This window comes from Periophthalmus magnuspinnatus, chromosome 14 (genome assembly GCF_009829125.3).
Source record: "Periophthalmus magnuspinnatus isolate fPerMag1 chromosome 14, fPerMag1.2.pri, whole genome shotgun sequence".
NCBI classification, from domain to species: domain Eukaryota; kingdom Metazoa; phylum Chordata; class Actinopteri; order Gobiiformes; family Gobiidae; genus Periophthalmus; species Periophthalmus magnuspinnatus.
In genome coordinates this window covers 1,159,492-1,228,737 of record NC_047139.1, presented here as the reverse complement: position 1 = coordinate 1,228,737, position 69,246 = coordinate 1,159,492, and the positions used below count along the sequence as shown (strand labels likewise).

The 69,246-nt window shown below is 47.2% G+C and overlaps 4 protein-coding genes across 6 annotated transcripts in view; 1 reads left to right on the top strand and 3 right to left on the bottom strand.

Moving 5' to 3' along the window:
- The window catches only part of rad54l (RAD54 like), a 2,826-nt gene extending 1,044 nt beyond the window's left edge, over window positions 1–1,782 (bottom strand). Inside the window, exon 1 of the mRNA XM_033978524.2 lies at window positions 1–1,782. This exon is cut by the window's left edge and continues 1,044 nt beyond it. Coding sequence (XP_033834415.1) covers window positions 1–1,770 — 1,770 coding nt within the window. The 5' untranslated portion in view covers window positions 1,771–1,782.
- Window positions 1,783–2,043: 261 nt separating this feature from the next.
- alg8 (ALG8 alpha-1,3-glucosyltransferase) lies at window positions 2,044–9,133 on the top strand. The gene is made up of 13 exons (XM_033977961.2): window positions 2,044–2,134; window positions 2,749–2,827; window positions 3,383–3,576; window positions 3,949–4,058; window positions 4,646–4,713; window positions 4,839–4,965; window positions 5,596–5,699; window positions 5,977–6,097; window positions 6,182–6,315; window positions 6,787–6,926; window positions 7,023–7,120; window positions 7,227–7,299; window positions 8,055–9,133. The coding sequence occupies exons 1-13, from the start codon at window positions 2,058–2,060 to the stop codon at window positions 8,272–8,274; spliced, it is 1,545 nt and encodes a 514-aa protein (XP_033833852.1). The 5' UTR covers window positions 2,044–2,057; the 3' UTR covers window positions 8,275–9,133.
- A 2,044-nt stretch (window positions 9,134–11,177) lies between these two features.
- LOC117381108 (solute carrier organic anion transporter family member 2B1-like) lies at window positions 11,178–28,337 on the bottom strand. The gene is made up of 15 exons (XM_055226627.1): window positions 28,215–28,337; window positions 26,979–27,057; window positions 26,226–26,363; window positions 25,484–25,646; window positions 25,021–25,233; window positions 23,738–23,836; window positions 23,481–23,611; window positions 21,972–22,041; window positions 19,557–19,721; window positions 18,989–19,175; window positions 18,641–18,872; window positions 17,435–17,661; window positions 17,110–17,174; window positions 12,987–13,107; window positions 11,178–12,522 (listed from the first exon to the last, which is right to left on the bottom strand). The coding sequence occupies exons 2-15, from the start codon at window positions 27,024–27,026 to the stop codon at window positions 12,285–12,287; spliced, it is 2,097 nt and encodes a 698-aa protein (XP_055082602.1). The 5' UTR covers window positions 27,027–27,057; window positions 28,215–28,337; the 3' UTR covers window positions 11,178–12,284.
- Window positions 28,338–29,110: 773 nt separating this feature from the next.
- Window positions 29,111–54,151, bottom strand: nup98 (nucleoporin 98 and 96 precursor). Of its 3 annotated transcripts, none has more exons than XM_033977959.2 (35): window positions 54,007–54,151; window positions 52,623–52,727; window positions 51,800–51,895; window positions 51,368–51,553; window positions 50,075–50,205; window positions 49,522–49,629; window positions 49,062–49,242; window positions 48,576–48,745; window positions 48,307–48,444; window positions 47,611–47,746; window positions 47,444–47,536; window positions 46,999–47,142; window positions 46,367–46,500; window positions 45,103–45,290; window positions 43,810–43,926; window positions 43,487–43,676; window positions 43,043–43,139; window positions 42,741–42,854; window positions 41,516–41,654; window positions 40,066–40,243; window positions 39,504–39,641; window positions 39,202–39,402; window positions 38,790–38,913; window positions 38,412–38,677; window positions 37,428–37,591; window positions 36,595–36,854; window positions 35,298–35,609; window positions 34,277–34,434; window positions 33,257–33,397; window positions 32,849–32,994; window positions 32,538–32,759; window positions 31,916–32,157; window positions 31,546–31,700; window positions 30,653–30,770; window positions 29,111–30,548 (listed from the first exon to the last, which is right to left on the bottom strand). In XM_033977959.2, the coding sequence occupies exons 2-35, from the start codon at window positions 52,702–52,704 to the stop codon at window positions 30,355–30,357; spliced, it is 5,463 nt and encodes a 1,820-aa protein (XP_033833850.1). In that variant the 5' UTR covers window positions 52,705–52,727; window positions 54,007–54,151; the 3' UTR covers window positions 29,111–30,354. The 3 variants fall into 3 exon arrangements, with proteins under 3 accessions (XP_033833850.1, XP_033833851.1, XP_055082563.1); XM_033977960.2 differs by having other exon boundaries at window positions 29,118–30,548; window positions 47,611–47,743; window positions 54,007–54,145; XM_055226588.1 differs by lacking the exon at window positions 51,800–51,895 and having other exon boundaries at window positions 29,118–30,548; window positions 54,007–54,145.
- Between the last annotated feature and the right edge of the window lie 15,095 nt (window positions 54,152–69,246).

Sequence of the window (69,246 nt, the reverse complement as noted above, 5' to 3'; positions counted from 1 at the left end):
TGCCGGGTTCCAATCTGGGTCGAACATCACCAGACGATTGGCTCCGATGAGGTTGAGTCCGCACCCTCCGGCCTTGCTGCTCAGCATGAAAATAAACTCGGGGTTGGTGGGGTCGTTGAACCTCTCCACGATCTTGGCCCTCTTCTTTATGGACATGGTTCCGTCCAGTCTCACGTACAGATACTTCCTGCTGCGGAAAAGCTTCTCGAACAGGTCCAGCGTCTGCGTATAGTTGGACACCAGAACCACTTTGTCGTTCGTGGTGCTTTTGGTGATGGCCAGAATGTAATCGAGGACGAGCATTTTGCCCGACAGATGCGGTTCCAAAGTTTTCGGGTTGTAGTTTTGAGGAAACAGATCCAGAGCTCCATCGAACCCGCTCTCGCCTTCCACACACTTGTCGTAGATTAGCGCCGGGTGGTTGCACAGTTTTTTGAGCGAAGTGATGGAGGAGAGAGAGGAGACGCTGATCTTTCCATCTTGCAGTTTCTCGATCGGATTGGCCTGCTGTAAAAAGTGGTGATAGAGTTTACTTTGCAGAGGAGTTAGTCTACAGCACACCACCTGTTCGATCTTCTCCGGGAGATACTTGGACAGAATATCAGAGGTTCTCCTGATCAAGCATCGATTGACAATCCCGATCAGCTCCTTCAGTTTCTCTTCGCCGGCCTGTCGGTCTTTTTCGCTGGCGTCTGCATCTCTTCCTTTGAGAATGGGCATCTCAAAGCGCTTCTTAAACTCGTTGGCCGTGCCCAGGATCCCTGTGTTCACGAAATGCACGAGGCTGAAGTATTCCAGGAGGTCGTTCTGGATGGGCGTGCCTGAGATGAGCACTCGCCTCTGAGCACTCATGGCGTTCAGCGCGTGGTACGTCTGGTTTTCAGAGTTTTTCAGGCGGTGTCCTTCGTCGCAGATGATCAGACCGACTTTGCCTTTGTGCAGGACGTGCGCGTGCAGCCGGAAAGTCTCGTAGGAGATGATGAGCACGGGCGTGGGCACTCGCAGACCACGCTGGCACATGAAGTTCGTCAGCTGTCGGTCGATCTCGTCCTTGGAGCCTCCGTCTATCGCGAGCGGAGTGACGCGCGCGCCCAGCCACTTCCCCACCTCGTTGTACCAGTTACGCACCAAACTGGAGGGCGACACCACGATCGCCTTTTCAATCTCGGGTTTGGCGTCAGGGCTCTGTCGCAGCAGAGTCCAAATAAGCGCGATACACTGCAGCGTCTTCCCCAGCCCCATCTCGTCCGCCATGACGCAGCCGAAGGACCCGGGGATGCGCCTTCCCGTGACGCACTCCCACAGGAACCGGACTCCCTCTCTCTGGTGCGGCCGCAGGACTCGGGACAGCAGCGGATCCACCACGACGTGCACCTCCAGCTTGTCCTTGTCGGCTCGGATGAGGTCGTGCGCGGAGAGGATGGGCGGCTCGTACAGCACCAGCGCGCCCTCTCCAAACGGGTCATGGAGCGCCCTCCTCCCGCCCGCGCGCTTCACCCCCAGCGCCCGGAGCCCCAGCGGACCCGTGTAGTTCGCGATGGGGACCTTAAAGGGCCGGGACAGGATGCTCTGGATGTACCTCTCGTGCTTCTCCCCGCTCGTGCAGCTCTCCCCGGGCTGCGCGCACAGGGGAGTCAGTGGTTTTCTGTACGGGTTCAAATGCGTCACCGGCGCCTCTTTCTTGGCACGTTTCGGCTCGCTCCAGTCCGGGTCATCCTCTTCTCGCTTAATCCGTTTGACCACTTGACTCGGGGCCAAACTCCGTCTCATTTTTTTTGCAGAGGTTTGTGTCCGTGGCAACACCGCATTCACTCCTCGTAGCGTTAGCAGCACAAACTGTCTATTTAACTTTGCTTCTTTGGCTTTAAAAAGTCTGTTTAAACTCACGAATCGTTCATCATTAAAGTTCAGCCCCGGTAAAAGCTCGGGTCAGCAGCAGAAACAAGTTTAAACCCGTACTTTTACCCGCTGGAGCTGGGCAGGTTTGGCTCTGAGCGTCGCGCGTTATTTTTTGAGCGTTTGTTGTGGTTCCGGGTTGTGCGTCTTACGTCACAGTCATGGCGGCGGCGGACGGCTGGTTCACGGCGTTAGCTGTCGGAGTTTCTTTGCTAAAATGTCTCTTTATCAACGCGTAGTAAGTGCCATTTTACGCTAGTTTAACTGGCACTAGTCCGTGTGATTTGTCCGTATCGTTACAGTAAATTTAAGCCTCATTTTAAGCTAAAACGGAGGCGGGAAAGTAGTTGACAGTTAGCATTGAGCTAAAGCTGCTAACTTTATCTCCACATTTGACAGGTTTCTCATTGAACAAAACAAACATATATATGAGAAATTAAATGGTTTGTCGTGCCTTTATTTGCAGATATCCATAACAATAATGCACCGTTAAATTAAATGATAAAATGTAAAGCTGACGTGTGGGTTTGTGATTGTGGCGAGTCACCTCAAGATGGCGCCATTTCTATGATTTTAGTGATAAAGTGCATTTAGCAGATTAATATTTTTATTTTTTTCTAATTCTGGCTTGGTTTAGTGGGATAGTAAGTGTCAGTTTGTGGAGGAAGGCTGATAATAAAAGTACAAAAATACAGAAAGCAGCGCTGAATCCCTCTGTGTGTGTGTCATCAACGCAGAAAAATCCATCTAAAATACTCAGTTTACAGTTTACTATTAGCACGAACTTATTAAAACTGACTTATTTCTTGTAAATATCTTTAAAAATGCTGATAATGTTTTTCTTGTTTAAAGTCGCTCCACAGACTTCGAGGTGCACAGAAACTGGTTAGCGATCACTCACAGCCTCCCGGTGTCCCGCTGGTACTACGAGGTCAGTACTACTAAATCTACTACTACTAGTACTACTACTGCTACTGCTGTTACTATTGCTGTTACTATTGCTACTGCTGACAAGGTAAGTTTATTTGTATAGTACAGTACTAAAAATAATTAAGTGCTTTACAGAATAAGAAAGACATTAAAATAACAATACAACAAACCAAAACATAAATTATTATCATAAAATGAAAACTAAAAGAGAAATAAAACCCTTTCAGGCAAACCTTACTACTACTACTACTACTACTACTACCACTACTACTTCAAAAATTGTAGGAGTCTTCTGTTAAAATTTGATGTTTTGTTATTAAATTAAGACTAAATCAGGTCAAATCCATTTATAGCATTAAAGAAGTGAAAAGAACTAAACCATGTCTGACCCAGTACTAGCTCCAACCCAGAGCTAACCCAGGTCTAACCCAGGTCTAAACCAGGTCTAAACCAGGTCTAAACCAGGTCTAAACCAGGTCTGAAACAGGTCTGAAACAGGTCTAAACCAGGTCTAAACCAGGTCTAACCCAGATCTCGTGTCCCTTGTGTCTCTCAGAACACGTCGGAGTGGACACTGGACTACCCACCGCTGTTCGCCTGGTTCGAGTTCGGTTTGTCTCACGTTGGACGACACTTTGATAAAAACATGCTTCAGATTCAGAAAGCGCCGTACGAAAGTGACGCCACTCTGCTGTTCCAAAGGCTGTCTGTCATCTGCACCGACCTGGTCTACATCCTGGCCACAAGAGAGTGAGTCCGAACCTGCTTTAGACCTGGTTTAGTCCTGGTTTAGTCCTGGTTCAGTCTTGGTTTAGTCCCTGTTTATTCCCAGTTTAGTCCCGGTTTAGTCCCAGTTTATTCCCGGTTTAGTCCTGGTTTAGTCCTGGTTTAGACCTGGTTCAGTCCTGGTTTAGTCCTGGTTTAGTCCTGGTTTAGTCCCGGTTTAGTCCCGGTTTAGTGCCGGTTTAGACCTGGTTTAGTCCTGGTTTAGACCTGGTTTAGTCCTGGTTTAGTCCTGGTTTAGACCTGTTTGAGTCCTGGTTTAGTCCTGGTTTATTCCCGGTTTATTCCTGGTTCAGTCCTGGTTCAGTCCTGGTCTTATTCACCTGTGCTGTGTCTCAGGTGCTGTCGCTGTGTCTCGGAGCAGAAATCCTCCAGAGACATTTTGAATCGTCCTTCGTTTGTTCTCGCTGTTCTTCTGCTCTTCAACTTCGGCCTCCTGATCGTCGACCGTATCCTTAAGACCCACTTGGGCCCAACAGATCGTCTTTTAGTCCTGGTTTAGTTCTGGTTTAGTCCTGGTTTAGACCTCGTTTTGTTCTGCCTTTTAAAATGTATTAACAATTGGATTCATAGAGTGCCTTTCAAGACACCCAAAGTGCTTCAGAGCATTCTTTGTTCTCGGTGATGGTCAGCTACTATCATAGTCACAGCTGCCCTGGGACAGACTGATGGAAGTGAGGCTGCCAGTTTGCACCACGGGCCCTTCCCACCACCAACAACACTCACACACCACATTCATATTTATAGTTTAAAAATTCTATTCTTGAGACAATTCAAAGCAGTGCAAAGGACTCAATTTTAGTCCTGGTTTGGGCCCAGCAGATCCTCTTTTAGTCCCGGTTTAGTCCCGGTTTAGTCCCGGTTTAGTCCCGGTTTATTCATGGTTTATTCCCGGTTTATTCCCGGTTTAGTCCCGGTTTAGTCCCGGTTTATTCCCGGTTTAGTCCCGGTTTAGTCCCGGTTTAGTCCCGGTTTAGTCCCGGTTTAGTCCCGGTTTAGTCCCGGTTTAGTCCTGTTTTTCTGAACTTTGTGTCAGATATTCATTTCCAGTACAATGGTTTCTTGATGGGCTTCCTGCTGCTGTCTGTGGCCAAACACCTGCAGGTCTGGACGTGGACTGGACGTGGACTGGACTTGGACTGGACTTGGACTGGACTTGGACTGGACATGGACTGGACATGGACTGGTTTACTGAAAGTGATCTGATGTGTAACCCTGTGTGTTGTCAGTCCAAACACCTGCAGGGGGCGCTGTTGTTCTCCATCCTGTTGAACCTCAAACACATTTACCTGTACGTGGCTCCGGCGTACGGCGTGTTCCTGCTCCGGTCCTACTGCTTCACCAAAGACCACAGTGGTAAGACCTGATTCAGACCCGATTTAAACCGGGTTTAGACCTGATTAACTTTGGATTTTGATCACTGTGTCCGAGCCCTGACAGGGCATCGGGCCTACTGGTGTCGAAACTGTGTCCTGGGCCATGTTTATAACTGCTAAAATGAACGGACGTCAGTGGGAGGACGCAGCGTGATGGTGAACGTGCCCGTCATTCACTCCACGGTGATGTGAGGAAAGTCGAGAGCTTTCAACATCTAATTCGCCGTCACCATGGCAACGAAGATATTGTTTTTGCTGAATTTTTTTAAAATTTCTTCTATTTCTTTGCCATCCTAAACAAGTTTAAAAACTCACAAAACTTTGACCAAAATTCATTAATGACAGAGCATTAGTGCCTAACACACGGGAGGCCAGTGGAGTACGAGGTGAAGCTCCTGAGGGCTGTTCAACGCCGCTTACAGCTTTAATTTATTAAAATGTTTATTCTAGTCCTGGTCTAGTCCTGGTCTAATCCTGGTTTAGCCCTGGTTTAGACCTGGTTCAGTCCTGGTTTACTCCTGGTTAATCCTGTTTTACTTGTGGTTTAGTTCTGATACGGGCCCTAAACCCGTCCTGACAGCGCCCCCTGCCGTCTGTCTGTGTGTTGCAGACGGCCGGTTGAACTGGAGGAGCTTCAGTTTGCTGCGTTTCTCAGCTCTGGGTCTGATCGTTCTCTTGGTCACCGCCGTGTCCTTCGGCCCCTTCATCGCCATGGTAACAGTCACTCAAACACTGACGGGCTTTGGTCATGGTTCAGTCCCGGTCTAGGCCTTAAGTCCTCTAGTCCAGCTCTGTTTAAAACCTGGCTCAGTCCTTTTTTAGTCCTGGTTTAAGGTTAAGGTATATATTTATTCCTCGTGTGGGAAACTCTTTCTCTGCATTTGACCCGTCCTTCTTCAGTCCTGGTTCAGTCCTGGTTCAGTCCTGGTTCAGTCCTGGTTCAATCCTGGTTCAGTCCTGGTTCAGTCCTGGTTCTGGTCTCCCTCCTCAGGGTCAGATGCCTCAGGTTTTGTCGCGTCTCTTCCCCTTTAAGAGAGGACTGTGCCACGCCTACTGGGCCCCGAACGCCTGGGCCCTGTACAACGCTGCAGACAAGGCCCTCACCGTGCTGGGTAAGACCGGGTTTAGACCTGCTTTAGTCCTGATTTAGACCTGATGTAGTCTTGTTTTTAGTCCTGGTTTGTCCCTGTTCTCAGGTCTTCGTCTGGGTCTGGTCGGTTCTGGTCCTCAGGCCTCGATGACTGGAGGTTTGGTTCAGGAGTTTCATCACACGGCTCTGCCCTCGATCTCCCCGACGGTGACGCTCCTCTGCACCGCACTGGCCATTCTGGTGAGTCCTGGTTTAGTCCTACTTTTGTTCTACTTTAGTTTTGTTTCAGTCCTGTTTTAGTCCAGGTTTAGTCCAGAGACCTGTACCTGTTGCTGAACTTATCCTGTACAAGTCTCTCTGACCCTGATAGACTAATGTGAAGGAGCAGCGACTCTACTCCGAGCTCCTCCTGTGGGGAGTCCCTGCCCCGAGCGAGCTGTCAATCAAAATCACTATATACGAGGAATTTAAAAAAAATAGTACGAGCCAAACTAAGGAAAAGCAGCCGCTGAGTTCATATGAAGTCAGCACTTAGTGGACCAGTCACGCCCACGCACTCCACGCCACGGAGAAAGTACAGCCTTTGAATGTCACTCATCGACACAGAAGAAGCGTCAGTGCTTAAGTCACGAGACCCAAACTACGATGTCATCAAACAGCGGCGTGGAGTCGTGGAAACGTAGACTATGACCTGTTGTATTGTCTCCACAGCCCGCGGTGTTGTTCCTGATGTGGCGCCCGCGTTGCTCCGCCTCCTTCCTGCGAGCGCTGGTCCTGTGTGCGCTCGGTTCCTTCCTGTTTGGGTGGCACGTCCATGAGAAGGCCGTGCTCCTCGCCATCCTGCCCCTCAGGTCAGACACAGACCTGGTTTAGATCTGGTTTAGACTTGGTTTAGTTCAGATTTCGTGGATGGGTCTAAACCTTTTTGTCCCTGCTTGTTGCTGTAGCGTTCTGGCCGTGCAGAGCAGAGAGGATGCTGGGATATTTCTGGTTTTGGCGTCAACTGGACACTACTCCCTGTTCCCACTGATCTTCACCGCAGCAGGTACAACCACAGCATCTGGGAGGGCATCTGACACACCACAGCATCTGGGAGGGCATCTGACACACCACAGCATCTGGGAGGGCATCTGACTGTGTTGTGTTTCCAGAGCTGCCGCTGAAGTTCCTCCTGATGTTGCTGTTCTCAGTCTTCTCCTTCAGTTCGCTCCACAGACTGCACGGGTCAGTCGTGTGTCTTCTGTTGGACAGGCCTGAAATGTGATGTTTTTGACTGTTGTGTGTTTTATTTTCTGGTGTTAGTCGAGAGTAAACCAAACTAGGGACGGGGTGATAAACAATATTATCATTTATCATTTATCGTGATAAAAAGCGTCGACAATAATCGGATGGCCTCCTCTAGATCACTGCTGTTTTCACTGATAAAGTACAACTCTGTGTAAAAACAGAACCTGTTCATAATATTAAAATTGTAATTATTCATATCAAGAACATTTAAACTGTCAGCAACAATAATTACTGTGATATAATCTTTAATTGTGATTATTTTATCCATGATATCGGCCCTGACCCTATAACCTCAACCAAAACCATAACCATAGCCTGACTGATGCCTCGCATCTCCACAAACCTGACTCTTCTTTGGTCTGGAGGAGCCTACTAGTTTCTGTGGAAATATTCTTTTGGCTATAATATTCCACAGTTTGGCATCTCCATGGAGAATGTTTTAGGCATGGGTTTAACTTTATATTGTCTATCATGCAGGTGACCTCCAGAAAGTTACACACTGTAGCTTTAAGAGAAAATTGTAAAAAGTCCCCTGCTCCCTGATAGTTAGCAGAGAGTTTGTGTGTAGCATTGGCTGCTGGAGCTGAACGTCTGTTACTGTAGGTTGCCATGACGATGACCTCTCTGGTGTGCGATTGGTCGGGTGTTTTGGTGCGTGTGGACTTCATTTCCCATGATGCCTCTGTGCCCAGGTCCTCTCTACTGTGCGCCCTGGAGCGCTGGTACCTGTGCGGTCTGGGTCTGGTGTGTGTGACCTCTGAGCTGCTCCTGCCCCTGTCGACAGTGAGCGCGCGCCTGCCGTTTCTGCCCCTGCTGCTCACCTCCGTGTACTGCGCCGTGGGCGTGGCCTACTGCTTCATACGAGTCTACGGAAGCCTCCTGAGGACAAACTACAAGATCAAAGCCAGCTGAGACCAGTCCTGGTTTAGTCCTGGTTTAGTCCTGGTTTAGTCCTGGTTTAGTCCTGGTTTAGTCCTGGTTTAGTCCTGGTTTAGTCCTGGTTTAGTCCTGGTTTAAAGAGGGTTAGTTTGCAAAATCGATTCTTTTGAGCTTTCTATCTTGTTATAATGTTGTTCTCTCATAAAAACACGTCTGAATAGATTTTAAATATCACCCATGCATGTTTGAATAATCTAGCAATCTGTCCTGGGTCTATTCAAACCCTCCTTACAGTTAGCAGTACGAGGCTCCGCTCACAAGCCAACGTCACCCATGCTCCCACACGACAATCCTCCATAAATATACAAAAACATGATACAAACTGTGCACTATGACTTCACAAACCTGGTGTGATGTGCAGTAGTTTCATTAGTGGGACGCAGCTGATTGTGTTGTGATCGTGGTCTGAAGGGGGAGGGGCTTAGCACAGAGAGCAAAGAGAGGAGAGACTCAGAACAGCTAAAATGAAAGTGGAACTTATATATAGCATTTTTAAAACAATAACGGGAAACAGTTAATACCCCACAGAAGTACATACTCCCTCTTTAATACCCCACAGAAGTACATACTCCCTCTTTAATACCCCCTAGAAGTACATACTCCCTCTTTAATACCCCACAGAAGTACATACTCCCTCTTTAATACCCCCTAGAAGTACATACTCCCTCTTTAATCCAGGTTTAACTGTTTCTGGGTGTTTTTTCTAGACCAAACTTCAGCTGGATAATCTGTTTGGTGCCTTTGACGATGCTTCAGGATGAAACGGGCCAAAGGACAAATATTTGTTTTGGAGCCAAAAATGTCATTAATGAATAAACATTCCTTTTTCTATAAAACTGGTTTGTTTTTTGTAAAACTTTTTATGACAAACATTCTGAGTTTGGACATTAGAATATTTGAAGCTGTTAAAAACAAAGACAGAAGCTCAAGAGAAGACTGCACTACACAGAGCAGGCCAGTAGAGGGCGCTCGCCTACAGCTTTAAGTAGACCTAAACCAGGTCTAAACCAGGTCTAAACCAGGTCTAAACCAGGTCTAAACCAGGTCTAAACCAGGTCTAAACCAGGACTAAACCAGGTCTAAACTAGGTCTAAACCAGGACTAAACCAGGTTTAAACCAGGTCTAAACCAGGTCTAAACCAGGTCTAAACTAGGTCTAAACTAGGTCTAAACTAGGTCTAAACTAGGTCTAAACAAGGTCTAAACCAGGTTTAAACTAGGTCTAAACAAGGTCTAAACCAGGACTAAACCAGGTCTAAACTAGGTCTAAACCAGGACTAAACCAGGTCTAAACTAGGTCTAAACCAGGTTTAAACCAGGTCTAAACCAGGTCTAAACCAGGTCTAAACTAGGTCTAAACTAGGTCTAAACCAGGTCTAAACCAGGTTTAAACTAGGTCTAAACAAGGTCTAAACCAGGTCTAAACTAGGTCTAAACCAGGACTAAACCAGGTCTAAACTAGGTCTAAACCAGGTTTAAACCAGGTCTAAACCAGGTCTAAACCAGGTCTAAACCAGGTCTAAACCAGGTCTAAACCAGGTCTAAACCAGGTCTAAACTAGGTCTAAACCAGGTCTAAACCAGGTCTAAACTAGGTCTAAACCAGGACTAAACTAGGTCTAAACCGGGATTAAACTAGGTCTAAAACCAGGTCTAAACCAGGTCTAAACCAGGTCTAAACCGGGTCTAAACCAGGACTAAACCGGGTCTAAACCAGGACTAAACCAGGTCTAAACCAGGACTAAACCAGGTCTAAACCGGGTCTAAACCGGGTCTAAACCAGGTCTAAACCAGGTCTAAACCGGGTCTAAACCGGGTCTAAACCGGGTCTAAACGGGGTCTCTGTCTGACACTGACCTGCTTCGCTCATTTTTGGGAAGTGAGTTGTGTTTTGTGTCGACTCAGGTTCAGTATTTTTAACTTTGCTCAAAGGCACTTTCTCCGGACGTCTGGGGGAAGCAAACCCACAACCCTCCCCCACAACCTCCCCCACAACCCTCCCCCACAACCCTCCCGACCACAGAGGAACACGCCGGTCACACTGGAGGTCACTGCTGAGTAAACATGGTCATCCGTTTGACTTAAAGGCGCATTATGTAACTTTTCTAATGGAGGTTATGTGACGGTTAACTTCTCCATGGAAACAAACAAGTGATGCCACCAGGCCAAATCACAGCTCAGATCTGTGAAAAGGTGAGCCTCGTACTGGGGCCTGATAGAGATCTCTAGATTACTCAAACATGCATCGATCTAAAACCTCAGACGTGTTTTTGAAGAAGGAACAAGGTAAAAAGCTCCAAAAAGTGCACTTTAGCCCCTCTTTAATACCATACTGTGGGACATTTAAAGGCCCAGTGCTCTTGAGGTTAATTATAAAGCATTTTTTAGTAAAAAAAAAATCAGGAAGTGCATGTTAGCATGTAGCAACTCAATAATTAGGATGTTCTGATGCATAAGGGAAGTGAGGAGTAACTCTGGACCAAACTGTGTAAAAGTTCTGTACTCCGCTGACGTCCACGTTAGAAAACTGTGGTGTCCAGTGGAGCTGATGTCGCCGTAAACGTCACACTAAAGCGCCTCATGCTGTAGCGCCCCCTGTGGACAGATGCACATCACACTAGAGCAGCACTTTTTAATACATTTGTACCAAAATGACGACGCGACAAGTATCAACGATTAAGAAAATAAAACTGGAGAAGGAAGAGCGGACGTCACAGTGGGCGTGTCACAGGGGGCGTGTCACAGTGGGCGTGTCACAGTGGGCGTGTCACAGGGGGCGTGTCACAGGTGGAGGTTAAACGGGGGCAGATCGACAAAAATGGCGTCTTGAAAACAGTGGATTAAAGATTAAACTCAAACATGAATCATGAGTATTTTCACATAACGTTTATTCCAAAAGCAGAATATAAAACTTTATGAAAATATGTAAAAAAAAATATATAGTCCCTGAAAAAACCTGGTCAAACAAAACACACAAAAGTGTAAAAGTCCAATATCACATAAAACTGACCCCTGTGAGGTTTAAGTCATGTTCTAATGCTGGAGTTGTGTTTTGTTTCATTCACACATGTTTGAGTCGCACTTTATTATTAGTCTGTCACATCTACAAAGCTCAAAATGCGACGTTCCACCTTGTGATGTCATCAAGTGGTAGTTTTGAAGTGAACAGCTCCTTTTACTTTTAGTTCAGTTGAGATATGTGGCAACTCCAGGACTGAAATGATCCAAATGATTCTGGAAATGAAGGTGTGTGCGGTTTAAAAACACAGCGGAGCACTTCCTGTATCGCCACACGATGACATCACAAGGTGGAACAGAGTGTTTTCAGTTTGAGAGAAGAACTCAGCCTAAATCTGCAGCGTTTTTTTGTGTTTAAACATGTGAGAATGAAACAAAACACAACGACTCCAGGTCTGTTTGTGATGAAGAAACGACATCAGAACAGAGAGCAGAGAGCAGTGCATTATGGGACATTTAAGCACAAGTCACATGATACAAAAGACAGAAGCTGCACATGGATTTTCACAGGTCGACACTCGGGTTTGGTCCTGGCTCAGGCCTTAAAGAGGAGGTATTTTACACACGTCTCCCCTGTCTTTGCTCTCTGTGCTAAGCCCCTCCCCCTTCAGAGCACGATCACTTCACAATCAGCTGCATCTAATGAAACTACTGCACATCACACCAGGTTTGTGAAGTCGTAGTGCACAGTTTTGAGTCATGTTTTTGTAGATTTATGGAGGATTGTCGTGTAGGAGCGTGGGTGACATAGGCTTGTGGGCGGAGCCTCGTACAGACTCGTACTGCTATCTGTAAGGAGGGTTTGAATAGGGCCCAGGAGAGATCTCTAGATTGTTCAAAAAAAAAGCACGGATGATCTAAAAGTTCTTCAGACGTGTTTTTGATGAGGGAACAGTGTTAAAACATGGGAGGAAAATGGGCTTTTGCAGAATACCTCCTCTTTAATATCACATGTTTACGGTGCATTCAGGTCTTGGTCCGGTCTTGGTCTAGTCCTGGTCCCAGCTCCAGTCCTGGTCCCAGCTCCAGTCCTGGTCCCAGCTCCAGTCCTGGTCCCAGCTCCAGTCCTGGCTCCACTGGTCTCGTCTGTGTTAGTTCATATCTGCTTTTAGTTTCTCGTTTTTTATTTCGTCTCTGAATCAAAATCATCGCCAAGAAACAAAACCAACCGCCGCAAAAGAAAAGCAGCTGAAGACCCAGGAACCTGCAACACAAGAGACCGGGTTTAGTCCTGGTTTAGTCCTGGTTTAGTCCTGGTTTAGTCCTGGTTTAGTCCTGGTTTAGTCCTGGTTTAGTCCTGGTTTAGTCCTGGTTTAGTCCTGGTTTAGTCCTGGTTTAGTCCTGGTTTAGTCCTGGTTTAGTCCTGGTTTAGTCCTGGTTTAGTCCTGGTTTAGTCCTGGTTTAGTCCTGGTTCAGTCCTGGTTCAGTCCTGGTTCAGTCCTGGTTCAGTCCTGGTTCAGTCCTGGTTCAGTCCTGGTTCAGTCCTGGTTTCAGTCCTGGTTTCAGTCCTGGTTTCAGTCCTGGTTTCAGTCCTGGTTTCAGTCCTGGTTTCAGTCCTGGTTTCAGTCCTGGTCTAGTCCTGGTCTAGTCCTGGTCTAGTCCTGGTCTAGTCCTGGTCTAGTCCTGGTCTAGTCCTGGTCTAGTCCTGGTCTAGTCCCGGTTTTGGACCTGCGTCTGAAGAGATCCATGTCGTAGTAGAGACAGGAAGTGAGCTGATTGCACTTCCTGCCCCAGAGGAGGCAGGTGGTGTCGATGACTCTGCCGTAGAGCACCGGCCCCGGGAAGAACGCTGTCAACAAACAACAAACATGAGCAACATGCAGTGTCCTCTGCAGCCTGGCTCGCTCTGCTGTTCTCTTTGTTTGCTTTGGGTCTGAGGATGGACAGATGGGGACAGATGATGTTTAAGGCCAATAGATGAATGAGCAGCCAAATGTCTTCACTCCCACAACTTTTTGTCCAGGTTTGTGGTGTAAACAGTGTGATTGTGTCCTTAGGCAAGACACTTCACCCTCATTACCTGATATGAGTGTGGAGTGAGTGTGGAGTGAGCGTGTGTGGAGTGAGTGTGGAGTGAGTGTGGAGTGAGTGTGGAGTGAGTGTGGAGTGAGTGTGTGTGGAGTGAGTGTGGAGTGAGTGTGGAGTGAGTGTGTGTGGAGTGAGTGTGTGTGGAGTGAGTGTGGAGTGAGTGTGGAGTGAGTGTGTGTGGAGTGAGTGTGGAGTGAGTGTGGAGTGAGTGTGTGTGGAGTGAGTGTGTGTGGAGTGAGTGTGTGTGGAGTGAGTGTGTGTGGAGTGAGTGTGTGTGGAGTGAGTGTGTGTGGAGTGAGTGAGTGTGGAGTGAGTGAGTGTGGAGTGAGTGTGTGTGGAGTGAGTGTGTGTGGAGTGAGTGTGGAGTGAGTGTGGAGTGAGTGTGGAGTGAGTGTGGAGTGAGTGTGTGTGTGTGGAGTGAGTGTGGAGTGAGTGTGTGTGGAGTGAGTGTGTGTGGAGTGAGTGTGTGTGGAGTGAGTGTGGAGTGAGTGTGGAGTGAGTGTGTGTGGAGTGAGTGTGTGTGGAGTGAGTGTGTGTGTGTGTGGAGTGAGTGTGTGTGGAGTGAGTGTGGAGTGAGTGTGTGTGGAGTGAGTGGAGTGAGTGTGTGTGGAGTGAGTGTGTGTGGAGTGAGTGTGGAGTGAGTGTGGAGTGAGTGTGTGTGGAGTGAGTGTGTGTGGAGTGAGTGTGTGTGGAGTGAGTGTGTGTGGAGTGAGTGTGTGTGGAGTGAGTGTGGAGTGAGTGTGTGTGGAGTGAGTGTGTGTGGAGTGAGTGAGTGTGGAGTGAGTGTGGAGTGAGTGTGGAGTGAGTGTGGAGTGAGTGTGTGTGGAGTGAGTGTGTGTGTGTGGAGTGAGTGTGTGTGGAGTGAGTGTGTGTGGAGTGTGTGTGGAGTGAGTGTGGAGTGAGTGTGGAGTGAGTGTGTGTGTGTGGAGTGAGTGTGTGTGGAGTGAGTGTGGAGTGAGTGTGTGTGGAGTGAGTGTGTGTGGAGTGAGTGTGGAGTGAGTGTGGAGTGAGTGTGGAGTGAGTGTGGAGTGAGTGTGTGTGGAGTGAGTGTGTGTGGAGTGTGTGTGGAGTGAGTGTGTGTGGAGTGTGTGTGGAGTGAGTGTGTGTGGAGTGAGTGTGGGTGGAGTGAGTGTGGAGTGAGTGTGGAGTGAGTGTGTGTGGAGTGAGTGTGTGTGGAGTGAGTGTGTGTGGAGTGAGTGTGGAGTGAGTGTGTGTGGAGTGAGTGTGTGTGGAGTGAGTGTGTGTGGAGTGAGTGTGTGTGGAGTGAGTGTGGAGTGAGTGTGGAGTGAGTGTGTGTGGAGTGAGTGTGTGTGGAGTGAGTGTGTGTGGAGTGAGTGTGTGTGTGGAGTGAGTGTGTGTGTGGAGTGAGTGTGTGTGGAGTGAGTGTGTGTGGAGTGAGTGTGGAGTGAGTGTGGAGTGAGTGTGGAGTGAGTGTGTGTGGAGTGAGTGTGGAGTGAGTGTGTGTGGAGTGAGTGTGGAGTGAGTGTGTGTGGAGTGAGTGTGTGTGGAGTGAGTGTGGAGTGAGTGTGTGTGGAGTGAGTGTGTGTGGAGTGAGTGTGTGTGTGTGTGGAGTGAGTGTGTGTGGAGTGAGTGTGGAGTGAGTGTGTGTGGAGTGAGTGTGGAGTGAGTGTGTGTGGAGTGAGTGTGGAGTGAGTGTGGAGTGAGTGTGGAGTGAGTGTGGAGTGAGTGTGGAGTGAGTGTGTGTGGAGTGAGTGTGTGTGGAGTGAGTGAGTGTGGAGTGAGTGTGGAGTGAGTGTGGAGTGAGTGTGGAGTGAGTGTGTGTGTGGAGTGAGTGTGTGTGGAGTGAGTGTGTGTGTGTGGAGTGAGTGTGGAGTGTGTGTGTGTGGAGTGAGTGTGTGTGGAGTGAGTGTGGAGTGAGTGTGTGTGTGTGGAGTGAGTGTGTGTGGAGTGAGTGTGGAGTGAGTGTGTGTGGAGTGAGTGTGTGTGGAGTGAGTGTGTGTGGAGTGAGTGTGGAGTGAGTGTGGAGTGAGTGTGTGTGGAGTGTGTGTGGAGTGAGTGTGTGTGGAGTGTGTGTGGAGTGAGTGTGTGTGGAGTGAGTGTGTGTGGAGTGAGTGTGTGTGGAGTGAGTGTGGAGTGAGTGTGGAGTGAGTGTGTGTGGAGTGAGTGTGTGTGGAGTGTGTGTGGAGTGAGTGTGGGTGGAGTGAGTGTGGAGTGAGTGTGTGGTCATATCACACCTGACTCTAGGTCACATCATGGGCGTTGCATAATCAAGCGTGCGTTAGTTTAACCCTATAGCGTCGGATAAAAAAATGCAGTAAATTCGTTTAACATGATTTTTATGGCTATAAAAAAAAAAAGACAAAACCATAATCGACATGATTAGCTGTTATCACTTTCAAACGAAAAATGCAATTTTACTCCTCAAAGCTGTGACGGCAAAGATTTGGCAAATTTACGTCCAAGTCCCGTTCCACTATGACTGAGGACCATTTGTGTGTTTGAGGCCGGATGTCAGAGGATTCTGCCCGAACTCTGCATCCCTCAGATTCTATTAAGTGTCAGAGCAGGAATCATCATTCAACTAATTATCAACATAGAAGAACAAGAAGTTCAGTGTGTTGTGCAGTTTTATCTCATGTACATGAAAATGCACTGAACATGTAAGAATTCATAAAACATTTACAAATATATGTAACATTTTTGTATTAGTGGTGGATCATTTTAAAAGCAGCTCACACTGAAAAAGTCTGAGCCGCCCTGGTGTGGAGTATATTATGTAAACACCATGATCACTATGGCGACAGCTGGATGGATGACTAGCTCTTAAATGAGATCATGTGTTAATTGGTACTTTACGTGACACGATGCCGGGGGTGTTCTACATGTGTCTGTATAGTAGAATGTTCAGCAGTTACCATGGAGACACAATTAGCACAAACACACACAGCTGTCAAAAGAGTTTTAAAATACAAACTGTATTCTGAGTGTTTTTCAACAAAAAGGTGAACGTGACCCACTGAAAAACTGTTGGCTAATGCTAATGCTAATGCTAATGCTAATGCTCTTGTGAGTGTGATTTGAGGGACTTGTTTAAAGCTCAAATCACCAGGTGTAGATCAGATAAACCAGTTCTTAAGTCTATAAAGCCTCAGACAAAGCAGTGCCTTCATTTAGCGTCACACCCTCAGAGAATGACTCCAGTACATGCGCGATTTAAGTCATATTAGTTTTGATTTGAGGATTTAGATTCTTCAAACAGGAACGAGCCGTTTGTCGCCTGAGTGAGGAAATGTGTCCGTTTTTTAAGTACATTTTGTTTTTTTCTTTTGATGAATCAGATTTAAGCCCAAATGTTTTGCCCTCAGTGACTTTTATCTTTAAGATTGTTTTGTTTTGTTTGTTTGTTTGTTCACAGTGAAAGTCTCTGCAGTGACCTGAAGATCAGGAATGTGACACTGAAGAGAAATGATCCACAGACGCCACAAACTCTGACCCTCTGTTCTGCATCCTCTCCTCCTCCTCCTCCTATTCCTTTCCTCATCCTCTCTTCTTCGTCCTCGTCCTCTCCTCTCCTCTCCTTCTCCCCCTCCTCCCCTCTTCTCCTCCTCTTCCTCATCATCTCTTCTTCATCCTCCTCTCCCTCCTGCTCATCTCCTCCTCAATTCAATTCAATTCAATTCATTTATTTTTGTAACGCCCAAAATCCCAACAACAGTTGTCTCGAAGGGCGTTCATGTTTTGGTCCTCCTCTCCGCTCCTCTCTTCCCCTTCTCCGCCTCCTCTCCTCCCTCCTCCTCCTTACCCAGGACTCTGAAGAACATGTACTGAAGTCCAACAGCAAAAGACTTGTCCTCCACCGGGACCGACCTGTGAACAGCAGACGACACTGTGAGGGGTTAAGTACTACAGGTATTATGATGATGTAGTAGTAGTAGTAATAGTATTTTTAGTTCCTGAGTATGATGATGTAGTAGTAGTAGTAATAGTATTTTTAGTTCCTGAGTATGATGATGTAGTAGTAGTAGTAATAGTATTTTTAGTTCCTGAGTATGATGATGTAGTAGTAGTAGTAATAGTATTTTTAGTTCCTGAGTATGATGATGTAGTAGTAGTAGTATTCGTAGTACCTGAGTATGATGATGTAGGAGGGCGTGTGGCAGAAGGAGGCGATGAAACACGTCAGAGCCACAAAAACCATAAAGACCAGGATCAGGTTTGAACAGGGACTCCCACAGGTCCCAGGCACCGCCCAGGACCGGCCTAGACCAGGACCGGGATCCAGACCGGGATCCAGACCGGGATCCAGGTCCGGACTATGAGAAGACCCAGAGACACAGCCACAGTTTGTGTAGTTCTGAAAAAAGAACAGAGACAGGTGGAGGAGTGAGTGTTTATGTGGATGGACACAGCTAACGCGCTAATCACGCTACAAACAGGAAGTGATCATGAGCGCAACTCTGACTCCAATTCACTTTACGTTGGAAAACTGTGTCCTCTCTCTGTCTCTGCTGCTTCAGACTCATTCTGGTCTTAAATGTTCGTATTAACCCTCTACATGATCCTGGGGTTTTTATTTCACTATTGTGTCTGTAAATCAAGATATGAACATTAATAACAGACAAATCAGGTCCTTCTTTCCCCGAGGTCGCTCCTGATTGGCTCTTCGGTTGCTATGATACTCGCGGTCGGAATTCCAAATATGGAACACGACAGGCGACGTCACACTCGCTTATTCCACTTGTGTGTACAGACTGTGGGCCGCGTGAAGCTCCATCAGACGAATTTAACACATTTAATATGAAACTGAGCCCCGGGGTCGAAAAGGTCAAACACGGGGTATTTTACTTCTATGGGGTATTAACTGTAACACATAACATATTTAGATCACCAGGTTTCCATAGTAACATAGTAGTCTCCCCTCTCTTTGCTCTCTGTGCTAAGCCCCTCCCCCTTCAGAGCGCTGTCACTTCACAATCAGCTGCATCCCAAGTTTGTGAAGTCGTAGTGCACAGTTTTGGCCCAGGGTGAGATCACTAGATTACTCAAACATAACGTCTGAATACATAAAAATAGATACAAAAAGGAGCAGCTGGGATTCATAGAACCTTAGTTACATACATAACTTTAGTTTTCGCTAGATTAGATTGAGAGAGGAAGCGTCTGGGGAGTGGGAGGACAGACAAAGGGGTTTAGAAAGAGGGCGGTCTCTGTAGGAAGTGTCCGGGGAGTGAGAAAATCTGAGGGAAGGTTTTGAGGAGAGAGAGGAGTCTGCGGGAAGTGTTTTTGGGAGTGGAAGGTCTCTGGAGGAAGCGTCTGGGGAGTGGGAGACTCACAGTGGGGCGTCCGCTCTTGGGGTCGCTCTCCTGAGACGTGCAGCCGGCGTGACACGGAGACCGGAACTCCACCCCATCAGAACCACACACCGGGTTAAAGGAGTCCTCAAGACAACTGCAAGAACCACAGACCGAGACCGGACCAGAGACCGGACCAGAGACCGGACCAGAGACCGGACCAGAGACCGGACCAGAGACCGGACCAGAGACCGGACCAGAGACCGGGTTTGGACTGCGCAGAGGAGAACAGGTTCAGTGACATTTAACCTGCTCCATCTCAGTCTAACACCACAAGAGGACGGGAGGGCATCTGACACACATGAGGCGGGTTTAAACCTGATGCCCTACCGCGGGTAGACTCCGTGCACGTTCTGGGTAGAGCAGCCAATCAGGAGCAGCGGGACGGCGGTCAGGACGCAGAGAGACAGAGACATGAAGCACATCCGCCCGGCGCCGAACACAGAGAGGCCGCAGCGCCGCATCAAGACTCCGCCCAGAACGATGCCCACGATGGAGAAGGGCAGAGCCACGCCCCCTGAGGAACCACAGGACATGGGTAAGACCTGGTTTAGTCCCGGTTTAGTCCCGGTTTAGTCCCGGTTTAGTCCCGGTCTAGTCCTGGTCTAGTCCTGGTCTAGTCCTGGTCTAGTCCTGGTCTTGTCCTGGTCTTGTCCTGGTCTTGTCCTGGTCTTGTCCTGGTCTTGTCCTGGTCTTGTCCTGGTCTTGTCCTGGTTTAGTCCTGGTCTAGTCCTGGTCTAGTCCTGGTCTAGTCCTGGTCTAGTCCCGGTCTAGTCCCGGTCTAGTCCTTGTTCAGTCCTGGTTTAGTCCTGGTTTAGTCCCGGTTCAGTCCTGGTCTAGTCCTGGTTTAGTCCTGTTTTAGTCCTGGTTTAGTCCTGGTCTAGTCCTGGTTTAGTACCGATCATCATGTTGGAGAAGGCTGTGGTTTGGCTGAATTGTCGCTCCATAAACTTGGGCATAAACGTGGCGAGTCCTGAGAGCAGCGCGGCGAGGTTCACCTGGGCCAGAACCACACACATGTAAACCGGAGAACGCAGAGTCCGGAGCGCTGTGCGTGGAAAACCTGGGAATACAACCGGAAACTCATCTGAGCATGGACACTAAAAACATTCCATGGAGCTGCATCTTTGACAAGTATAAACCCACAGACACAGCTCACCTGTGAGGCGCCGCGTACAAACAGGAAGTGATCATGAGCGCACTTCCTGTTTGTCATTTTGGTCTTAAATGTTCGTATTAACCCTCTACATGATCCTGGGGTTTTTATTTCACTATTGTGTCTGTAAATCAAGATATGAACATTAATAACAGACAAATCAGGTCCTTCTGTCCCCGAGGTCGCTCCTGTTAGCGTTAGCAACAGGTTTGATTGACAGTGTTGCTAAGTGACACTCCCTGATAAACCAGTGGTGCAGGCGGGAGGTTCAACAGCCTCACTTCAGATTGGCTCTTTGGTTGCTATGATACTCCTGATCGGAATTCCAAATATGGAACTGGGGATGGGGCGATATACGATAATATCGCTAATCGTGATCAAATGAGTCCGCAATTAATCATTTATGGCATTTTTTTAATCATCGTGATGGTCCCAGGATTATAATCGTCTTTACGGCCTCAGACAGCCTCGTGTTTCCGGTTTCCACACAATGTTTACATGTTAGCTCTGGTGGCTCTCTGTCATAGCGGTGAAACTCGTTAGCTTTGGGGCTGGTTCTTCACCGTCACTGTCGTGGCTCATGGGCAGTGGTTCTGCATCCGGATGATGTCACACATTTATATCCTCCACTCGAGACACCTTCTTTATTGGAGGATATAAAAGTCTGATGTGTGGAATTATTATGGATTTGAAAATCAAGACCCACAGGACGAGCCACCGATCTGCAGAGCCAAAGAAGTTACGGCTCCAAGGGAAACGTGAGCGACACAATCATCCTTAACTGACAAACTTGAGCCGAAAATATCCATCATAAGTAACACACCATGAGAAATAAACGATTAAATGTAGTTTGTGTTAGTTTGGATTTGTATGAACAATGACACGTGTTTGTGTCAACTTTGCTATTGCTAGCTAAGTACTAGCTAAGTGCTAGCTAAATACCATTTTGCACAGCAGAAAAAGGATAAAGGACATGATAAAGAATATGCTGGCATCACGACATGTCCTTTATCATGTCCTTTTTCTGGGGCTTTCTCAGGTTGGTTCATATTTTTTTTTTATAGTCAAGAGTTTTATAATTGACACATTCATTATTCATTGTTAATTTCACTTACAGCAAAAAAACAAAAAAAACAAAAACAAAAAAACAATAAAGTTGATTGCACAGACACCTACAAATTGCATGTTAATTGATGTTTTAGTGACTTTTAAAAAAAAAACTAAACCTTGGTTTAATAATTGTTGTGATAATATCGTTAATCACGATTATTTTGGTTTAAAAAAATTATCGTGAGTCTAAATTTTAATATCGTCCCACCCCTATGTGGAACTCGACTCCAGATTAGCCGCTATAACTTTAGCCTCCATGAGCTTCATTTGACTGAAGCTGAACTCTGTAGTTCACGTCTGAATACACAGAAATAAAACCACATGGGAAAAGAAAGTACAACCATTTACTGTCGAAATCACATTCCATTTTCTGAAGAAAGAGAATTTTTTATCATCGTGTGTTTTAGTGAACAGATCCAAGAACTCACGATGTTACAACACACATCTTAGTTTCAGTTTCCTTCTGTATTAAATTAGTTCCTTAGAATGTCAGGACGTCGTCTTAGACCCATCTGTTTTAAATATGAGTTCCTGAGAATGTTGTGACGTCGTCCCATCTGCACGGACTCTTCTGTGGCCGACGTGCCGAGGGATTTGTCAGAGGATTTATTAGCGCTTTTCTCTCATCTGGATTTAATCAAAGTTTGATTTTTTACTTGTTCTGCTGTTGTGGCGTTTTCATCCTCAGGTCCTGATCACTTTCAGCGAGAGCAACTCCAGACTGACGCTGTTAGCCAGTTATGGCTAGCAAACTATAAGTGTTAGCAAGCTATAAATGTTAGTGCGTTTAGCTGTTAGTGTGTTAAAGCTGTTTTCCGGTTATAGCTGTTAGCATGTTGTAGCTGTCAGCGGGCTGTAGCTGTTAGCGGGTTAGAGGCTGTTAGCGGGTTGTAGCTGTTAGCGGGTTAGAGGCTGTTAGCGGGTTGTAGCTGTTAGCGGGTTAGAGGCTGTTAGCGGGTTAGAGGCTGTTAGCGGGTTGTAGCTGTTAGCGGGTTATTGGCTCCCTACAGTGATGGTAACCGTGCATTATGTGTGTGTTTTTCTTACTGCGAATGAAGTCGCCCATCGTCTGCGGCGACCTGCTCTGAGGCGGTTTAACGGCCTCCTCTTCCTCCACCTGAAAACAACAGATTTACCTTAAAGTGGAACTAAACACCCAAACAAACATCTGCTAAACTGGGCAGTACCTGGAGGACTAAAGGGAGAGTGTGTGGGTATTGATACTTTTCAGCTGATGTCATTAATATTCATATAACACGTGACGCTAACTGTAGGCACTGCTCTCTCTGCTCTGTAGCTGCTGCTACAGCTGTTTTGTAATCAGAGCAGTGCTGTGTGATGTCACGGAGTACTTGAAATCGCAGAGGCCACTGGAGGCAGAACTCTTAAATTTTGGCATTTTTGACCAGAAAGCTGCGCATTTAGTGTTTAGTTCCATTTGAAACGGTTTTAGAGCTGCACTTAAAGGATCCACAGCTGCATTATTTCTGTGTTTATTTTATTTATTTTCTGTGGTTGAAACAAATAAAATAAACTGTTTATTTTTACTCCACATTCCTGATTTTGATCTTGCTGCTGTAAAACACATGGAGTCTACACACTTTTACTTGGCCTGGTTTAGTTTTGCTTTTGCCGGTTCAGTCCTGGTCTAGTCCCCGTTCAGTCCTGGTTCAGTCCCGGTCTAGTCCCGGTTCAGTCCTGGTTCAGTCCCGGTCTAGTCCCGGTTCAGTCCCGGTCTAGTCCCGGTTCAGTCCTGGTTCAGTCCCGGTCTAGTCCCGGTTCAGTCCTGGTTCAGTCCCGGTCTAGTCCCGGTTCAGTCCCGGTCTAGTCCCGGTTCAGTCCTGGTTCAGTCCCGGTCTAGTCCCGGTTCAGTCCCGGTTCAGTCCTGGTCTAGTCCCGGTTCAGTCCCGGTTCAGTCCTGGTCTAGTCCCGGTTCAGTCCCGGTTCAGTCCTGGTCTAGTCCTGGTTCAGTCCTGGTCTAGTCCCGGTTCAGTCCTGGTCTAGTCCCGGTTCAGTCCTGGTCTAGTCCCGGTTCAGTCCTGGTTCAGTCCTGGTCTAGTCCTGGTTCAGTCCTGGTCTAGTCCCGGTTCAGTCCTGGTTCAGTCCTGGTCTAGTCCCGGTTCAGTCCCGGTTCAGTTCCGGTCTAGTCCCGGTCTAGTCCTGGTCTAGTCCTCATTAGACCTTGTCCTGGCTCTGAGCCTTGCAGGTCCTGATCCGACATGTCAGGTCTTGCTTTAGACCGGGATCTCGTCCAAATTACACAAGAAAATCCAAATCTGAGCCAACTTTCACTTTCACCCGACGCTCCAGCTGCAGCTCATCACAGACGGTTCAGTCCCGGTTCATTTTGGGTCGAGAAACACGTGTAAAAAAAGTGAAATAAGTGTGTGCACGTGTGTCACCCGCAGACTCCAAATGAAGCTCGAGGCTAGAGCAGTTATGGCGGCTAATCGGCAACGAGGGACTATATTTCCAAGCGCAAAAACCAAAGAGCCAGTGAGGAACGAGGCTGCTGAAGGAAACGCGTCTTTGCTTAGTGCTCAGACCTGGACTCACCTCTGGGGGGAGCTCTCGAGGGAAGAACAGGATGGGCAGCGCCGTCAGAAACAGCAAACAAGACGCCAACAGGAAGCCGAGCCACCACGCCCCGACCCACCGGAGGTCCCCCGGCTCCAGAGTGACCTGGTCTAGAGGGACCGGGAACTGGTTTAGTTCTGATTCAGTTCTGGTTCAGTCCTGGTTCAGTTCTGGTTCAGTCCTGTCTCAGTCCTGTCTCAGTCCTGTCTCAGTTCTGGTTCAGTCCCGGTTCAGACCTCGGGGGACGGTGTTGAAGTCCACAAAGATCCTGAGCGTGAAGGCGCTGGTCATGAAGCCAAAAGCCGGTCCGATGGAGGTGACGGCGAGAAGGATCCCTGAGGAACAGAACCAGACCCACGTGAGACCGGGAACTACTGGAACCAAAGACCTAGAACCACAGATTGTATAAAGACGTGGACTAAGTCAGTGTGACGTCACCCACAGCGTTTGGCTCCCGTCAAATGACGCTCATCGAGGCTAGAAGTTATAGGAGCCAATTTGGAGCGTTTATATTTGGAATTCCGACTACATGGCAACCAAAGAGCCAATCAGGAGCGAGGCTGTAGTAGGTAATGCTCCTTCTCATCTGTTTAGCAGGGAGTGGGTACTTAGCGACGCTGTCAATCAAATGTGTTGCTAACGTTAGCAGGAGCGACCTTGAGGAAAGAAGGCTCGTGGATTTACAGACACAATAGTGAAATAAAAACCTCAGGATCATGTAGAGGGTTAATACATTTAAGACCAAAATGAGGAGAAAGGGGCAGTGGTTTTTCAATAGAAAGTGAATTGATGGAGAGTTGATGGAGCCAAAGTGCACCCACGATCACTTCCTGTTTGGAACGCCGTGGATCAGGACTCTTGGTCGAGTTCTGCTAAAGTCCAAAAACGTCCGTTCAATCCTGGTTCAGTCCTGGTTTTGTCCAAACACGTTCGCACACGTCGCGCGGGAAAACATCCGTCACCTGAGCAAAACCGGTTCAGACTCAGATCTGGATCTGGTTCGGTTCAATCTGAATCAGCGAATCACAAACAAACGTGTCTCAACAATAAACAACCAGGTCTGCGCCACATGACACAGGGAGAACACGGAACGATCCAGAAACACTGGGAACTGGACCAGGACCAGCTTACTGAGCCAGTCCTGGTTCAGTCCTGGTTCAGTCCTGGTTCAGTCCTGGTTCAGTCCTGGTTTAGTCCTGGTTTAGACCTGGTTCAGTCCTGGTGGTAAAGACGACATTTCCAAAATCTAAATTTTTGTCAAATATTTACAGGATCAAATTCAAACACCCGCTCATCTCCATGGAAATGTTTATCTCCCGGCAACAGGCCAAGTCACAAGTCAGATCTGTGGAGACTCGCCCGCTGACAGTAACAATACTTTTTATTTTTCAAAGTATTTTTGAAATAAAGCGCCTCTAACTGAATAAATCCTTTTTAATGCCATACTGTGGAACATTCCAGGTAAAGCAGTGACATCTCCACGGAGACGAGACACATTTAAATAAAGCGACTGCGTTACCGAGGTAGAGGGGCGAGTTGCGTTTGCTGGCGTAGTCGTCGATGTAGGAGATGCCGAACGGTTGGATGGGCACCGCGCCGATGCCCAACAGCAGCTGTCCCAGTAACAGCAGCGGGTACGCCCCCTGGTGGCCACTCCCCTCACGCACACTACAGCCCGGGTCAAACGCCACGGACCCGTTCACCCGGCACAGACTGGAGCGGTTACCCTGAGCTGAGGGGAGAAGCAGGGTTAGACCGGGTTTAGACCGGGTTTAGACCGGGTTAGACCGGGTTTAGACCGGGTTAGACCGGGTTTAGACCGGGTTTAGACCAGGTTTAGTCCTGGGGCAGTATTAACAGTAGTACTGCAGTAATAATAGGGGTAGTAGTACTCACCTCTGTCCTGGTCCGCGTACATGTAGTAATATAGTAGTAATAGTAGTAGCAGCAGTAGTCAGTAGTAATACTGCAGTAGTACTCACAGGTGTCTCTGTCCGTGTACTCGTACGGCTCGTACAGGAAGTGGGGCGTGGCCATGAGGAGCGCGGCGGCGGCGGCTAAACTGGCTCCTCCGGCGATGAAACGCGGCCTGTGAACCCGACTGCCCCAGAAACTCACAAACACGATCAGCAGAGTGTTACCCACCTGAAACAGACCCAGACCGGGTTTAGACCGGGTTTAGACCTGAAACAGACCCAGACCGGGTTTAGACCGGGTTTAGACCTGAAACAGACCCAGACCGGGTTTAGACCTGAAACAGACCCAGACCGGGTTTAGACCGGGTTTAGACCTGAAACAGACCCAGACCGGGTTTAGACCCTCGTGGTCACTTCCTGTTTGGCGGCTGTAGCAGGTTTGTCTTTGCTCGTTTAAACAGACTGTGGTTTAAACCAGGAGAGTCAAACACAGAGGGTCAAAAGTTTAAACTGAACAAATGAACACCAGAAACCGGGCATCAGTGTAGGGCTCAGGGTTTGAGCATTTGACCCGTCCTCCAGTGTCTCTGGGTTTAACCTCAGTGGGACCATCTCCAGATCTTGGTCTAGTCTTGGTCAGGACCTGAGCTGGAGGATTTGACCATGTGTCAGTTTTGGGTTGTAGTCTCAGTCCTGGCCCCAGTCTTGGTCCTGGCCCCAGTCTTGGTCCTGGTCCAGTCCTGGTCCGGTCTTGGTCCCAGTCCTGGTCCGGTCTTGGTCCCAGTCTTGGTCCTGGTCCAGTTCTGACCTCGTTGAAGGCGGCCAGCAGCCCGGCTCTCTGGCTGGACAGACCATAGCGCCTCTCGATGGTGGAGATGGAGCTCTTCATGTATCCAGAGACGAGCAGCTGAGCGAGCTGCAGAGCGCTATGACACAACACAAAGAACTGAAGAGAAACAAAACATCAGCACGAAGAACTGAAGAGAAACAAAACATCAGCACGAAGAACTGAACATAAGGAGGCAGTAGAGAGCAGGTATTTTACTTCTATGTATTATCTGTAACATCATATTTAATTCCTCTTGCTTCATTTTATTGTTTTTAAAAACGCAAGTTTCATTTTCCTTTCTGACGCTCTGAGTTTCCCTTTGCTCTCTGTGCTAAGCCCCTCCCCCTTCAGAGCACTATCACAACACAATCAGCTGCATCCCACTAATGAAACTACGTCACATCACACCAGGTTTGTGAAGTCGTAGTGCACAGTTTGTATCATGTGTTTGTTTATTTATGGAGGATTGTCGTGTGGAGCGTGGGTGATTTGACTTGTGGGTGGAGCCTTGTACAGATATGTACTGCTAACTGTAAGGAGGGTTTAAATAGGGCCCAGGAGAGATCTCTAGATGACTCAAACTCAAACTTCTTCATGTTTTTGACGATGGAACAAAGGTATAACATGGTAGCCACAGCCGCCCTGGGGCAGACTGACAGAGGTGAGGCTGCCAGTCTGCGCCCTCTGACCCCGAGCGACACATTCACACACGGCCAAAGAACAGTGTCAGACCTTGACGCTCCTGAAGAGGCTCCGCGGCGCAGGGTTCACGGCGGCCATCTTGAATCCAGGTGTTTATGACATCACAGCTCTGAGGAGAGAGAGAGACTACTCGAGTAAAAGTAGTGATACTGCAGAGAGAGAGACTACTCGAGTAAAAGTAGTGATACTGCAGAGAGAGGGAGTACTCGAGTAAAAGTACTGATACTGCAGAGAGAGGGAGTACTCGAGTAAAAGTACTGATACTGCAGAGAGAAGTAATCGACTTAAAGCGCTGACAAGTCACAGGGGGCGTGTCACAGGGGGCGTGTCACAGTGGGCGTGTCACAGGGGGCGTGTCCTGGTGGAGGTTAAACGGGGGCAAATCGACAAAATGGCGTCTTGAAAATACAACTTCAGAGGCTCAATGAGAAGAAACGACGAGAACATGAATAAACAGTTTGACCAACGGCAGATTTAAGTTTGACTTTTTTGATACAGTTTCTGGGGGAAAATGAATTTCCACATTGATGAGGAAAAAAAACGCGGCTTGGATGAGCAGCCAAACGTCTTCACTCCTGCATTTGTCCAGTTGACAGATTTCGTTGACACTTCGTCTTTTGTCGTTTCCTGAATCGACCGTTATGGAACCTACAACACAAAGTTCTACAAAACGACCCCAAAATCGACTTAAATCTGCCCCAGGACGACTTTCCCCATTCAAAAGACTCCTCTGGTCTGGACTTTGGGCCTGAGGCGGGTCAAACGTCTGGGGATAAATAAACTGGGATCACAGTGTTTTGAGAGACCGCTCCACACACTGGAATTCTTCACATTCCGATGTCACTTTTCCCTCTTCCCTTTGTGCCCGGAACTTTTTACAGAGACCGGAGCCACAGAAGGACACGTGGGAATCTGGTCTTTAGTACAAGAAGAAAACGCCACATGAGCTGGTCAGGAGAAAAGTGACAGTAAAAATAATGACATGTAGTAGTAGTGGTATTTGTAGTAGTAGCAGTAGCAACAGTGGGAGCAGCAGTAGTAGTAGCTGTAGTAGTAGCAGTAGTAGTAGTAGTAGTAGCAGCAGTAGTAGCAGTAGTAGTAGTAGTAGTAAGTAGTAAACACCACATAAACTGGTAAAGGGGAAAGAGGAAACAGTGACAGTAACAGCCAAAGTAATACTTTGTACCTAGTAGTAGTAGTAATAGTAGTCGTAGTATTAGTAGTATTTAAAGTCTAAGTTTAAGTAAAAAATCTTAGTGGACTTACTTGCAGAAAATTCCCAGGTCTTGGTCCTGACTGAGTCCTGGTCGAGACCTGGTCGAGTTCTGGACCTGCAGCAGACGGATCTGGGACTTGATGTTGTTGAAGTTTGTTTCCTGGGTGGACTCCAGTGATGTCAGGAGGAGCCAAGAGATAAGGAGAAGGAGGGAGGGAAGGAGGGAAGGAGGGAAGGAAGGAAGGAGGGAGGGAAGGAAGGAACACAACCAAGAGACCTGCTTTAGTCCTGGTTTAGTCCTGGTCTAGTCCTGGTCTAGTCCTGGTCTAGTCCTAGTTAAGTCCTAGTTTAGTCCTAGTTTAGTCTTGGTTTAGTCCTGGTTCAGATTTGATTTTGACTTGTCTTCTGGTTTGGTTTAGATCAGTTTAGAGCCGTTTTGAAACCAGGACTAAACCAGGTCTAAACCAGGTCTAAACCAGGTCTAGATCAGGTCTAAATCGGGTCTAAATCAAGGATAAAATCATAATCATATTTGTTGCAAAGTCCAGTTTTAACAACATTACATAAAACATGAATCACTGACCTAGTTCCACTTTGAACCTCGTGTTTTTAGTTTGTTGAATCTTCAGAGGCTCCATGGCGCCCCCTGGTGGTCAACTGGATTTATACATGTATGATGCAGAGGAGAGGGGCAGAGGAGCAGAGGAGCAGGGGGGCAGAGGAGGAGAGGGTCAGAGGAGAGGAGCAGAGGAGAGGGGCAGAGGAGCAGAGGGGCAGAGGGGCAGAGGAGGAGAGGGTCAGAGGAGAGGAGCAGAGGAGAGGGGCAGAGGAGCAGAGGGGCAGAGGAGCAGAGGGTCAGAGGAAGAGAGGGGCAGAGGAGCAGAGGGTCAGAGGAGCAGAGGGTCAGAGGGTCAGAGGAGCAGAGGAGACACTAAACACATTTATTACTTGAACTTGTCTTTATTAAAAATATCTTCATCAAACTCAATCATTTCTTCACAAACTTCACGATGAACTTTTGTCGTTACAACAAAACGTCATAATTCTACAAAAATATCTTATTTTCCAGCTCCACATTCGAACGACACTCGAAAGAAAAAAACAATCATAACTCAGAAATAAACATGAATCATAAAAGAATAAACACGTCCACGGACGCGGGCGGCCATTTTGAATCTGCCATTGTCTGGTTTACTTTAGAAATAAACCAACAGAACTGATTTTGAGCGTTTTCTTATGAGTCATGGGTTTAGTCCTGGTCTAGACCCGGATCCAGACTAGTCCTGGTTTAATCCTTAGTCTTTAGTCCCTAGTTTAGACCCGGACCTAAGCCGGGACTAAACCCAGTCTTAAAATTCACTGTCATTGTAAAAGTCTATTGTTTATGACGTGACCTCCATTTTCAAATCCACTTAAATTTAAATTTGTTTCCTTCCTTCTCATTGGTGGATTCTCGAGTCCTCGGCTCTGATTGGCTCGTTTGGATCATAAATATTTTTACATCCACAGAAGAAAAGTTCACCTGTTAAAGCTGCACTATGGAACATTTCTGGTGGAGGGTTGGCAATAGACTGATCTGTCGACCAATTACAGGCTGCCAAACGTCATCTCCATGGAGATGAGTAAGATTAATGCCATAATGTGGAACATTCCAGGCAAAACGACATCATCCCTGTACACGTGCACATCTGCCCCGTCACCAGAGACTGTTGGGTTAAAGACGCAACATGGAACTTTTACAAATGGAGGGTCAGCCACTTTCATGTCTCCAAGGTGAAGTTAATGCTTTGTCTGAAATGTTCCAGAATATGGCATTAAACTCTGTCGCATTTGTTTAGATCACAGATGTTTTTAATGCACAAAAACGTCATGAAAAACATTATTACTGTGAACTGGCTCGCCACTCCAAAGATCTGACCTGTACCATGACCTAGTGGCACCACCAGCCTCCAGAAAAGTTCCACACTGCTGCTTTAAAGCTGTAGCAGTGGAGACGCTCTCGTGCCCAGAGCAGATCCTGGTTTCTGCTCGTGTGAAGACGTGTTTTGTGGAGTTTAAGTTAAGACTCTGTTGCTGTGTTTAACAGTCTAGTACTGACGTTTATTCAAAGTCACGTCTCATTGGTGGGTTTCGTTTCCTGGTCCCGCCCTCACAGCGCTCCCATTGGCCGCGCTCCCGTCGGCCGCGCTCCTATTGGCTGAGGACGAGCTGCCGCAGGTAGGACTGCGTGAGCCCCCTCAGCTCCTCCAGGGTGTAGTCCTCGGGCATGGGCAGACGGCTGATGTGAGGGGCCAGGTGCACCAGAGGAGCGCCCCCCGATGGAGACTCCCCGAGGTGCAGAGACACCACCACGCGCAGGATGTTCGCCAGACGCTTCGCCATCTCTGTCAAAACACAGCGAGGAGGTTGTGGGTCAGACTCCTGATCTGCCTGAGTGGGGGAGGGTCACGTGACGGCCGCGGCGGACCGTGTGACCCCGTGCTCTCACCTGATTGGGCGAGGCGGTCCTTGGCGCAGTGGCAGGGCAGTAGTTCTATTCTCCCGCACAGAGACGTGACGTCGGTGTAGAGACGCTCCAGCTCGTACCCGCTGTCGCCCCCTTCAGACTGAGACGAGAGTTTGAGACGGTGCATTTAAAAGTTATTCACAGTGAGAAGCGACACAAACATGAGAGGGTCAAAGGTCAGAGGTCAGGAGCACTCAGGAACATTTACTTGAGTAAGTTTTTAAAGAAATGGTTCAATCATCATACTTTTACTCCTACTCGAGTCATATACTGTGCAGTGTTGCAGTACTTACTCGAGTAAAGTCGTGTTCCTCTGAGTCTAAAGTGTCTGGAGTTTAATGAAACAAAATTAAATGATCTGAACTTTTGCGTTTGTGGCTCCTTCAGATCTGATTCAGTTTGGCTCATTTTTCTGGCTCTTTAAAAGACAAAACATGAAATAATGAACCAAATGTGGTATTTTCAAATTGTTCTGACACTACAGTTACTCTTCAAGTTACTCTTTCTTGAGTAGTACTTTTACAAAAATACTTTTACTTCCAGTTCGAGATTTGAACTTTTCTTTTTTAAGTGAGTGTCGTTCAGCTCTGGTCAGACGCTGCTGGACACTGCCTTATATCTGAAGTAACTTGAGTACTTTTCCCAAATACTTTAGTAATTTCTTAGACCACTACTTTGTACTTTTATTTGAGTACTGTTATTTTGAAGTAACATTACTCTTAGCGTTTTAATCAGAGCCATGTAACAAACACAAAGTCCCACGTCTGCTCCAAACCACAGACTTTTACAGACGACCAGACCTCAGCGTCAGAACTGACCACTGACCACCAGGACAGAAACCACATTAAACTGAGTCAGAGGGAGGAGAGCGCCACCTGCTGGATGTGCTCCAAAGTCTTCAGGACCCTGATGTAGTCCAGGAACAGTCTCCCCGTGCAGTCCCAGTCCTGGATCACTGCGCTGCGTCCAGGGACACTCAGGCCCTCCAGGAACTCCAGCAGGAAGTCCAGGTTTTCATTTATGATGCAATCTGTGAAGAGGGGGGGAGGGAGGGAGAGCGGGGGAAGAGACATGGAGGAGAGAGGGAGGAGAAGAAAGACAGGAGACAGAGGGAGAAGGGAGAGAGAAGACAGACTCTCATTTGTTTGTGGCTATCAGTTTCTTTTTGGCACCATCTTGAGGACTTTCCCATTCAAAACACAGAATATAATAGTGAAGACTGAATGACCCCTGACCCCTGCTTACCCGAGGCGAGGTGGCGGGTGAGGGTGCGGTGGCACTGGCTCCACTCCCCGGCCCTGTACAGGTGCAGCGCTTGTCTCCGGGGGTCGTTGAGGCTCTTGGCCCTCAGAGCTTTGGCCTGATGGATCCACGGCTCCGGGATCAACAGAGTCTGAGTCAAGAAACGCTCCCGCCGCAGTGACTCCTCTGTGTCCACCAGGGGGCAGTGTAACTCCAGCATCAGACGCACCGCACGCTCACGCTCACTGAGGAAGAAGAGGGTCTGCAGTAGTATCTGTAGTACATGAGGCTGTGTATATGCAGTAGTGTTTGTAGTACCTGTGGTTGTGTATATGCAGTAGTACTTGTAGTACCTGTGGTTGTGTATATGCAGTAGTACTTGTAGTACTTGTAGTACCTGTGGTTGTGTATATGCAGTAGTACTTGTAGTACCTGTGGTTGTGTATATGCAGTAGTACTTGTAGTACCTGTGGTTGTGTATATGCAGTAGTACTTGTAGTACTTGTAGTACCTGTGGTTGTGTATATGCAGTAGTACTTGTAGTACCTGTGGTTGTGTATATGCAGTAGTACTTGTAGTACTTGTAGTACCTGTGGTTGTGTATATGCAGTAGTACTTGTAGTACCTGTGGTTGTGTATATGCAGTAGTACAAATACTCCCAGGTGCCACAGTCCTTCTTTCTCCAGGACGGCGCAGTAGGACGTGTGCAGCGTCCCCACGCTCCACTCGGACACATGACTGTAGCCCAGAGCGTCCAGCACCGTCCACAGGAGCCAACTCAGCCTGAAGTCCAGTCTGTGAGGACACACGGTCAGAGGGTCCAGGAGCGGGGACAGGGGGTGGTGCCTGTGGACAGAGGGGACAGTGGGGTCCACACTGATCAAAGTCTCTGTACTGCAGTACACACACGCTGCCAGCAGGGGGAGCTGTGTTACCTGTCGCTGTAGAGCTTCAGCAGGTGGAAGCAGAGGTCATACAGAGGTCGCTGGTTGGACTCCTCCTCCTCCTCCTCGTCTAAACACTCAGACTCCAGGTACGGAGGGAGAGGAGGACAGGTGTACCTCCCCCCGTCAGCACAGCCCTGACACAAAACACACACGTCAGAGGAAACGTTCACGACGATCAGAGATCGACTGGGTTTGTGCGACACTCCAAACTCAGACACGTTTATCATTCAGTGATTAGGATCAATACTCTAATCTGATTGGTCTGCCAAGCAGTGGGCGGGGCCTATGACACATGAGGAGCGACTCAACACGTCACCACACTGTACGGGATTTACTCAAATACAATCCACTCAGTCCCGTCCGGGACAACGACCTCATCACAGTCATGTGACTGACCTGGAAGGCGTCCTGGTACAGCCTCAGGGCGTCCGACACGGAGGCGGTGGGCGGGAGCATGTACCACAGGTGAACAGCCAGACTGCGCTTCCAATCCAACTCTGAGCACACGTTTACAGACAACTCTGAGGACTGCCACACCTGAGGAGGAGGAGAGGAGGAGGAGGGGAGGAGAGAGGGGAGAGAGGAGAGGGGGAGAAGAGGAGAAGGGGAGAGAGAGGAGAGCGGGGGAGGGGAGAGAGGAGGAGGAGAGAGAGGGGGAGGAGGAGAGAGATGAGGAGAGAGGAGGAGGAGAGGAGGAGGGGAGAGAGGGGGAGGAGAGAGAGAGGAGAGAGGGGGAGGAGAGAGAGAGGAGAGAGGGGGAGGAGAGGAGGAGGGGAGAGAGGGGGAGGAGAGAGAGGAGAGAGGGGGAGGAGGGGGAGGAGAGAGAGAGGAGAGAGGGGGAGGAGGGGGAGGAGAGAGAGGGGGAGGAGGGGAGAGGAGAGGGGGAAAGAGAGAGGAGGAGGAGAGAGAGGAGAGAGAGGGGAGAGAGAGGGGAGAGAGGGAGGAGGAGAGAGAGAGGGGAGAGAGGGGAGAGAGAGGGAGGAGGAGGAGGGGAGAGGAGAGAGGAGGAGGAGGGGAGAGAGGAGAGAGGAGGAGACAGGAGGAAGAGAGAGAGAGGAGCATGAGTGAGTGTGTCACTGTTCTCATGGTGTGTATGTCTTGTGTTGTGTATGTGCGTTGTGTGTGTATTGTCGTACTGCTCTCCCTGACAGCAGGGTGTGCGTTGTGTGTGTGTTGAGTGTGTGTTGTGTGTGTGTTGTATGTGTGTTGTGTGTGTGTTGTGCGTTGCGTGTGTGTTGTGTTGTTGTCGTACTGCTCTCCCTGACAGCAGGGTGTGTGTTGTGTGTGTTGTGTGTATGTTGTGCGTTGCGTGTGTGTTGTGTTGTTGTCGTACTGCTCTCCCTGACAGCAGGGTGTGTGTTGTATGTGTGTTGTGTGTGTGTTGTGCGTTGCGTGTGTGTTGTGTTGTTGTCGTACTGCTCTCCCTGACAGCAGGGTGCAGATCCTCAGTCGTTCCTCTGACACGTAGCTGTCTGTTTCCATTCTGTTCCAGTCTGTGAGCTGCAGGGACAGCAGGTCTCTGCAGAGCTGAGAGCCCAGAGCCTGAGACAGCAGCAGGGACAGTCTGTGGTCTCCTGGACAGAAGAAGAAGGTCAACCTCTGTGGACAAACACTGACCTCAGTTTATCTGGAGACAGTTGTTTTTCCTCCACACACTGATCTGATGCAGTGAATCCACTGGTCCAGATTCACCTGCTGCAGTGACACAGATCTGGACAGTTTTGTCAGTTACAGGTGCAGACTGAGTCAGCTCTGTGTCTCAGTGGGGCTGGGTTGTTATTTGTGTTGTGGAATTGATGTCATTTTTAAAGCCCTGAACCTTTTCATTAAAGATACTTCAAACTCACTGCACTTAGATGTTAAATTAGTTCTAACGGCAGTGGAGCTGGAGGTTTGTTAATCTGTTTATGAGAGTTGTTACTGCAACTTCCAATAATGTCAGAAAAATCCCTCTCCCTTGTTCTACATAAACTGTGGTTGTACATGTGCATCTTTTCTCTGTAAATCTCATAATGAACCTGTAGTTCAGATAAGTCACTTCTCTCTGGTCAGATTGTGTTAAATCAAAGCTCAGATTCAAGTCTAACTCGAGTAACAGCTTCAGACAGAGAAGTGCCTACAGTTAGAATCACAGCCCCAGGGAACGGTGATATCAGCAGGAATGTGTGTTTTAAGTGTCTGTGCAGTGTAAACCACCTCAGCCTGGACAGTAATAGTAGTGGTAGTGGTAGTAGTAGTAGTAGTGGTAGTGGTAGTAGTAGTAGTAGTAGTAGTAGTAGTAGTAGTAGTAGTAGTAGTAGTAGTAGTAGTAGTAGTAGTAGTAGTAGTAGTAGTAGTAGTAGTAGTAGTAGTAGTAGTAGTAGTAGTAGTAGTAGTAGTAGTAGTAGTAGTAGCCTGAGTATCCTTGGCAGTATCTGTAGTATTTCAGCAGTAGTACCGTGTTTCTGTGCGAGCTGGCAGGCCTGGCTGATGCAGTTTCCCGTGAGGAGGCTGAAAATGGCGTCCGCATGTCTGCCCTGGGACAGAGACACTTCCCGCTCCACTCTGCAGAGGGCGCCGCGAGCCAGCCACGAGGAGAAGGCGCGGCGTCGGAGGAGCTGCTGCTGGTACTCTCCCACGGGGAGGTCCTGGCCCGAATCCTGGTCCATGTCCCGGTCCAAGTCTAGACCCGCGTCCTGGTCTGAAGGCGAGAGGCGACCCCACAGAGCCTCACACAGAGTCCAGGCCTCTCTCCAGTCGTTCAGGACGGCTGCAGCAGAAACGAGAATATGAGACGGGTCCGAAGTCCCCCGGGTCCGAAGTCCCCCGGGTCTGAACTCCCCCCAGGTCTAAACTCCCCCCCGGGTCTAAACTAAACTCCCCCCGGGTCTAAACTAAACTCCCCCCCGGGTCTAAACTAAACTCCCCCCGGGTCTAAACTAAACTCCCCCCGGGTCTAAACTCCCCCCGGGTCTAAACTCCCCCCGGGTCTAAACTCCCCCCAGGTCTGAACTCCCCCCAGGTCTGAACTCCCCCCAGGTCTAAACTAAACTCCCCCCCGGGTCTAAACTAAACTCCCCCCGGGTCTAAACTCCCCCCGGGTCTAAACTCCCCCCAGGTCTGAACTCCCCCCAGGTCTAAACTAAACTCCCCCCCGGGTCTAAACTAAACTCCCCCCGGGTCTAAACTCCCCCCGGGTCTAAACTCCCCCCGGGTCTGAACTCCCCCCGGGTCTGAACTCCCCCCGGGTCTAAACTAAACTCCCCCCCGGGTCTAAACTAAACTCCCCCCCGGGTCTAAACTAAACTCCCCCCGGGTCTAAACTAAACTCCCCCCGGGTCTAAACTCCCCCCAGGTCTAAACTCCCCCCAGGTCTAAACTAAACTCCCCCCGGGTCTAAACTCCCCCCGGGTCTAAACTCCCCCCGGGTCTAAACTAAACTCCCCCCGGGTCTGAAGTCCCCCCAGGTCTAAACTCCCCCCGGGTCTGAACTCCCCCCGGGTCTAAACTCCCCCCGGGTCTGAACTCCCCCCGGGTCTGAACTCCCCCCGGGTCTAAACTCCCCCCGGGTCTAAACTCCCCCCGGGTCTAAACTAAACTCCCCCCGGGTCTAAACTAAACTCCCCCCGGGTCTAAACTCCCCCCAGGTCTAAACTCCCCCCCAGGTCTAAACTCTGTGGCACTTTTTTTTTTTTTTATAATCGTAAGAATCACAGTTAAAACATCAGACAGACGCCCGTCCCCGTGTGACTTACGCTGGACAGAGCCGTGCCTCTCGCTGACCTCTGCTGCCCACTGTGCGTACTCGTGCAGAGCGGCGACTCCGTTCTGAGGCTGCACAAACGGACAGCGCTCCGAGCTCACGATCCTGCAGTGCTTCAGACAGATCTCCAGGGGGCGCTCCAACACGGCCTCACGGAGCTCCTGGGCTTCAGAAGAGTCCAGAGCTGAGTCCAGACCCGAGTCTAGAACCTGAACCTGCTCCAGGCTCACTTTGTACAGAGAATCTGACACGCTGAAGACCAGAGGAAACAAAGGAGAGTTAGTCTACAGCAGAAATAATCGATTTACTACAGATACTAATCAATACTAAAACTAGTATCGAACCTAGATATTCATTTGAGTATTGATACAAAAAAACTCATTCACAGAACAGAAATGAACCTTTACTCAATCTGTTTATACTGATGTGTCTGTTTCACACCATCGACCTACGGCACACTGAAGTACACACACGTAACACACACGTAACACACACATGTAACACATACGTACCACACACATAACACACACAGAAGTACATTTCCTGTTCAAAATCACAGTACATTCTCTACAGACACAGTGAAATCAGAATCAGTATCGAGTCTGTTCCTTGGTGTTGAAATGGAGTTTGAAGTTTTAGTATCGTGATTCAGAATGAAACTCCCTAAATATGAAATTCAAACACAAAATAAAATACCATTATATCTGAAGTGTAATACATCCACATAAGTACTTTCTTTGAGCCAACACTTTTACACACTTCATGTCATCTTCATGTTTCTATCGTCTACATTTCCCAAACGTCCTGTGATGAAGCTGAGCTCACGTTTTGTGTGTGGATCGTGGCAGGAAGCTGTAGTCAGGGTCTTTGTCCAGGACTTTGGACTCGGCGCTCAGGGTCTGACCCGAGTGAACCAGAGTCCAACCGGGACCCCAGCCCACTCTGAAGGAGCGTCCATGAAACAGCCCAGCGTCCATCAGCAGAGAGCCCTGGAGAGAAGAGAGACAGACAGTCCTGGTTTGGTCCTGGTTTGGTCCTGGTTTGGTCCTGGTTTAGTCCTGGTGTGGTCTTTTATTTATGACAAACTGAGCTTTAGTTTTGCCACAGACTGGGTCGTTTTTAGAGGCCAGTGTCTTTTCTACAATGTTAAACTAGTCCAGAACCTCCAGTCCCATATGAAAGGTTCATCTCTGAGTCCTGATTTAGAGTAAGGACGTCAAAATACAGTTTTTCAGATCCGATGCTTAAAATATTTGTGATTGCTGATACTGATTTATTTATAAACAATGAAGGATTCCATGGTGAATTTGTGCCCAGTTGAATAAAATGATGACACAGTCACATTAAACATGCTCTAATGTTTCTAAAGTGCGTTCATCATATTATTTATGTTTGAGGCCATAAAAAGACAAAAGCCTGAAGCACAAGGCGACGTAACATACAATAAATTACCTCTGCGACGTCTTCACAGAGCCTTAAAATAAATAAATACAGAGAAATAAATGTCTGTCATTAATAATGTTTTAGAGCCGCCTCAGTCTGTGTGTGAGCTGCTCTGGATGTTAGCATTAGCATTAGCGACAGTCACATGGACGAGGCCGATCTATTCACCAACTCTGAGCCAAGCCAATGCTCTAAAAACACTTAAATCGGCGGCAGATACCGATACCAGTATCAGAATATCCCTAGTTTTATGTCCTGGTCCAGACCTGATCTAGTCCTGGTCTAGTCCCGGTTCAGTCCCGGTCTAGTCCTGGTCCAGACCTGATCTAGTCCTGGTTTAGTCCCGGTTCAGTCCCGGTCTAGTACCTTGTTGTAAGTGACAGACTCCTTCAGTGGCACAGGGCCTCCCAGTCTCCTCGCACCCACCGTCCTGATTTTGAGATTCTCCTGAGGTCGAGAGGCGAGGGAGGTGATGGAGGGGAGGGAGGGGAGAGAGGGCGGAGCCAGGCTCTTTGGGGGGGTCCAGAGGGGCGGTCCAGTGAGAGGGCGGGGCACAGACGGGTGAAGGAGGGAGGGGGAGCGCGGCGAGTCTGACAACTGAGAGAGGAAACGGGTCTGTAGAAGTCCTCCCACTGAAAGAGAAACAGAGTCACACAGAGTTACACACAGAGTTACATGCGTGTGTGTGTGTGTGAGGGGGTGAGTGTGTGTGTGTGAGCGTGTGTGTGAGCGTGTGTGTGTTACCTGAGGGCCGGCCCTGGGCTCCGGGCAGCACTCTGGGAGATGACGCCTCATGGGAGAGCTTCAGTCTGGGCTCCTCAAACATGTCGACAGCCTCCTCCTCCGCAAACAGAGACGCCTTCATGATCTGCAGCAAACACAAGCGTCAGATGCCCTCCCGTCTCTGTGTGTGTCAGATGCCCTCCCGTCCTCCTGTATCTGTGTGTGTCAGATGCCCTCCCGTCCTCCTGTGTCTCTGTGTGTGTCAGATGCCCTCCCGTCCTCCTGTGTCTCTGTGTGTGTCAGATGCCCTCCCTCCTGTGTCTGTGTGTGTCAGATGCCCTCCCTCCTCCTGTCTCCCTCTGGTGTTAGATAAAGTTACTCTGCAGATGTTGCGGTTGGACAAAAACAGCGTGAGAATGGAGTCTGTGGGCACCTGTAGCGTGTGGGGGTTGATTCCCAGGGACGTGGCGATTTGGGCGGAGCCTGAGATGGCGGCGTGCTCCGAGTGGCCGTTGTCCCCGCCGCACACTTCCTGTTCGTCTGGGCTTTCCGAGGGCAGGGGCTGCGTGATGTCGGCCATGTCACTGTCCAACTCCAGAGCTGGGGGGGCGCAGGGCTCCGGGGCCACAGCCGACTGGGGACAGAGACGAGCCAACGTCAGGAGAAAACTAGCGGCAGTTTTGCTCATAAAAGGTTGAGATGTGCGTTTTAAAGAGAAACATTGACGAGTGAAACCTGTGTTTGTGGCGCCCCCTGCTGCTGGCCCACAGGAGGAACAGGGCCCATAGTCTTGAGCTTCTTTGGGTCGAGTTTAAGCGGCACTTCCTCGTCTTCGTCCGAGTCCTGAAGTCCGTACTTAGAAAAGTGAGAGACCTGAGAAAGAGAGAGAGAGGTTTAAAAAAACAATTACTTTTAACATAATACATCTGAGGATTTTTCGTTCATCAACATTTCCTGGGGGTGTGACGCTAACTGTAGGCACCACTCAAAATAAACCTCGCTTTAAAGTCTAACAAACCTCAAATTAACACAATCTGACCAGAAAGAACAGGTTTGGTTCAGGTGAGCTGATTTGTGCTGCTAAACAAGTCAAACCTCTCAAATAACATTACAGTCATGATCTGAACGCTGTGGGTCACTCAGTCTGTTTCTTTACAGTCTGGCGTCTACACAGCCCTGTCCCACATGTTTCATAGATGTGTATTTTGAGGGCGGTTTTACAACAAACTGCAGGACAAAGCTCGTCTAATGAAGTTATATTGTTTGTGTGAGTTTCTGTGTAGAACCTTTTCCTCACCTCAAAGACCCAGGAGCCGGTCTCGGGCCTGTACTCGAGGAAGCGCGCCCCCTGTCTGCGGGAGGCCTTCTCCAGCCGTCCCTCGTAGTTCATCTCTGAGAGACGCTCGGGGCTGCGGATCTGTGAACACGTGGTCTTGTTGTTTGGCCACACGCCGTCCAGTGTCACCTCCGCTCGCCTGTAGGGGGAGCACAGAGTCAGCAGCAGTAGGAGGAGGAGGAGGAGGAGGAGGAGCTTCTACCCTGAGGCCATAAGTCCTGGTTTAACAGGAGTGCGTTAAGGACCACCTAACTCTTCTCCTCTACGGAATTAAAGCATTCACTAGGGCTGTGAAGATCATGTTAATCTGAATTTTGTTTACGTTTGACTTTTCAGAACAATAAGTTCACACGTGGTTCTGTCACAGCGCTCAGTTAAGTCTAGTTAAGTTTAGTCTGAGATGGAGATGGCTTCACATCACACATTCAAAAAGCAGCTTTAGTGCAAAATGTGCAGATAAACTTCTAAACTCCACACTGACCCTGCAGAGCACAGGGGCCTATGGGCTCTAGTTTCTCTAATAAAAGTCTGCAGAGAAGCTAACAGCTAGCATGACGTTCTGCTAACAGCTACTCATAGATGTGCTCTTATACCAATATTATCTCCCACCCTGTCACAGAAAAATATGTAACTAAATAAGTCGCCCTGCAGTTCTGCACATTGATTTGATGTGAAGGTAAAATGTGTAGTCAAACTTAAAGATGCATCGGCTCGTGAGCCTCAGAATCGCGACCAGATTCTCACCGCTGTATTTACTGAAAGGGTTTGTTGTGTTTGTGCTGATACTACACTGTGTGTGTCTGTGGCAGACGGTGGTTCTCATCTCTATTTGTAACACCTCAGATGGTTCTGCGCTCACTTCACCCTGACAAAAACACCAATGAGCTCATGTATGACAGACGCTGCGGTGGTGTGATTAAAGCTGCTCTATCTGTATACGGCCGAGCAAAAGACAATGTTTCAGTGTTTCCTCTGGGCCCAGAGTGTTGACGGTGCTGATACTTGAATGTGAATGATTTTATTAGTTAATTATTATTAATAACAATATCATTATCACACAGTCATTATCTAGGCCCAATCAATGTCATATTGCAGTGATTAATCTTAAATATTTATGTCAAAGTTAGAGATTATATATTTTTTTTTACCAATTTAAAATAAACGTTTTTACTCTGGCCTTTTAACTCTGATGAGTTGCGGCTGTGGTTAGCGCATTAGCCGTCCTCCACTGCTAACAACAACAAAGTGAACCACGGAGGAAAAGTGAACTACAAACCTACAAGGACAACCTGTGAAGATTAAAATGATCGTAACTCCGTCTGCTCCTCAAACTCTGTCCATTGCAAAGTCGAGTAAATCCCAATGTTTAAATAAATCCCAGTCGGGCCTAATGTAAATCCTGGTGTTGTACCTGTTGAGGCCCTGTCCCTCCGGAGGTTTGTTCTTGTCGTCTGGATAAATGATCACTTCTTTTCGTCTGAAGTGAACGATGTCGTCGAGGTTGAGTCCGGCCACGTTGACCTCTCCAGGAAAGAACACCGAGCCGTAACCTGAAAAAAACAACATTAATCTGACAACAACTCGATCCACAAGAGCCACTTTAGATGTTTATGATCATATTTACAGAACCATCAATTCAGCTTTTCAGTTTTGAGACCGACACAGATACTTCACAGATCTCCAAAGCTCAAAACGCTCTGTTCCACCTTGTGATGTCATGTAGTGATAGTTTAAGTTAACAGCTCCTTTGGAGTGGAGCGCTTCCTGTATCACCACATGATGACATCACAAGGTGGAACAGAGTGTTTTCAGTTGCAGGGTTTGTGTGTCAAACATGTGTGAATGAAACAAAACAACTCCAGGTCTCTTTGTGATGAGGAAACGACATTAGAACAGATCAGAAAATAGCGTAAGATGAGCCCTTTAAGGCAGAATACTCAAAACATTTACCAGCATCAGAGCAGATACTGATCCAAAGCAAAAGAAGGAAAAACAAAAACAGTGTTCCCTGGTTTATCTCGGGGGTTACGTTCGAAATATAACCTGCAATAGGCGAAATCCACGAAGTATCAGCTTTATTTTTTACATTTATTCTGTTTTTGTCTGTAAAACCCCTCACCACACACTTTATACACTTTTCTCACACAGGCGTTAACATTTTCTCACATTTCTCTCTCGTTTAAACTCTCTCAAAGTTCAAACCTTCGTAGGCGTCTTTGTTGGTGCGGAACGTTTCATCGACATTGTGGGTTTTGTCGGGGAGAAAACAAATTGCAAACGTACAGCACTTCAGAGTCACACTGAGATCCAACGTCTGAACACATTCTGTACTGGACAGGAGACACGGCACGGAGGAGACTGATGGACAATGGTCTACAGTCCAACAGCCAATCAGGATGCACGACACAATGGTCTACAGTCCAACAGCCAATCAGGACGCACGACACAATGGTCTACAGTCCAACAGCCAATCAGGACGCACGACACAATGCACGTTCATACGGTGTAAAAAGGCATGTAAAATTGTACTAAAAAAATCAAAGAAACAGCGAGACGGTGAAAGGTGAACTGCGATATAGCGAGGGACAACTGTAAAACAAAAACAGCAGATTGTGGAAATGTTAACTCTTCAGTACCTCTGCGGCCCACGGTGAAGTTCTCCACGAAGCAGTCCCCGTTGGAGTCCACCATCTCCACCAGCTCCTCCAGAGACGGGATGGTGAAGTAACCCACACGACTCAGCACGATGCCTGACACAAACACAGCGTCCAACGGATCAGAGACAGAAACAGGACTGTGCAGTTTATCAAACACACATCTGACCACATGATCAGAGCTTTTTTAACTGACAGGTCTCAGGTGTGTGTGTGTGCGTGCGTATGTGAGTGAGTGGGGGTGTGTGAAGGGGTGCGTGTGTGTGTGTGAGTGTGTGTCTTACCTGCAGGATGTGGCGCCTGAACCTCCAGTTGCTCGTCGTCTCGATCGTCCTGAAGAGACTCCTCCCCCAGAGACGCAGACACGTCCTCACTGCTCAGCTGTCAATCAAAACAGTCAGACCACACAGTCAGGCCTAAAGCGGGCCCCCCAAAGCCTAAAGCGGGCCCCCAAAGCCTAAAGCGGGCCCCCCAAAGCCTAAAGCGGGCCCCCAAAGCCTAAAGCGGGCCCCCCAAAGCGGGCCCCCAAAGCCTAAAGTGGCCCCCCAACACGGGCCCCTAAAGTGGACCCCTAAAGCGGGCCCCCTAAAGCGGGCCCCTAACACGGGCCCCCTAAAGTGGCCCCTCTAAAGTGGCCCCTCTAAAGCTGGCCCGTAAAGCTGGCCCCCTAAAGCGGGCCCCTAAAGCCTAAAGTGGCCCCCTAACACGGGCCCCTAAAGCGGCCCTACCTCGAGGCTGGTCTTGGAGGCCTTGTGCATGTTCATGTCGCTGATCGTGTCCTGGAGGTTGCTGTGGGCTCTGGTCTGAGGGATGGGTTTGGCGATGGGGTTCACATAAAACTGGGTCACCTCTGGGTCCTCCTCCGAGCGAGAGCTGGAGGCTGCCACCTCCCGAGACGCTTCCTCCTCCTCTGCCGGGCTGCGCTCACACACACACACACACGTTACACTATGCACCAAAGTCCAAGAGATACAAGTATGAACCAGAGATAGTTGGTCTAAACCAGGTTCCATCTACACCTGGCCCCGCCCCGGCCTGAGCGGGGTCTCACCTGTGTCCGTTCTGGGGGTACTCTGGAGGGGAGGCGAGGTCGTCCGTCTCTTTGGACAGGGGGCTGCTGTATTGAGAACTGTTCAGGTTTTTCAACACCAGTTTCTTTATGCTCTTCCTGAAAAATGTGGACAATAAAATGTGCAGTTACCAGAAGGATCCAGCAGAGGGCGTTAGAGTGCAGCTGTGTGTGGGTGAGATTAGGCAATGAGGAGTGACTCGATTAAACTGATTAAACCGACGAATCGAATTTCAAACTCAAATCAATTTGTTTGGAGTAAAATAGACTTTATTTTTAATGTAAAAGTCTCAGAGTTGTAGAAGTGTCGAGCTCTTCATGCCTCAGTGAAAAGCAGGAGCTCAGGGCCAGTGCTTTTGTGAAAATACAAATCATGTCTTTTTCCCACATCAGCCTTATGTTCACTGCAGTACTGGATCGTTTTATTTCATTCATAAAATGGAGATGACTTTCCCTCAAAGGCCCATGGGTTAAATACAGTCACTTCTCACTTGATGTTGTTTTATACTGAGTTTAAGCCTTTTCCACTTACAGCCCACGACAAAAACGATCACGTTACCCAAAAGGAGTTTATAAACCATTTACTTTAAATGAAACTCAGGTCTCTGGCTCCTGTGGGAACCAGGAATAAACCAGGACTAAACCAGGACTAAACCAGGACCAAACCAGGACTAAACCAGGACCAAACCAGGACCAAACCAGGACCAAACCAGGACCAAACCAGGACCAAACCAGGACCAAACCAGGACCAAACCAGGACCAAACCAGGACCAAACCAGGACCAAACCAGGACCAAACCAGGACCAAACCAGGACTAAACCAGGACTAAACCTGTTGAATCAGTTTTTCAGTTTTGTTCAGTTTAAACCTGGAACATTCTTCCTGAAGATGTGACTCAGGCCTCGACTTTGACGATGTTTAAATCCAGGCTCTGTTCTGTTTATCTGCTGTGACTGAAAGGGGTTTATTCTGCCTCTTCTCTTTTAATGTTCACTTTATGTTGATTATTTTATTTATGTTTTCATTTGTTTGTGTTGTGATTTTAAAGACTTTCTTATTCTGTAAAGCTTTGGATTACTTTGTGGACAAATTGTGCTGTAGAAATAAACTTGTCATAAACTAAATAACACAATTAATCGCCTAAAGGACGACAGCGCTAGTTTAAAAAGTAGGATTTTGTTCAGATTACACATTTTAAACTAATCCAGCAATATTAATATTAGAGAAATATGAAGTGTGAAACTAACACAATGACACATGTTTCAGACTGTGTACCTGGGGACAAAAGCTCCATTGGACAGTGTGGGTTCGTCATCGTCTAGTCCGTCAAACAGCTGAGACTTGGAGGCTCCAGACGAGGACAGGGCTTTAGGGCGCACCCTGGTGGCCGGGCGCGGGGTCAGCTTGTAGTGAGTGGGCGTGGTCAGGGCCTTCTGAGCCGTTGGATTGGTCGGTTTCAGGCGCTAAGAGGAAAATTGAGTAAAGGATAAAAGGTTAAATGTGACAAAACTAAGAGCGTCAAAATAAACTGTGCGCTTGAACTCGCCTGAACTCAAAATAAATAAATATATCTGAACAGGAGAAGGGCTGAACGATTTGAGTGAACCACTAAACTCATTCATCTGGTCTTCTGTTCATTTCCAGACCGAGGTGTAGTTTTGTCTTCATCCCTGACAGTTTGGACTGCTCACTAGCGCCTCACAGTGGTCACATGATGCTGCTGTGACGTACACCGGGGGCACGTGTGAGAAGTCCAAACTGCCCGCGATGAAAACAAACTAAACCCTTGTCTGACAAACATAATCAACTAAAATAAATCTGTTATTCGGATGTGAGAGAATTGTCACTTTATTCAAAATGAAGGCGACCGACGGGCTCTTTCGTATCACATGAGTCACAGAAACAAACAAATCTGATTGGACGATCATGTTTGGCTAAGGCCCAAGACACGGAGGAGGGAGTGGGGCCCAGACTGGTATTTCTATGTATAAAAAAGAGAAATATCAGTGCGGAAAAGAAAGAAAAAATATATACACTGACCAACAGACTAGAACAGATAGTTTTTCTACCTATAAGTATTTTATTTTATTTTTTAAGCACATCTTTAACTTTGTATTTGTATTTAATCAGTGTGTTTTATGCTGCACTTTATTGTCACTTTGCAGCTGGTGTGATTCTAAATGACGGCTCTTCTCTGTCTGAGGCTTGTTGCACTTTAATCTGAGCTTTGTTTTGGCACATTCTGACCGTAAAGAGCTGGTTTAGCTGGAACTACAACACGTGAGCTGCTCTGTGCTTTCAAATAACATGACATTCATAAACTAGCATTAGCCAACAGTTTTTCAGTGTGTCACTCTAAAGCGTTCATGGAGCCATTTAGGGGTTTGACTTAAAGGCTTTTCAGACAATCTTAACACTTTCTGGCGGCGTTTGCTCATGTGTGCATTGTGTCGCCACGGTAACTGCTGAACATTCCACCGCAGAGATACAGGCAGCACACCCGGCGCAGCGTCACCCGCTCGTGTGTGCAGCGGCTCACCTCCTCTTTCTTTTTGGGGTCGGACAGAGGGTTTCTGAACAAAGGAGAGTCTTCATACGGAGAATAGGCCAAAACGCTGAGCTGCTGCTGGAGCAAAGCCTGCTGGGCCGCCGACGCGCTGGGGTCTGTGAGGGCTGAAACGGAGAGAGGAACACTTACTCTCAGGTGAAGACGTCTTTTAAAAGAGTAACACATAACATTTAGCTCTCTGTGTTATGATAGTGCTCTGTAGGGGGAGCGACTTAGCACAATCAGGTGCCTCCCAATAATGAAACTACTGCACATCACAGCAGGTCTGTCAAGTTGCTGTGTACGACTTTGCATCATGTTTTTGTATATTTATGGATTATTATCATGGGGTCAGGGGTGACGTAGGCTTGTGGGTGGAGCCTCGTACTGCCAACTGTAAAGAGGGTTTGAAAAAGGCCCGGCAGAGATCACTAAATTACACAAACACGCATGGATAGCATCTAAAATCCATTCAGCCATGTTTTTGATGAGGGAACAGTGTTAGAACATGGGAGAAAGTTTAAAAAAAGTGTGGTACCCTTTTTTAAACATAAACTAAGGTTGTGCTTGAACTTGCACATAAACCACATCAAAACTGGGACTAAACCCAGAGCTCCACGTACCCACAGGCTGCTGCGGCGCTCCGAAGCCCAGGGTGCTGGTTCCGGTGTTGAACCCAGACGCTCCGAACGTTCCCATCGTCCCCAGAGTCGTGCCCAGTTTGTTCTGTGTGTTTCCGAACAGCGACGTCTGGCCGGTCCCCACCGCTGATCAATAATAAGAGATTATTCAATACTTTTTAGATGCAAAGCTTTAGACATATAACATGTTTTTTCCATGGCTGGAGCTTCCAAAACTTTTTGGTTGACATCTTGACTCCCGTTCATTTCCCAAACTCTCTGAAGTTTGCGTATTTTTCATGTGCCTTTCTGTACCCAGACACAAGAAGCACAAACACTAAACATTTCACACAAATCAACCTACTTTATATCAGTTTTTAGCAGATAAACTAATTCTCCCATCAGATGAATGAGACTCAGGCCAGAGAGAGTAATAAACCTGTGGTACCTGCTCCAAAGCCGGTGCTCAGGCCGGTGCCCAGGCCTCCAGTCGCGGGCTTGTTTCCAAACAGACCTCCTCCGGCTGGGTTTGTGCCGAAACCTACAGCAAAAAAAAAGCACGGTTACCCTAAGACACTCCTAATGAAACCTGTGGAGAGGCGGAGTTAAACTCACCGAACGTGGACGTGTTGGTCCCGGGGCCCAGACTCAGAGCTGGTTTGTTCCCAAACAGACTGGTGCCGGTGCCAAAGGACGGAGCGCTGGTCGTGGTGGTGCCGAATCCTGCCGTCTTATTCCCAAACAAACTCTGCTGTGGAGACAAGTTCAACAGTTTACATCAGATCATGTGGTTAACACTAATACTGTATGTGGACGAAGCCATGAACGCACAGGTCACAAACAAGAACATTATTTTAATGAAGTGAACATTAGATATGTGTGAACTCATGTGGGGGAGATGAAGCAGAGAAAGTCAAAAGACTGAGAAATCATGAATAAGTGGTGTCTAATGGTCAATGATAGAGCTGGAGGTGGACACCTGGTCCTGTGTTTGGACTGTGGTCTGGAGCAGAGTCTGGAGTCTTTATTGTGTTAAATGGCACAGACTAAATGGCTGTATTTATGTTCATAAAGTCGACACTAAGAGCCATTTTAATTTAGGTTTTGAAAAGACAAAATAAAAATTGTGCTATTTTTTTCCTATATCATGCAGCTCTATGACAAAGTGAAGACTTTACTGTTCAAGGCCCGAATGGAGAAAATAAGACAAAAGACTAAATGTAGTTTGGATTTCAGTCAATATATAGACGTCCATTTTATATTTCCCCTCTCCATGACTTTGCCCCGTGTTGCCTGTGTGTCCCGTGTTACCTGCGTGCCTACGGCGCCGAAGCCCGTGTTGGTCTGGCCGAATAGGCCGGTGGTGGTGCCAAACCCGGAGGTGGTGCTGGTCTGAGCTGCGCCGAACAGACCTCCAGACTGAGCGGGGGCGGTGTTCCCAAACAGGCCCTGAGCAGAGGAAGAGATCACACATATTTGAGTCATTACAGCTCAACTACAGCCAGGGCTGTCTCATGTTTTACGTTGAAGTCGTCTGTGCCCGTGCCCTCCCCGTGCCCGTGCCCGGCCCGTGCCCTCACCATGCTGGAGGTGTTGGCCTGGCCCATGGTCGGCGTGTTGCCGAAGGAGAAGCCAGTGCTCTGTGCGGTGGTGGTTTGACCAAAGGGTTTGAAGAGGCTGGCGCTCGGCTGCGGTTGAGGCTGGGCCTGTCCAAACAGACTCCCCGTGGTGGCACCAAATCCCCCTGCACCTGGAACCAGAGGGCAAAGGTCAACAGATCTAGTGTCTATGCAGTCGTCGGGTCAATACAATATTCAGCCATTGAAGAGTAGACAAAAATCCATGGAAACAAAGTTAAAAGCAAACAGAACATTCTCACTGAAGATAAGGGCATTTTATGCCATAATGTGGAAAGTTATAACCAAAGGAACAACATTTCCACTCCCCCGTCCCAGGTCTAGTCCCGTGCGCTCCCCTGTCCCAGGTCTAGTCCCCTGTCGTCCCCTGTCCCAGGTCTAGTCTTGTTATTTTAACAGTCTGAATATTAGAATAAAAATGTTGCGCACTGGTGCCAAAGTTGGTCTTGTTTTGCCCAAAGGAGAAGCTGGTGTTGGGGGCAGAGGCGCCGAACAGCCCGGTGGAGGCACTGGAGGTGGCGGTGTTTGCCCCGAACAGAGACCCTGCGGCCGGGGCCATGGTGTTGGACGGGCCTTTCCTCCCGGCCTGGTAGTCCTCCAATCGCAGCTCCTAAAACACAAATGGACTCTATATTAGAGCTGGGCAGGGATTAAAACGTCTAAGTGTGATTAACCGAATGTTGAACGCAAAAGGTAAAAAAAAACATCTTAGGGATAGGATTTCTGAAGCAACTGGGACCATGTTATTTAAAAATCAAGTCCAAATAAAATCAAAAGGCTCAGTACGAGAAATGTGGCTTTGGAGGTAAATTATCATTATCATATCCTTGTTCTGGTGGGACCTTTGACCTACCCCCAGGGCCTTGTTCTGGTGTGACCTTTGACCTACCTCCAGGGACTTGTTCTCGTACTCCTTCATGGCGGTGATGCACTGGTGTTTGGTGTTGATGCTGGTGGTCACGCCCGCCTTCACCATGGTGTCACTGCCCGTCGGAGCCTGGACAGAAGACGAGAGTTTAACTGTTAAAAAGCCACATTTGAGACACACGTGCTACAAATTAGCGGCAAGTTAAGACTGTTGGGGTTGTTTTTTTTCACGCTGGAACCATGCGCTCAGTCTGCCTGATTTGAGATGGACGTGACTGACAGGTGGATTAACCAATCAGAGAGACACATGTTCCATTCGCATTAAAACGTGTCCGCTTACACTTATAAAACAGGGAAAACAACACAGACGACTGAGAAACAACGGAAGCCCCAAACGCTCAATGTCAGGTGAAAGAAGTTCTATATTTAACTGTGGAAGTGCGGTTGTTTTCTTACTGTGTGTGAAACGACGCTGAGTTTTGTGGTACATTGAGGCGGTGTGGGGACACGTGTGCTGTAGTGAGGGTCGTACAGAACACCTGGATGTTATAATGAGTGTGGTGGTTATGTCATACATTAAACTTGACTGTGGTCCCGGGCTGCTGCGCTGTGGCGTTGAACCCCGAGCCTCCGAACAGAGAGCTGGAGGGGCCGAACGGGTTGGACGTGGTGAACAGTCCCCCGCTGCTCGTGCTCGTGCCAAAACCTGAGAAAACGCAAGCGCCGAATCAGAAAAACACGGATACAAACACATATGCTCCATTAGGACTGTCAAAAATATGGAAAATCTGATACTAATCGATGTCAAAACTAGAATCAAAGCTAGATACTCATTTTTACACCTTTCCTGAATATGTTTATAATGATGTGTCTCTGTATGTTTCACAAGTATAAGACACATAGACATGAACCTACTGGACTCTGAGGATTACACACATATAAGTAATAGTAGAGCTGCAAACTGGGGCATAGTGAAAAAGGCTCCAGGGTAATGTCCGTGGCACATTTTCAAACTCAATGACTTCTTACATTTGCGCGTCACTGCAGGTCGAGTTTTTGTCTGAAGGGTGAATTTTATTTTTTTTTTAAAAACAAAACAAAAAAAACTCGACAGTGTGAACTACAGACACGTTCTCAAGTGTCAATATGGGACAAGGGATCTGGAGGGAAATTTTAACAAAATCTATGCAACTCCCTGCATTCTAGAGGTAAATATGATGATGTTTTTATTTTCCAGTAAATAAAACTGTTTTTTTTTAAACAGTAAATTAACTCTTCACTAGAGAATCACCAAACTGTCTGGACATTAAAGACTGAGCTGTTTTTAGTTTCATAACAGACACTAAATGACCACTGGAATTCTTTTTACTGATTTTATCTACGAGCCTACTACACAGTTTGAACTCTTTTGCTAGTCTTATTAACCCATTTAAGTGTAATAAGAGTTTGGACAAAGCCTTTACTATTTGGTCAATATCTGAGTCTGTACTTTTGACGTGAGTCTAAGTTTGATCACACTGCAGTGAGGACAGTGGCTGCTGAAAAACACAGTCCAAATCTTGCAGAGAGATCAGAACTCATGTTTTTGTGAGGCTGAAGAAGGGACGTGATCACCTCATTAGTTATGCACGCTCCTCACAGTACTTTAAATACTCAAGTACTTTAAATTGTGAACGGTAGACAAACAGCGCGAACATACTGAACACTAAAATGTTCACATGACACCAGTACTTCTGATACAGCTTAGGATCAATATAAAGCCACTCAAGAAAAGTTCATTTCTGTCCTGTGAATGGGACTTTTTTAGTATCAATGCCGGTTCAAATTATTGCCTTTAAAGTGCGTAAAAGGACAGTATTTGGACTCACTGCCGAAGGAGGTGGGCTTGTTTGCTCCAAATGCATTGTTGTTCTGAGAGAAGAGGCCTCCGGTGGTGCCTGTGTTGGTGCTCCCGAACAGGCTGGTGGAGGTGCCCGTGTTGGCCCCGAAGCCAAAGCCGGAGCTGGTGGAGGAGGTGGCGGGTTGGCTAAACGTGGTGGAGCCGAACAGACCTCCTGCAACAGTCCACAGGTTTATCATTAACACAGAGGAGAAGAGCCACAGTCGCTGCAGCCCAAGTGTTTTACTGAGCCATTTTTAATCACAGCTCACATTTTATTTACAACATGGTTCAGAAAACAATTTATATTTTCTGTAGTAAAAAAATGACAGTTCAAAATGCGTCTCGACTAAACACTGTTCACTGTCCTACTAGTGACAGCTCATAGTGCAAAGCCTCACTGAGCGACCGAGGCACTGACCCGGCTTATTTTGCGCAGAGCCGAACAGCCCCCCTGTGTTTGTGGTCGCTCCAAACGCTGGCGTCCCAAAGCCTCCGGTCGTCCCGAAACCTGTGTCTGAAACAGAGAAACATCCAATAGCTTCAGTCACGTACTGAGCCTGGTCCTGGCCACGAGTACCCAGCTGGACCCTTCTCCGGATCTGAGCCAGGAAAATGTTGGATGAAATTGGAGAAAATGTGATTTTTCTGACGAGCATCGCAAATACAATCATACTTGTGAATAAAGTTTTAAATAATAAGTTTCTGCGCAAAGTTTACGGCCACACAACTTCCTCTAGTTTAAATATCCATCCGTATTTTTCCTTTGACACAACGAATAACTGACTGGGAAAATCCCTGCGTCACCTGCGCTCTGATTGGTCGTCTTCGAGGGCGACGTAAACAGATTACCGTAATGACAGTAACATATTTAAAGAGCACCATGCCTCTGCTTTGAGATGTCATTTGAATTTACATGAAGCAGAATTTGTTACGGAGTTATGGTAATGGAAAGTCCACAACCGTGAGTCTAACGCCGACGACAGCATCCGCCACAATAGGGTTAAGGACATATTTTTAGTCCTTGAATTATGTTAGAACTACATTAATTCATATTTTAAAGCATTTGATGTCCACTTATACGTTTAAAGCCAAGGAAAGGGAAGTTGGCACTGAACAAACAGTGGTTTTCAGTACCTTACGGAATCTTTTCGGTCAGTTCCTACTTGGAACCAAGATTCCGTGTCCAGCCCTCTTTCTCAATTATAATATTTCCGCACAGGTTTAATACAGTTCAGACTCACTCTGTTGTCCGAAAGTGGAGGAGGTGCCGAAGCCCCCGGTGGTGCCTCCTCCAAACGGAGTCCCAAATGACTTGTTAAACATCTTCACTCGTGCTCATGCACCTCCTAAAGACAAACAAGAAAATATCACAAATTAAACAAGTTCAAACAGAACTGACAACCACAGAAGAGTTGAAACAAGTTACATTTATTTAACTTCATAGAAATTTTACTTTGAGTACTTTTTAGCAGCATTCTTTTACTCTCACTTGAGTAATATTTTTATTGAAGTAATAGTACTCTTACTTGCATAATATTAAGTACAGTGTAACAGTACTCTTACTTGTAGACTTGCTGTGAGTGAGTTTACAAGTGACTTGAACTTTATGTTGACAATATGAAATGATTTGAACATTTGTGTTTCTCGCAGCTGCTTCAGATTTGATTTAGTTTTTCATTTTTGTGTCAGTTTGAAAATAACAGATTTTTGTGCATTACTTCATGTTTTGTCCTTCATTTAACATTAACTTAAAATTATAAACTGTTACGCCCTGACAGTTACTTTTTAAGTTACTCTAACTTGAGTAGTACTTTTTTTTTTTTTTTACTCTTGAGTAATTTCATGGCCCACTAACATGCTCCACTTTGTACTTCTACTTAAGTAATATTATTCTGAAGTAACGTTGCTCTTAACTTACGTAACTTCATTTAGAATACATAACATCAGGTCACTAAAGTAAATATATAAGAATAAATTAAGACATTTATAACTAAAGCAGGTCAAGCTTCGCTTTTTGCTGCTTCATAACCACAACAAATGTCCGAGTTATGTCGAAGTTACACTAAAGTGGTCTGAGACTGTACACAGAGTCCAGGCACTTCTCGGTGTATTTCTGAGGGTATTTCTCGGGTAAAACAGACTAGATCGTGATGTTTATGTGTAAATGCGCTCGGCGACTCCACGTGGATCTCACACAAACCTCCTGTTACCGTCTCCAGGACAAAAACACCACCTTTGGACCGATTCCACACTAAAGATTAAACTGTCCCGATACCAGAGCCGAAACCTGTTTGCCGAGATCAGCTTTAGGCGTTTTCAAAAGTCAAAACACTCCGGGCTGTTAGCATTAGCTCCATAATGCTACAACAACACTCCAGACACGGCCAAATAAACCTCTCACCGTCATCGTCTCACAACAGCAAACATGTCAACACTACACACGAGTAAAACTAATCAGAACTTTTATAATCTCACCACATTCAAGCCTCTAAACAAGTGTCACTGAAGTTACAAGCGGCTTCTCTGCTAAGTTGCCCGGTAGCACCGCGGCTAGCAACACCCGCCGCTCACAAACGGGACTAAAAGCCTCTCATTTCTCACATAAAACATCACGTTCGTCTTCACCTGGTGTCACGCGTGTCTGGAGTGTCGCTCTTTATCCTCAAGTTGTTTTTTTTACTCGCCAGAAAAGTGTCGCTGATGACGTTTATCTTCAGACGCACATTAGCACGTTAGCTTTAGCCGCTTAGCTCATCGCCGCGGAGGGAAAACTGACGGACGCACAGACACGTGACCACGTGTTTTTCAACGTCATCACGCAAATCTGAAGTCTGCCGCAAAGGGAAGGACACGGGATCAAAACAAAACAACATAAACACGAGGTATATATATTAAAAATAAAATAAATAAATAAAATACATACAAATTAAACTGTACAATTGCATTTGTTAGTAACAGACAAAATACTGAGTTAATTATGGTATAATTACATGCTCATATTTGGTTATATCGACTTTCTTCTCTGTGCCCCTGCTCTAATGGAATGTACCACAGTGAGGCTTTAACCTTGTTCTAATGCAGTCTCCACCTCATAAACATCCCTGGAGTTGTGTTTTTGTTTCATTCACACATGTTTCATTAAACCAACAGGTTTAGCCAGTTTCCCTCCACACAGCTCACGACACCTTGTGACATCATCAGGTGGATGGGGTAAAGTGAACGATAATTTTATTTATTTATTGGTTTATTTGACAGGGACAGTGTACATTAATAGCGTTGCTGCAAATGCACCAGAATTAGCCAAAAGGCTATTTTTCATCTGTTGTCCCTGGACAGACCTGTCTCCCTAAAAATGTTCATTCAAAAACACTAGAAATGATTCCTTTGGGCCTTGAGAATCTGTTCATCCTAAAAACATGTGTCTATTTGCATAACACTTGGACAGTCCCAGGAAAGACATGAGTAAAAGTTTTTATTTTAGTTTCACAAAGTTTAAAAAGGCCAAACCATAAACTGTATATATAAATGGACATAGCTAACCTGCTAGCTACCGCGTTCCAAATATGAAGTTAGCATGGGCGCGAAGTGGTTCCTTCACGCTCTGATTCCAGTTGACCTCTAATGAAAAATGGTGGTCCCGTCTCTCTGTCTCTGCTGCTGTCAGACTCATCGTTTTGGTCTTAAATGTTCGTATTAACCCTCTACATGATCCTGGGGTTTTATTTCACTATTTTGTGAAGATACGCACACTAATAACGGACAGATCAACTGCCTTCTTTGGTCAAGATCACTCACACTAGCATTTGATTGTCAGTGTTGCTAAAGGCCAACTCCCTGCTAAACCAACAGTGTGGGCAGGAAGGGGCGTTACCCTCAACAGCCTCGCTCTGGTTGGCTCTTTGGTTGCTATGATACTCACAGTTGGAATTCCAAATATGGAACTCGGCACCAAATTCACCCCTATAACTGCTGGCCTCAATGATGCAAGGCAAGTTTATTTGTAGAGCACAATTTGAACACAAAGTAATTCAAAGTGTTTTATAGAATCAACATTAAAACAGAAGAGGCAGAATAAAAACCTTTCAGTCGTCTGCACAGCTGAACAGAACCTTTTCAGCCTGGATTTAAACATTGTCAAAGTCGAGGTTTGTCTCACATCTTCAGGAAGAATGTTCCAGGTTTTAGCTGCACAAAACTCAAACACTGATTCCCCATGTGTAGTCCCGGTTTAGTCCTGGTTTAGTCCTGGTTTAGTCCTCCTCATGTGGGAGATGTCCTTTGGTGCTGGTCCATGGAGAGACTTGTTCACACTGAGCAGCTTTAAAGTCTCTGAGCCACAGGAGCCACAGACCTGAGCCACAGGACACATGTGTGAAGTACTTCCTGGTTCTAGTCCTGACCCGAGCAGCAGTGTTCTGGATGTTCTGGATGTTCTGGATGTTCTGGATGTTCTGGATGTTCTGGATGTTCTGGATGTTCTGGATGTTCTGTTCTGTGGCTCGTTTGGAGAGTCCAGTGAGCAGGACGTTACAGTCGTCTAATCTACTGGACACAAATGCAGGATAAGTCTCTCTAAGTCTGGTTTTGACAGTTTACCTTTGATTTTTGACATGTTTTTTAGGTGTTAAAAAGCTGCAGATGTTATTGATTTGATGTGTCTGTTAAAGTTCAAGTCTGAGTTCCTGAGATTTCTAGCCTGATTTGAAAGTTTTAGAGAGAGAGACTGGAGGTGACGCTGACACTTTCTCTGTGACTCTGACTTGAGTCTTGTCTTTTATCTGGAGAAAGTTGTTTTTCCTCCACACACTGATCTGTTGATGCAGTGAATCCACTGGTCCAGATTCACCTGCTGCAGTGAGACATAGATCTGACTCGTCTGCAGAGTTGTGTGTGACACATTATTGTTGTGTATTAACTGGACTAACAGCAGCAAGTAGAGACTGAACAACAGGGGCCCCAGGACTGACCCCTGGGGCACCCCACAGGTCAGACATTTTATCTGAGACACATTTTCCAATTTCAACAAAGTACTCCCTGTTTTCTAAATAGGACTTGAACCAGTTTAGTGCAGTACCACAGGAGGGAGGGCATCAGATCCACAGTGTCAAAGAAACTGAGACTTTGAATCAGTGTCAGGAGGACGTCATTTGTCCTTGATCAGAGCATCTCAGTCTGTGGGTCTAAAACCTGAAAACATCAAAGGAGATGTTCATTTGGAGAAAGTTAATAAGCTGTTGATAAACAACTTTTTCGAGGACTTTGCCTAAAATCGGCAGATTTGAGATCAGTCGATAATTGTTCAATATTGTGGACTGCTCTTCTTTAGGAGAGACTTGATAACCACAGTTTTCAAAGCTTTGGGGAATGTTCCAGATTAAAGTGACATATGCAAACAAGTGGTGACTGCAAACTGTGGAGCACAGACTTGAGCGTGTAGTTGAACTATGGGAGGGCATCTGGGGTTAGCGCCGCTGCTGTACATTTCAGTTTGTTCAGTTACTGTGAAGTTTAGGGCTTTGTTGCAAGATTATAAACCTTGTGTTAATATTAGGGATAAAAAAGGTATGGTATTAAACTTTAACACATGTTAGATCATAATTTTATATTTAGCTCAAGCCTCAATTGCAGGAGAACACAGGGTTACTCAAATATGCATAACTCAGCAGGGGTTAACTTTAAAACTACTAGTTCATGACATCACAAGGTGGAGCAGAGCGTTTTCAGCTCACATTAATAATGCAGCATGGCTCAAACAAGAGTGAAAGAAACACAACACTGGATTTGTTTTTGAGGAGGTGACAACAGACAACAAGAGTGTGAAGAAACGGTGTAATATAAGACTTTTAAACTTTGTCCGTCTTCTGTAGGGTCAGGTGTAGTTTGACGGGGCCGAGCCGGACGCAGACGCTGCAGCAGAGGCGTGACAGGAGCAGCGGGCGCAGGTTTGGGTCACGCAGTCCATACGTCAGAGAAGAGACGCAGCGTGGGCTCAAAATCACCAGTATATAAACCACCACGAAGAACTTACCCACCAACCACTGGTCCCCCGACCCCGCTATGGCCGTGAAGAACGCCATGTTCAACGTCGAAACCAGATTCAAAAACAACTGAAACATGTGCAAGAGCAGCGTCTTCTTCGCTTTATCTGTGGACGCCTTGTCTGAGGAGGCGGCGCGAGCTGCGACCACCACAGCCACGAACGACGCGGAGATGATGAGGCTGGAAAACAGGAACAGGAAGTAAGCGGACGCGACGTCAAACACTTTGGACTTGGGGGTGAGCACCATCCCGACGTTATCGCAGAATCTGTGCATCTGTAGCGTCGCCAAATCGCGGAACGGGACCTCGAGAAGGAGGAGGATCCGCGTTAGGATGTTGGCGAAGCTAAAAGTCCAGATTAAGAAGATGCTAATGAAGGTGTTCCTCAGGGTGACAACAGCGGAGTGTCTAAATGGGAAGCACACGGCGACGCAGCGCTCCAACGACATGAATATCAGCGTGTAAGGAGAGATCTGCACGGTCATGAAGGAGACCATGGCCAAGGCGGCGCACAGAGAGTACGAGATCCGGATCTGAAAGGAAGCGAGCAAGTACAGCGTCTCAGCCTGGGCGATGAGGATCGTGTCGGCCAGCACCAGGTTGAAGAGCAGGACGTAGCGGGGGCAGTGGGAGAGCGCGGGTTTACTGCACAGGAAGAAGAGGATGGTGCCGTTGGTGATGAAGAACAGGCAGCAGAAGACGCAGGTGGCACACAGGAAGAAGACTCTGGCTCCTATCAGGTTTACCGAGGACGAGTTGGTTTGGAACGCAGCCTCCATCGTCCGCACCTGAAACAGATTCAACCATAGACAGTTTGTGTAAATGTACAGAGCTAACGTCTTTTTGGTCTTAAATGTTCGTATTAATCCGCTCTACATGATGCTGAGTTAGTGTTTTGTTTTTTTTTAGTTATTTTGAGGATTTGTTTTATTTTTTGTTATTTTGAATGTATTTATTAATTTTTTCAGTTTATTTTCTTCATTTTTTGAGTTATTTTCTTGAGGTTTTTTTTGTTTTTTGTTGTTATTTTTGAGTTGATTTATTTTATGTTTTGTTATACTGAGTTGAGTTCATTTTTTTATTTTTCATTTTTAGTTATTTTGAGGGGATTTTTTTTTGTATGTTTATTTATTTATTAATTTTTTACTGTCCCCTCTCTCTGTCTCTGCTTCAGACTCATTTTGGTCTTAAATGTTCGTATTAATCCGCTCTACATGATCCTGGGTTAGTTTTTTTTTTTTTTTTTTTTTTGTTATTTTGAGGTTTTGTTTTCTTTTTTTTTAGTTGTTTATTTTATTTTTTTGTTGTTTTGAATTTATTTATTAATTTTTTTTAGTTATTTTGAGGGGATTTTTGTGTGTGTGTATGTATGTATGTATATATATATATATATATATATATATATATATTTTTTTTTTTTTTTTTTTTTTTATACTGTCCCCTCTCTCTGTCTCTGCTGCTTCAGACTCATTCTGGTCTTAAATGTTCGTATTAACCCTCTACATGATCCTGGGGTTTTTATTTCACTATTGTGTCTGTAAATCAAGATCTGAACATTAATAACAGACAAATCAGGTCCTTCTTTCCCCGAGGTCGCTCCTGTTAGCGTTAGCAACAGGTTTGATTGACAGCGTTGCTAAGGGAAGGGACTTTACCTTCCACAGCCTCGCTCCTGATTCGCTCTTTGGTTGCTATGATACTCGTGATCGGAATTCTAAATATGGCACTTGGCTCCAGATTCGCCGCTGTACCTGCTCCGGCCTCGATGACACTTTATTATTATATTATTAATCTGTAACATCTACAAAGCTCAAAATGCTCCGTTCCACCTTGTGATGTCATGAAGTGGTAGGTTTCCAGTGTTATTATTGGTCCTTTAATCTCAAAACCTTCACCATAAAGACTACGACGCAACAAATACGGAAACGCACAACTGACCCCCTTTTTACCGTCTTAAAAACACAAATTTTTAAACAGTTTGCGGTTATTCCTCAATTACCACGTGCGTTCTGAGCGTCCTAATTACTCGCCATGATGAGTTTATAAGCGCTTTTCACAACCCTCGGAGACCGGAGCGGAGTTTTGCCGTGACGGTGAAGCTAACGACAGCTAGCTCTGACAATAACACACCAATAAAATGAAAAGCAGACAGTCCTTATCGCAGACAGGACTTATTTTGACATGAAGAGCCGCACATCTGGACCGGGTCGAGAGGCGTTTTGTCCAAATCCGTGGGGAAAAACGGGTACACGAGCTTTAAGTTACGCAAATAGCAGGTTGTAAGACGCGTTTCGCCGAAATTTACAAAGGTTGTCGTAGTCAGTGGGGATGCGCTTCAGCCGTGTGTGTGTGTGTCAAACTGCACAGGACAGGTTTGCACATATTTATCACACTTTTACATCAGTTCAGTGTCAGTTTGTGGAAGAATCCGGACAATAAAACTATAAAAAGTTGTCATGATCCTGCCCGTCCTGTCGCCCGCTGTTACCCCTCCCCGTCTTGGTCACGTCCTCCCGTCTCCTCCCGTGCACACCTGGAGCCGATTCCCAATCAGCCGCACCTGGGAGGAATAAGAGGAGCCGGGACCTGACACTCTGCGCCAGATCGTCTGCGTACCTCACTGATCCATGCTCCCGCTCCTCGGACCCGCCCTGCTCTCCTGCCTCTGATCCAGCTCCACCCCACCGGTCCTGCCCGCCCCTTCTCACCCTGTTCCTGCTCCCTGGACCCGCCCCGCTTCCCCGTCTCAGACCCTGCTCTGGTGCTTTCCGTCCTGCCCCCGTCTCCGTCTCCCAGGCCCGGCCCCTGGACTACGACTCACGCCCCGTTCCTGGTTCCTCGTTTGCTTCTCGTTTGTAAATAAACACTGTAAATCTTCCCCCGAGTTCTGTATCTTTGGTCCCGCCCCCTGAGCCGAGCGTCACGACAAAAAATACAGGAAGTAGAACTGAGTTTTAATGAAATCGACACAAAAAAAAAACTCCATCCAAAATATAGACGTTTTCTGACACGTTAAACCTTCATTTCACTAAATAAAGTTGTAATTTATTTGTATTAGTCTGATTGAAACTATAGAGTAACATTTAGACACGTTTCCCACATCTGCAACTCAGGACTAAACCAGGACTAAACCAGGACTAAACCAGGACTAAACCAGGACTAAACCTGGACTAAACCAGGACTAAACCAGGACTAAACCAGCACTAAACCAGGACTAAACCAGGACTAAACCAGCACTAAACACAGAACTAAACCAGGACTAAACCAGGACTAAACCAGGACTAAACCAGGACTAAACCAGGACTAAACCAAGACTAAACCAGGACTAAACACAGAACTAAACCAAGACTAAACCAGGACTAAACACAGAACTAAACCAAGACTAAACACAGAACTAAACCAGGACTAAACCAGGACTAAACCAGGACTAAACCAGGACTAAACCAGGACTAAACCAGGACTAAACCAAGACTAAACCAGGACTAAACCAGGACTAAACACAGAACTAAACCAGGACTAAACCAGGACTAAACACAGAACTAAACCAGGACTAAACCAGGACTAAACCAGGACTAAACCAGGACTAAACCAGGACTAAACCAGGACTAAACCAAGACTAAACCAGGACTAAACCAGGACTAAACACAGAACTAAACCAGGACTAAACACAGAACTAAACCAGGACTAAACCAGGACTAAACCAGGACTAAACCAGGACTAAACCAAGACTAAACCAGGACTAAACCAGGACTAAACCAGGACTAAACCAGGACTAAACACAGAACTAAACCAGGACTAAACCAGGACTAAACCAGGACTAAACACAGAACTAAACCAGGACTAAACCAGGACTAAACACAGAACTAAACCAGGACTAAACCAGGACTAAACACAGAACTAAACCAGGACTAAACACAGAACTAAACCAGGACTAAACACAGAACTAAACCAGGACTAAACCAGGACTAAACCAGAACTAAACCAGGACTAAACCAGGACTAAACACAGAACTAAACCAAGACTAAACCAGGACTAAACACAGAACTAAACCAGGACTAAACCAGGACTAAACACAGAACTAAACCAGGACTAAACCAGGACTAAACCAGGACTAAACCAGGACTAAACCAGGACTAAACCAAGACTAAACCAGGACTAAACCAGGACTAAACCAGGACTAAACCAGGACTAAACCAGGACTAAACACAGAACTAAACCAGGACTAAACCAGGACTAAACCAGGACTAAACACAGAACTAAACCAGGACTAAACCAGGACTAAACACAGAACTAAACCAGGACTAAACCAGGACTAAACCAGGACTAAACACAGAACTAAACCAGGACTAAACACAGAACTAAACCAGGACTAAACCAGGACTAAACACAGAACTAAACCAAGACTAAACCAGGACTAAACACAGAACTAAACCAGGACTAAACCAGGACTAAACACAGAACTAAACCAGGACTAAACCAGGACTAAACCAGGACTAAACCAGGACTAAACCAGGACTAAACCAAGACTAAACCAGGACTAAACCAGGACTAAACCAGGACTAAACCAGGACTAAACCAGGACTAAACACAGAACTAAACCAGGACTAAACCAGGACTAAACCAGGACTAAACACAGAACTAAACCAGGACTAAACCAGGACTAAACACAGAACTAAACCAGGACTAAACCAGGACTAAACCAGGACTAAACACAGAACTAAACCAGGACTAAACACAGAACTAAACCAGGACTAAACACAGAACTAAACCAGGACTAAACCAGGACTAAACCAGAACTAAACCAGGACTAAACCAGGACTAAACACAGAACTAAACCAGGACTAAACCAGGACTAAACACAGAACTAAACCAGGACTAAACACAGAACTAAACCAGGACTAAACACAGAACTAAACCAGGACTAAACCAGGACTAAACCAGAACTAAACCAGGACTAAACCAGGACTAAACACAGAACTAAACCAGGACTAAACCAGGACTAAACACAGAACTAAACCAGGACTAAACCAGGACTAAACCAGGACTAAACCAGGACTAAACCAGGACTAAACCAAGACTAAACCAGGACTAAACCAGGACTAAACCAGGACTAAACCAGGACTAAACCAGGACTAAACACAGAACTAAACCAGGACTAAACCAGGACTAAACCAGGACTAAACACAGAACTAAACCAGGACTAAACCAGGACTAAACACAGAACTAAACCAGGACTAAACCAGGACTAAACCAGGACTAAACACAGAACTAAACCAGGACTAAACACAGAACTAAACCAGGACTAAACACAGAACTAAACCAGGACTAAACCAGGACTAAACCAGAACTAAACCAGGACTAAACCAGGACTAAACACAGAACTAAACCAAGACTAAACCAGGACTAAACCAGGACTAAACCAGGACTAAACACAGAACTAAACCAGGACTAAACCAGGACTAAACACAGAACTAAACCAGGACTAAACACAGAACTAAACCAGGACTAAACCAGGACTAAACCAGAACTAAACCAGGACTAAACCAGGACTAAACACAGAACTAAACCAGGACTAAACCAGGACTAAACACAGAACTAAACCAGGACTAAACCAGGACTAAACCAGGACTAAACCAGGACTAAACCAGGACTAAACCAAGACTAAACCAGGACTAAACCAGGACTAAACCAGGACTAAACCAGGACTAAACACAGAACTAAACCAGGACTAAACCAGGACTAAACCAGGACTAAACACAGAACTAAACCAGGACTAAACCAGGACTAAACACAGAACTAAACCAGGACTAAACCAGGACTAAACCAGGACTAAACACAGAACTAAACCAGGACTAAACACAGAACTAAACCAGGACTAAACACAGAACTAAACCAGGACTAAACCAGGACTAAACCAGAACTAAACCAGGACTAAACCAGGACTAAACACAGAACTAAACCAAGACTAAACCAGGACTAAACACAGAACTAAACCAGGACTAAACCAGGACTAAACACAGAACTAAACCAGGACTAAACCAGGACTAAACCAGGACTAAACCAGGACTAAACCAGGACTAAACCAAGACTAAACCAGGACTAAACCAGGACTAAACCAGGACTAAACCAGGACTAAACCAGGACTAAACACAGAACTAAACCAGGACTAAACCAGGACTAAACCAGGACTAAACACAGAACTAAACCAGGACTAAACCAGGACTAAACACAGAACTAAACCAGGACTAAACCAGGACTAAACCAGGACTAAACACAGAACTAAACCAGGACTAAACACAGAACTAAACCAGGACTAAACACAGAACTAAACCAGGACTAAACCAGGACTAAACCAGAACTAAACCAGGACTAAACCAGGACTAAACACAGAACTAAACCAGGACTAAACCAGGACTAAACACAGAACTAAACCAGGACTAAACACAGAACTAAACCAGGACTAAACACAGAACTAAACCAGGACTAAACCAGGACTAAACACAGAACTAAACCAGGACTAAACACAGAACTAAACCAGGACTAAACACAGAACTAAACCAGGACTAAACCAGGACTAAACACAGAACTAAACCAGGACTAAACACAGAACTAAACCAGGACTAAACCAGGACTAAACCAGGACTAAACACAGAACTAAACCAGGACTAAACACAGAACTAAACCAGGACTAAACACAGAACTAAACCAGGACTAAACACAGAACTAAACCAGGACTAAACCAGGACTAAACACAGAACTAAACCAAGACTAAACCAAGACTAAACCAGGACTAAACCAGGACTAAACACAGAACTAAACCAGGACTAAACACAGAACTAAACCAGGACTAAACACAGAACTAAACCAGGACTAAACACAGAACTAAACCAGGACTAAACACAGAACTAAACCAAGACTAAACACAGAACTAAACCAGGACTAAACCAGGACTAAACACAGAACTAAACCAGGACTAAACCAGGACTAAACACAGAACTAAACCAAGACTAAACACAGAACTGAACCAGGACTAAACCAGGACTAAACACAGAACTAAACCAGGACTAAACCAGGACTAGAACAGGACCAAACCAAGTCTACATCAGGTCTAAACTGGACTCAAACCAGGACTAAATCCAAACTAACTGTAAACATTCCCAGAGTCCTGGATTAAGTCCTGGTTTTGGTTTTGGGACAGTCCTTTGTCCAGGTTTGAGTATTTCCTTGTCTGATTTGTCCAGATTCAGTTTTTTTAGTACACAGGTTTCAATAATGTCGTTGATGAATAAATGACCTGATTTAAAGTCTGTGTTTCTGCTGCTCCAAAAGGAAAGTTTTTGAGAAAATGCACTGAGGAATCTGCAAGTTTAAGTTTTCACAGTTAAATATGTGAAACAATGTCCTAAACTATGGACCTGGACAGAACCAAAGGACAAGAATCAAACCAGGACTAAACCAAACAAACTACCAGACCGGATCTGAACCAGGTCTACAGCTTCACTCATGTGCATCACAACACGGACTAGACCAGAACTAGACCAGGACTAAACCAGAACTAGACCAGGACTAAACCAGAACTAGACCAGGACTAAACTAAGTCACCTCAGGATTAAGCCTGGACCGGGAACAAACCAGGACCAAGGCAGGACTGTGAAAGCCTCAGTTCAGACGCCGTCCACACCTGAGGGAGAACATCATCTCTGTCGCCCTCGTCTGAGCTCCCACAATGCACTGCTTTAAATAAACACGAGTCACATGACCTCAGAGGAACGGCTCAAATCAAGACGTAAACAGGAAATGTAAGGATTTTTAATGAGTTTAAAGATCAGAGTCTAATCTTTTCAAATGTTTACGTCATGATAATGGAGAAGTGTGGCAGCGCGGGGTCGAAGTCGTCCGTCTCTTCACGCTCTGGATTATAATCACGTTTTACACAGATCCACCATCTCCAGCTTCAGGCTGAACGTTTGTCCTCAGTGGAGCTTCAGGTCTGAAGCTGCAGTTTGTCCATTTGTGCTAAACTGAAATTAAACAGAATTAAACCTGAATCAAAGCAGCAGGACCAAACTGAGTCAGAGAGACAATCAGAGAGACTGTCCCACGTCCTGAAGACTGTCCCACGTCCTAAAGACTGTCCCACGTCCTCAAGACTGTCCCACGTCCTAAAGACCGTCCCACGTCCTACAGACCGTCCCATGTCCTCAAGACTGTCCCACGTCCTACAGACCGTCCCATGTCCTCAAGACTGTCCCACGTCCTACAGACCGTCCCATGTCCTACAGACGTCCCACGTCCTACAGACGTCCCATGTCCTCAAGACTGTCCCACGTCCTACAGACCGTCCCATGTCCTAAAGACCGTCCCACGTCCTACAGACTGTCCCACGTCCTAAGGACTGTCCCACGTCTTCAAGACTGTCCCACGTCCTACACACCGTCCCACGTCCTAAAGACTGTCCCACGTCCTACAGACCGTCCCATGTCCTAAAGACCGTCCCATGTCCTAAAGACCATCCCACGTCCTACAGACCGTCCCACGTCCTAAGGACTGTCCCATGTCCTACAGACCGTCCCACGTCCTACAGACCGTCCCACGTCCTACAGACCATCCCACGTCCTACAGACTGTCCCACGTCCTAAGGACTGTCCCATGTCCTCAAGACTGTCCCACGTCCTACAGACCGTCCCATGTCCTCAAGACTGTCCCATGTCCTAAAGACCGTCCCATGTCCTAAAGACCATCCCACGTCCTACAGACCGTCCCACGTCCTAAGGACTGTCCCACGTCCTAAAGACTGTCCCATGTCCTAAAGACCGTCCCATGTCCTCAAGACTGTCCTACGTCGTACAGACTGTCCCATGTCCTCAAGACTGTCCCACGTCGTACAGACCGTCCCACGTCCTAAGGACTGTCCCATGTCCTACAGACCGTCCCACGTCCTACAGACCGTCCCACATCCTACAGACTGTCCCATGTCCTCAAGACTGTCCTACGTCGTACAGACTGTCCCATGTCCTCAAGACTGTCCCACGTCGTACAGACCGTCCCACGTCCTAAGGACTGTCCCATGTCCTACAGACCGTCCCACGTCCTAAAGACCGTCCCACGTCCTACAGACCGTCCCATGTCCTCAAGACTGTCCCACGTCCTACAGACCGTCCCATGTCCTCAAGACTGTCCCACGTCCTACAGACCGTCCCATGTCCTACAGACGTCCCACGTCCTACAGACGTCCCATGTCCTCAAGACTGTCCCACGTCCTACAGACCGTCCCATGTCCTAAAGACCGTCCCACGTCCTACAGACTGTCCCACGTCCTAAGGACTGTCCCACGTCTTCAAGACTGTCCCACGTCCTACACACCGTCCCACGTCCTAAAGACTGTCCCACGTCCTACAGACCGTCCCATGTCCTAAAGACCGTCCCATGTCCTAAAGACCATCCCACGTCCTACAGACCGTCCCACGTCCTAAGGACTGTCCCATGTCCTACAGACCGTCCCACGTCCTACAGACCGTCCCACGTCCTACAGACCATCCCACGTCCTACAGACTGTCCCACGTCCTAAGGACTGTCCCATGTCCTCAAGACTGTCCCACGTCCTACAGACCGTCCCATGTCCTCAAGACTGTCCCATGTCCTAAAGACCGTCCCATGTCCTAAAGACCATCCCACGTCCTACAGACCGTCCCACGTCCTAAGGACTGTCCCACGTCCTAAAGACTGTCCCATGTCCTAAAGACCGTCCCATGTCCTCAAGACTGTCCTACGTCGTACAGACTGTCCCATGTCCTCAAGACTGTCCCACGTCGTACAGACCGTCCCACGTCCTAAGGACTGTCCCATGTCCTACAGACCGTCCCACGTCCTACAGACCGTCCCACATCCTACAGACTGTCCCATGTCCTCAAGACTGTCCTACGTCGTACAGACTGTCCCATGTCCTCAAGACTGTCCCACGTCGTACAGACCGTCCCACGTCCTAAGGACTGTCCCATGTCCTACAGACCGTCCCACGTCCTAAAGACCGTCCCACGTCCTACAGACCGTCCCATGTCCTCAAGACCGTCCCACGTCCTACAGACCGTCCCATGTCCTCAAGACTGTCCCACGTCCTACAGACCGTCCCATGTCCTACAGACGTCCCACGTCCTACAGACGTCCCATGTCCTCAAGACTGTCCCACGTCCTACAGACCGTCCCATGTCCTAAAGACCGTCCCACGTCCTACAGACTGTCCCACGTCCTAAGGACTGTCCCACGTCTTCAAGACTGTCCCACGTCCTACACACCGTCCCACGTCCTAAAGACTGTCCCACGTCCTACAGACCGTCCCATGTCCTCAAGACTGTCCCACGTCCTACAGACCGTCCCATGTCCTCAAGACTGTCCCACGTCCTACAGACCGTCCCATGTCCTAAAGACCGTCCCATGTCCTAAAGACCATCCCACGTCCTACAGACCGTCCCACGTCCTAAGGACTGTCCCATGTCCTACAGACCGTCCCACGTCCTACAGACCGTCCCACGTCCTACAGACCATCCCACGTCCTACAGACTGTCCCACGTCCAAAGGACTGTCCCATGTCCTCAAGACTGTCCCACGTCCTACAGACCGTCCCATGTCCTCAAGACTGTCCCATGTCCTAAAGACCGTCCCATGTCCTAAAGACCATCCCACGTCCTACAGACCGTCCCACGTCCTAAGGACTGTCCCACGTCCTAAAGACTGTCCCATGTCCTAAAGACCGTCCCATGTCCTCAAGACTGTCCTACGTCGTACAGACTGTCCCATGTCCTCAAGACTGTCCCACGTCGTACAGACCGTCCCACGTCCTAAGGACTGTCCCATGTCCTACAGACCGTCCCACGTCCTACAGACCGTCCCACATCCTACAGACTGTCCCATGTCCTCAAGACTGTCCCACGTCCTACAGACCGTCCCATGTCCTCAAGATTGTCCCACGTCTGTCCCATGTCCTCAAGACTGTCCCACGTCCTACAGACCGTCCCATGTCCTCAAGACTGTCCCATGTCCTAAAGACCGTCCCATTTCCTAAAGACCGTCCCACGTCCTACAGACCGTCCCACGTCCTAAGGACTGTCCCATGTCCTCAAGACTGTCCCATGTCCTACAGACCGTGCCACGTCCTAAAGACCGTCCCACGTCCTAAGGACTGTCCCACGTGTGTTCTCGTGGACGTGTCTGCATTGTCCTGTCACGTTTAAGTGAAAAGAATCAGGCTGATAAATGTTCTGTTCACGTTTCTGACGGGTCCCGTCTGACGCTCCTTGATCCAAACGATTAATTGGAAGAATAAGAACAAACGCTCATGTCCAACAACACTTCAACTCACTGACTTCTCTCGTTGCAGATCAGTTTTAATACACAGAAATAATACACAAACTTCACACTGGCACACACTGACTTTCAGTTTATCGTGTGATACAGACTTAAAATGTGTTTCAGGCCTGATTAACACACAGGGCTCTGTCAAAACTGTGTCTGTGGCCCTTCTGCCTCGAATATGTTTTGAGATGTGGCCCTTGATAAAAAAAAGTTTTGACACGTCCTGTTTAGTGTCGAGACACGGCCACACGGCCCTTTGGGCTCGTTAATCCCGCCCGACAAACATGAACAAATTAAATTAAAATAGGTAAAGTCAGGGTAAACCTTGTTAAATTGACCTTTCCCCTGTAATGTCAACGTTCCCCCAAAAGATGGAGCACTTCAGCTGCATGTCCTTGTTCGTGTGTTACTCTTATTCTCTCATCAGCCCTTCTGCAAAAACAACCTCATCAAAGAAAAGAAAAGTGGACAGAGAGC

Bases quoted from the DNA above. Each gene is read 5' to 3' on its own strand.
- alg8 (XM_033977961.2), top strand. From the start codon at position 2,058: ATGGCGGCGGCGGACGGCTGGTTCACGGCGTTAGCTGTCGGAGTTTCT. The intron at 2,135-2,748 runs GTAAGTGCCATT...TCTTGTTTAAAG, and splicing joins TGTCTCTTTATCAACGCGTA to TCGCTCCACAGACTTCGAGG. The intron at 6,316-6,786 runs GTGAGTCCTGGT...TTGTCTCCACAG, and splicing joins GCACCGCACTGGCCATTCTG to CCCGCGGTGTTGTTCCTGAT.
- LOC117381108 (XM_055226627.1), bottom strand. From the start codon at position 27,026: ATGGCCGCCGTGAACCCTGCGCCGCGGAGCCTCTTCAGGAGCGTCAAG. The intron at 26,364-26,978 runs GTCTGACACTGT...GTTTCTCTTCAG, and splicing joins GCCTCTTCAGGAGCGTCAAG to TTCTTTGTGTTGTGTCATAG. The intron at 23,612-23,737 runs GTCTGAACCGGG...CGGTCCCTCTAG, and splicing joins CTTCAACACCGTCCCCCGAG to ACCAGGTCACTCTGGAGCCG.
- nup98 (XM_033977959.2), bottom strand. From the start codon at position 52,704: ATGTTTAACAAGTCATTTGGGACTCCGTTTGGAGGAGGCACCACCGGG. The intron at 43,677-43,809 runs GTGAGACCCCGC...GTGTGAGCGCAG, and splicing joins TACCCCCAGAACGGACACAG to CCCGGCAGAGGAGGAGGAAG. The intron at 37,592-38,411 runs GTACTAGACCGG...TCTTCTCTCCAG, and splicing joins AGTCTGTCACTTACAACAAG to GGCTCTCTGCTGATGGACGC.